Source organism: Pinus tabuliformis, chromosome 7, assembly GCF_031772625.1.
Source record: "Pinus tabuliformis cultivar Carrire ecotype Pingquan chromosome 7, CPIR1, whole genome shotgun sequence".
In the NCBI taxonomy this organism is placed as follows: Eukaryota; Viridiplantae; Streptophyta; class Pinopsida; order Pinales; family Pinaceae; genus Pinus; species Pinus tabuliformis.
The window spans coordinates 1,566,687,083-1,566,759,171 of NC_142293.1; positions in this window are offsets into that span (position 1 = coordinate 1,566,687,083).

The following is a 72,089-nucleotide window of genomic DNA, read 5'->3' on the forward strand; positions in this document are numbered from 1 at the left end:
TCCCATAGCCAAAATGCTTCATTTTCCCTCGTCTCACTAAAGACAATTGCTTCTTCATGCAGGCCAAGAGCCCTGTGCACCAATCAAAGACTTTCAGACGAAGGCACTCTACTACCAAGAACATGGCAAGTCAAGAGGCTTGATGTAGTGTTGTCGAGCCTACTACCCTGACAATGGTAAAGAGGATAATTTTAATTGGTAGGGTCCTTACATTTTTTATCGGAATTTGTGATCTGACCTTGTCTTTCCCTTGTGTGCAGTAGAGATCTATGTAATCTGAAACATTCAGGTCTCCCTGAGCCCTCTCTTTTAGATCAAATACGTCCCCTTTTTGGGAAAGTCCCGTGATGGAGTAAATATCGTCCACATCAATCTGTAAGGGAATTTGATCAATCATAAAGAGCTCTTGCTCTGGATCCCAGTAATGAACAAGTATTTCTAACAATCAAGTTTGGGTTTTCATATTTGACATCATAAAAAACATTCAGGTCTCCCCATGTAATCCACATCCTATCAAAGCATCTAGTGCCATTGGATCATTTAAAACCTCATTGTCAACATCACTATGATCCCTCTCTTTCCAAACAATTTCCATCCTGCAAATTTAAGAGAATTCTTCCATTAGAAATCATATTTTTCAACTTCTCTACGCGTACGCGACTTTCTGAAACAACATTTGCATATACACGTGACTTCTCCTTTGGAAACCCGTGTTTAGGGCTTTGTATATGCGGTATCCAAAGAGCCAACCCGCGTACACACAGAGCAAATTTAAAAAAAATAAAATCCTACAGTGAAATCGACTGAATTCATTCAAAATGCAATAAAATGGATGAGATTACGGATTTAGAATTACGTGGAAGCCTTCAGTTGACAAAATTGGTTGAGGAAATCGTGAAATGGAGTTGCCCAAGTTTTCTCCCAAGCTCTCAAGCTCTCAACACTTGCAAGTTAAAATGAATTTTTAGTGAGTTAAAATGTCTTTTTATATTAAAACTTTAAAACCCACTTTTATAAAGTTCATATTTTTTAACTTTATTATTTCATGAAATTTTTAACTTTTGGCTTGAAGTGTTGAGGGAGGTTGTTTTCCAGGGTAAATGAAGACTTTGTGACATTTTTTCAACACTTTGAATCCACGATCGCAAACCTATCATGGCAGGTATCGTTTTCTTCACTATCATATAGGTTAGGACATCTGCATTATGCATCTTAACCTCATACTGCGATATTTTGGCATAAGGTTGACCCCATTATGTTGCAGTTTTCAAACCACTTTCACTCGTCGTCTTATAAAATTGTAACATAGTGGTAGAGCCATTTCTTCCATGGGCTTCCTAGTTAGATCCTCGCTCGCATATGTTTCCCATGCTGCAAGAATTATTTAGGCTCAGGATTCCTCTTGAGTCTCGCCATGACTTTGCGATGAAGCCTCATTTCTCTTCTTCTTCGCTATCGTTTTGGCTTTATACCCTAGACACTCCCATGTGTTAATTTTTACTGTTGCATTGCATATTGACTACTTGTACCCTTTTGGCCTTAAGCCGGCTTCACTTGGACTCGTGTATAAGCCACTTTTGACCATGACCTTTTTGCAAGTTCAAACCATGCATTCATTAGCCTCTGCAACTTGACACCTTTTATCCATGGAAAGAACATTCCCTTGAGTGTTGACAACCAGTATTCGCCACCTTGCATTGAGCATAAGAATGTTCCAGTCCCAGGAACTAGTGCATCTTCCTTTAACACTCATTCTTTCCATTGTACTATAGGCATTCTTTTATTCTTTTTCAGGCTTTAAATATGAAAAAGACAAAAAAATTATATATTCCAAAAACTAGCGGGAACAGGACATTTAATTCCATATTTGATGGCAGCAAGAGTCAGTTATGTCGCCCTTGAACAAAGCACTCTAAATAAGTCTTTCCTCCATTGGGATGGGACTTAGTTTGACCTTAAGGGAGCCATAACCTTGTTCTTGAGTCAGTCCTCCTCCAGTTGGTTATCTCTTTGTTAAAATTGGCAACTAGGGCCAAACTCCATGTGGGTCATCTTATTAATGGAAGCTGATATTTATCTTGGATCCCTCTCATCGAGAGGTGTAAGATTGATCTAAAGATCATCAGATTCTGATAAGTATTCATGGAGATATGAATTTATTTGTGTTATGGGACAATTCATCAAGGTCGGCCAGCAACCAAATATACCCCACTTGTGCTCAACGTTTTACTATAAAAGGAGGAGGTCTTCAAGTCATTTGCACACACACTCTTCTTGTGATCTCTTCCTCTCCACATGTCTTTGGGTTTTGGTGGGAGGAGAGATACTAAGAGTATACACTAGCCTAAGTCTTATGATGCCCTAGCCGCAGTAAGGAGGATGCCCTAGCCGTAGTAAGGAGGATGCCCTAGCAGTAGTCTAGCCACAGTTAAAGGAGGAACATCTAGACGCAGTCAAAAGAGAAGGCTCTACGCAGATCTAAGGAGCAACTAGAGGAGGCTTCTAGCCACACCATTTAAGGGTGCCCTAGGCCGCAGTCAATGAGGGTTTTTATGCAGCAAGAGGAGGCACTTATATGCAGTAAAGGGAAGACCTTAATCCGCAGTTGAGGGTGACACTTACTCACAGAAAGGAGGTCTCTTAGCCACAGTTGGAGAGGCCCTAATCAACAGAAAATGAAGGCCTAAAACCACTGCCACAAGAGGCTTCTATCTGGCCCTAATATGCAGTTAGGAAAGGTCCTAATCTGCTGTCCAAGAAGCACTTATATGCTGTCCAGGAGGAGCATTAATATGCTGTGAAAGAAGCCCTCAAACCATAGTTAGAAGAGCCCTTATCACAGCATTAAAAGGAACCCTCAAACGCAGCAAGGATAGAGATATCTAGCTGTAGAAAAAGGAGGTATCTAACCGCAGTTTGATGTATGATCTATTAGCTGTCTAAAGGAGCTTCAATATGCTGCAAAAGAGGTCAACTAAGGAAGCCCCAACACATCAAGAAGAAGCATGATCAGATTGTTGTAGGTGACAGCTCATTGTTGTAGATAACAGTAATGTGATAGAGGCTGTTCCAGGTATGAGACTGTTTGTAGAAGTGAAAGCCACAGTCATAAGAGGAAACTGTGTGATGATGAAGTCTGCCCACAGACTTAGATCAGACCTAGTAGGACTAATTTCATATGCAGATTGGGTACTGATATACTGATGCATTTATAACTGTTTTGAGGTCTTGTACTTCTGTGTTGCTATGTGCTAGGCCACAGGCCATAGCACCATAGCAAAGGTTTCTTTGGGGCTGCTCTCTCTTAAGTCTGTTTTGAAGATCATATAGGAAGCGTTGGACAACCTCAAATATCCTCATCAGATCAGCAAGCTTATACATGGGTCAGCTGCAAGCATGAAGAATCATGGACAGCAGCAGCATGGTAAAGCATGGACAGCAGCAAGTACAGTGCAGCAAGTACATTGGGACAACAGTAAGCATGGTGCAGCAGTGGCACTATGTACAACAATGATAAACACTGGGACAGCAGCTGCATGAGGTCCCGGATTGTGATGATGGGTGCAGCATGGTGCAACACGGTGAGCTACAACACATGGATGAGATGCAGCACAATGATAGGTGAAGGAGTCACCTTGGAGAATCAGTTGAAGCAGCATGTCTTCAACTGATCTCATGTAGAGATGATCTATTCTCTTATCTAGAAAGTCAAAGTGTTGACTTCTGTTGTAAATGTACTATCTCTCTCTCTCTCTCTACTGAACTATTGAAGAACATAGAAGAAGAATTGATCAAGGGTTTCCCCACATTGGGGTTTGTCCCTGGCTAGCGCCACATCTTGTGTCCTCTTGTCTTGTCTTGTCTTCTGCGATTTATGTTTATGTTCTATCTGCAGTTTACTTTAATGTTGATGTGATTGCTAATCTGGAAAAGATATTGAGCTAACTGTGAAAATTGAAATAAATTGCTCTAAGCATAGAACATACCTAAAATTAACATGGTATCAGAGCTAAGGTGAAGACAATGCCCAAGCAAGAGTGAAAGAGCAATCACTGAAGACAGTTGGGAAAGGAAAAAGGATCAATGGATTCCTCATCCCTCTTCAAATTCACCAAGGGTGAAGTCGAAGCAGAGAATATTATCAAAATGGCGCAGCGGAAGTTTCTGATGGCCTACCTAAAGATCACTTCATTGGGAAGTCCGGATCTAAGGGTGGAAGGAAAGGCAGATGCCTTGGTTGCAATAAATTCGACCATTATGTGAAGGAGTGTCCGAATGGCAGAGACACATCTCTTGATGAAGATAACAATCATTCAAGGGACATCTTCAATGATCAAAGGAATGACAGGTAATGCAGGTCATCAAGGAAATGGCTGACTCTTCAAAGAAAGCAAGGAACCTTAGGTATGAAGAATCAAATGTTGTTTTTGATAAGATAAAGAAGCGTTATCTTGTATTGGCCTTTTCCTTCAGATTCTTTGGGAATCTGGCTTATTGATTGTGGTGCTTCAAGGCACTTCATCAGATAGTAGCGTGCACTCTCTAATTTGGTAGAGATGGAAAAAATCGTGGGATTATACTTGGAGCCGATGACACCTATCCTGGAAAGGGTGTAGGGAATGTTACCCCTCAATTGAATGAGGGTAACTATATTCATTTACATAATCTCTTTTATGTACCTGATCACAAGAAGAACATGGTGTCCATTTCAGCGATGGAAGTCAAAGGTTACAGGGCGGCACTCATCGATGGAAAGGTACGTGTTTGAAAATAGAATTTTCAAAGATGTTTTTGAGTTCAGATTTGTTTCAAGTTGCAAGATGGTCCATTGGGGATCATGTCAATTGACATATCACATCTATAGCATCGGAGGTCTGTGAGTCAGATGGTGATAGGGATGCCTGAATTCAAAAAGATCATGAAAGTACATGTCTGAGATGTACCAAAGGAAAATCTTACAATGGGACCATTCCCCTCATGTAGCAGGTCCAGAGGTTTGGAACAACCTGAGGAGGCTTGAGATTCATGATCAGAAATCTCATGTGTGCAGGTGGAAGAAAGCCCTCTATGGCTTGAAGCAAAATTCCCTGGGCGTAGTATGAGAGGATTGATAGCTGTCAGATGAAGCTGAGATTCACTAAGAGTGAAGCCGATCCAAACCATTGTTTGAAGGTTGTGGATGATAGACCTCTCATACCAGCACCTTCTGAGGACGACCTATTTCAAACAGGTGCAAACCCTCTCACTTGCAGAAGTAAGAGGGAGTTGGATTCCGAATGTGGAATGGTAAACTGCAAGCCCATGACTACCTCGAGGATCTTAACTTTCAGAAGTTATATGGTAGTGATGTCGGACCAGATTTGGGAAATGCCTTTGAGTTTCATAAACTCATTCGCATTGATGTTCTTTGTGAACTTTCGTTCGAACATATGCTTTGCAGTTAGCATGGTGAGCTCATATTTGGTTGAGCCTCACTGGATTGGTGCCAAGAATATTCTGAGATATCTTCGGGGCACAATCTCTCATGGATTGAGATACATTGCCGGAAATATGAAACTGCATGATTATTCGAATGCTGACTAGGTAGGCAGTGTGGAGGATCACTAGAGCACTACTGAGTGCTGGTTCTCTATGGATTCTGCTTCGATATCATGGATGAGCAGGAAGCAGAAGTCGGTTGCTATAAGCACCGCCGAGACCGAATACATAGCTACGAGTATGATCTCGTGTGAAGCTGCATGGTTGCAGAAGCTCTTAAGTGAGTTGTTTGTACACATGATGAATACCATTGTGATTCTCTGTGACAACCAAAAAAAGTATTCGATTATTGAGGAATCTCGTATTCGATGATTGCTCCAGCAGATAGACATCAGATATTGCCTTATCTGAGATATGGTAAGTCGATGAGCGAGGAGGCTCCATTGCATTGAGACTGATGTACAAGTCGCAGACATTTTGTCGAAGCCCCGGGGAAAGGTCAAATCTGTGACTTTCCCGAACGACTTGGAGTCGTTGAGAGACCCTCTTATGAGGGTCGAGTATGATGTATTGAGCTCTGGGAGCTCCAGGGGGGGTGCGGGGTACTTCTTGGAGCGACATGTGACCACAGGGCGACTCACTATCCCCTGGTGGTGCACTATGTACAGGGTAAAAGGTTCAACCTTCCCCTGTGACACCCAGTGGCGACTGTGGAATAGGATGATTAGTTCTCCTATGGGCCAGGATGATTAGTTCTCCGTGGCGACTGTGGAACAGGATGATTAGTTCTCCTGTGGGCCAGGATGATTCGTTCTCCGTGGCGACTGTGGAATAGGATGATTAGTTCTCCTATGGGCCAGGATGATTAGTTCTCCATGGCATCCATTGGATAGGATGATTCGTTCTCCTGTGGACAGGATGATTAGTTCTCCTGTCGAGGCATCCTACCCATGCAATCTGGGACTCATGGGAAGTACCTCTCATCTGATCAATGAGCAGGGAAATGAGGTTAGGGACCATAGTAGTACTATCGATGGACGCATCGTTGTATCTACCGTACTCCCTATGCTAGGGTGGCCTCCATTGATCTTGGATCAGTATGAGTTGTTTGAGACACTCTCTTGTGATATTGATCTCGGAACAATAAAATTGACTTCGGGTCAGTAAGAGTGATGTGACACACTCTCTTCAGCTAAAACTGACTTCGGGTCAGTAGAGAATGGTATGAGACATTCTCGATCAATTCTTCTTCTTCATGGTTCAGTAGAGTAGAGCAGTGCAAGGCACTGATGGCGGAGATAGTACAGTCGGACATATGGATCAGTGGATGGAGTTCTCCCTAGTTGAGAGGGAGTGTTAAAATTGGAAACTAGGGCCAAACTCCATGTGGGTCATCTTATTAATGGAAACTGATATTTTTCTTGGATCCCTCTCATCGAGAGGTGTAGGATTGATCTAAAGATCATCCGATTCCGATAAGTATTCATGCAGATATGAATTTATTTGTGTTATGGGACAATTCATCAACGTCGGCTAGCAACCAAATATACCCCACTTGTGCTCAGCGTTTTACTATAAAGGAGGAGTTCTTCAAGTCATTTGCACACACACTCTTCTTGTGATCTCTTCCTCTCCAGATGTCTTTGGGTTTTGGTGGGAGGAGAGATACTAAGAGTATACGTTGGCCTAAGTCTTATGATGCCCTAGCCACTGTAAGGAGGATGCCCTAGCCACAGTAAGGAGGATGCCCTAGCAGCAGTCTAGCATGATCAGATTGTTGTAGGTGACAGCTCATTGTTGTAGATAACAGTAATGTGATAGAGGTTGTTCCAGGTATGAGACTGTTTGTAGAAGTGAAAGCCACAGTCATAAGAGGAAACTGTGTGATGATGAAGTCTACCCGCAGACTTAGATCAGACCTAGTAGGACTGGTTTCATATGCAGATTGGGTACTGATATACTGATGCATTTATAACTGTTTTGAGGTCTTGTACTTCTGTGTTGCTATGTGCTAGGCCACAGGCCATAGCACCATAGCAAAGGTTTCTTTGGGGCTGCTCTCTCTTAAGTTTGTTTTGAAGATCATATAGGAAGCGTTGGACAACCTCAGATATCCTCATCAGATCAGCAAGCTTATACATGGGTCAGCTGCAAGCATGAAGAATCATGGACAGCAGCAGCATGGTAAAGCATGGACAGCAGCAAGTACAGTGCAGCAAGTACATTGAGACAGCAGTAAGCATGGTGCAACAGTGGCACTATGTACAACAATGATAAACTGTTAAGTTATGGTATGTTATATGCTTATAACAGTTTACTTCTTTTTCTTATTATATTCCACCGATTAGCAATCACATGTACATAAAGTAAAGTGCAGATAGAACATTAAACGATCGACAGAAAACAAGCCAAGACAAGAGACACAAGATGTGGCGGCTAGCCAGGGACAAACCCCACAATGTGTGGGGAAACCCTTTGATCAAATCTTCTTTTATCTTCAATAATTCAGCAGAGAGAAATAGTACAATAAATCTGATTCATATCAGCAGTAGCAAACCCTAGATCAGTAGCATCAGCATTAGCGGCTTCATTACCAAACTAGGGCAGACCATATCTCACAAACCAACAGTCGGATTGACTTCATTCCACCACCAAAAGTTTCGGCTTTCAAAGGAGGTTCAGATGAACCTACAGCGCAGTTCCAAAGAGGAGATCTTCTAGGCCATGCAAGTCAATCTTTACTTCTGCAGTTGCAGCTTCAGTTTCAGCAGTTTCCGGCTTCAAACTAGGGCAGTCGATATCTTGCAAACCGTTCGTCGGATTGACTTCATTCCACCACAAAAAGTTGCGGCTTTCAAAGGAGGTTCAGATGAACCTACAGCGTAGTTCCAAAGAGGAGATCTTCTAGGCCACGCAAGTCAATCTTTACTTCTGCAGTTGCAGCTTCAGTTTCAGCAGTTTCCGGCTTCAAACTAGGGCAGTCGATATCTTGCAAACCGTTCGTCGGATTGACTTCATTCCACCACCAAAAGTTGCGGCTTTCAAAGGAGGTTCAGATGAACCTACAGCGCAGTTCCAAAGAGGAGATCTTCTAGGCCACGCAAGTCAATCTTTACTTCTGCAGTTGCAGCTTCAAATTCAACAGCTTCCGGCTTCACATGTGTGAGAGAGAGAGACCCATGTCAGCGCAGTAGAGAAGAGACTCATATCTGCGCAGTAGAGAAAGAGAGATGTGATGAGATGAGTGAGTCCAAATGAGGAAAAGTCCTCTTATATTTATACACAACGTTGGTGGGTGAATAGATGCGACTGTTGGGCTTCTGAGCCTACATGAGTTGTAGTTCGGCTTGATAATAATTCCATAATCAAAATAAATTCATATCTCCATGAATACTTATCGGAATTGGATGATCTTTATATCAATCCTACACCTCTCGATGAGAGGAATCTAATAAAAATATTATTAGCCATGAATAAGATGACCCACATGAAGTTTTGCCCTGGTTGCCAATTTTAACACTCCCTCTCAACCATGGAGAACTTCATCTGCAATCTGTCTATCGGTCGTTACTATTCATCCATCAAATGCACTGCCTTGTACAGCCTGACCCTTGCCCTGCTCTGCTCTATTTTGCCTGTTCTGCTTTGTCTTGCTCTGCCCTGCACTGATCTGTACTGTTTTGTTCTGTTCTGCTCTGCTCTTGCATTATTCTGTTCTACTTTGCTTTTGTCCGAATTATGAAGAAGAAGAAATGATCGAGGATGTATCATACTGGCTCAAAGTCAGTCTCAGAGTATGTACTACTGGTCCCAGGCTAGTCTCAACCAACCCAAAGTCAGGAAGAAGAAATGATCGAGGATGTATCATACTGGCTCAAAGTCAGTCTCAGAGTATGTACTACTGGTCCCAGGCTAGTCTCAACCAACCCAAAGTCAGCGTCATAGTGAGTACAACTCCAATGGTCCCAGACCAATATCATCCTCCACTGACTCAAAGTCAGTCTCAGAGTATGTACCACTGATCCCAGACCAGTCTCAACCGACCCGAAGTCAGCGTCATAGTATGGTACAACTCCTACCACTGGTCCCAGACCAGTATCATTGATCCCAGATCAATGGAGGTCATCCCAGCGTAGGGAGTACGGTGGTTACAACGATGCGTCCATCGGTACTACTATGGTCCCTAACTTCATTTCCCTGCTCATTAATCAGATGAGAGGTAGTTCCCATGAGTCCCAGACTGCATGGGTAGGATGCCTCGACAGGAGAACTAAACAATCCTGTCCTCACAAGAGAACACATCAATCCTGCTACAATCGCCATGGAGAACACATCAATCCAGGCCGCCATGGAGAACACATCAATCCAGGCCTCACAGGAGAACACATCAATCCTGCTACAATCGCCATGGAGAACACATCAATCCAGGCCTCACAGGAGAACTAATCATCCTGCTACACAGGAGAGCGAATCATCCTGTTCCACAAGAGAGCGAATCATCTTGTCCCACAAGAGAGCGAATCATCTTGTTCCACAAGAGAGCGAATCATCTTGTCCCACAAGAGAGCGAATCATCTTGTTCCACAAGAGAGCGAATCATCTTGTTCCACAAGAGAGTGAATCATCTTGTTCCAGTGCGCACCACCAGGGGAGGGTGAGTCACCCTGTGGTCGTATGTTGCTCCAGTAAGAACCACAAGCCCTCAGAGCTCCCAGAGCTCAATGTATGCAACATGCAGGACCCTTGTACAAGGGTTTCTTGATGACTCCAAGTCGTTTGGTAAAATCACAAATTAGATCTTTCCTCAGGGCTTTGACAAGGTGTATCAATCTGTACATCATCTTAATGCGATGGAGCCTCCTTGCTCATCAACTTACCATATCCCAGATGATGTCTATCTGCTGGAGCAATCAACGAATACGGGATTCCTCAATAATCGAATCCCACCTCTGGTTGTTATAGAGAATCACAATGGTATCCAAACAGCACACTGAAGAGCTTTCGCAACCAGACTGCCTCACACGAGGTCATGCTAGCAACAGTATATCCTGCTTCAGCGGTGCTCAAAGTCACTGACTTCTGCTTGAGGCTCATCCAGGATATCGAAGCAGATCCCAAGGTGAAACAGCACTCGGAAGTGCTCTTACGGTCCACCACACTGCCTGCCCAATCAGCATCAGTATATCCAAGTAGTCTCACATCTTCGACAGTGTATCTTAACCCATTGTGCCACAAAGATATCTCAGAAGATTCTTGGCACCAATCCAGTGTATGTGGTGGGGTTCAACCATATGCTGGCTCAACGTGTTGACTGCAAAGCATATATCTGGACGGGAGTTCACTAAGAACATTAATGCTCCGACGAGTTGCCGATACTCGGTAGCATTTCGTAAAACAGGTCCAGCAGCACTACCGCTTAACTTCTTGAAGTCAAGCTCCATCGGAGTAGTTATAGGCTTGTAGTCCACCATTCCGAATCTTTCCAATATCTTCACCACATATTTTCCTTGAGATAGGAAAATTTCTCCTGGCTTTTGCCACACTTCAAGTCCTTGGTCCTTCATTTCAAATTCAGAAGCCATCTCCCTCTTACATTTGTGAATGAGAGGGTTTGCACCTGTAGAAAGAGGTCATCCACATGCAACACCAGTATGATAGGCTTTTCATCTTCAACCTTAAAGTAAAGGTTAGGATCGGCTTCACTCCTAGTGAATCCCAACTTCATCAAGTAGCTATCGATCCTCTCATACCATGCTCGGGGTGCTTGCTTCAGCCCATAGAGAGCCTTCTTCAACCTGCATACATGAGATTTTCAATCATAAATCTCAAATCCTTCGGGTTGCTCCACGTAGACCTCTTCTTTGATCAAACCGTAAAAGAACGCAGTCTTGACATCCATCTGATGTAGGTTCCATCCTTGTCTTTCGGTTCCCTGGTGTCGGCTTCTTGAGAGCTCCTCAAAGTCGAAAGATTGATCACCTTGCTGAGAGCCATATCTTCGTCAAAGGTGACATCCTGACTAATTATGACTTCCCTTTGACCGGCTACATAGATTCTATAGCCTTTAGTATTTTCACCATAGCCCACGAAAATTCCCTTCTTTCCAGATGCTCCCAATTTATTTCTTTCCTCTTTCGGCACATGAAAGTATACAGGGCTTCCAAAAATTTTAAAATGAGAAACATCAGGTTTCTTACCGGTGAATTTTTCTTCAGGAGTCTTGGAACCCAATGCTTGATGAGGGCATCGATTTTGTACATATATGGCGGTGATTGTAGTTTCAGCCCATAGAAACTTCAAAAGTCTTTGATCATGTAGCATGGCCCGGACAGCTTCCATCATCGTGCAGTTCTTCCTTCCCACCACACCATTCTGCTCAGGAGTATCTGGTGTAGTAGTCTCCCTCTTAATGCCAACCTCAGGTATGCCTGAGTGAACCAACTGTAATATATCGGAGGTCTTGCTTTGACTTGAGGGGAATGGTCCCCTTTTGAGCTTTCCTCCGGCACATCCCGGACATACACCTTCTTTCTCTACTTGGAATTCGGGCATCCCTGTTACCATCTGTCTTACATTGGGTAGAGCTTTGTAATGAAGGTGGGAAAACCTCCGATGCCAAAGTTCGGACTGAAGCGTTGTGTCACAAGACATGACACCTAGCGGACTTCCACCGACTTGATATAAAGAATCAACTCGAAACCCAAGAGTGAAAGCATATTTAACATTATTTTTCCATATACGTACCTTACCATCGCTGAAGGTTACCTTATAGCCTTTGTCTTCCATTGCCGAGACAGATACCAGGTTCTTTTTGAGATCAGGTACATAAATACATCTTGTAAGTGAATCGTATTACCTTGATTCAGTTTAAGAGAAACATTGCCTACACCTTTCACTGGGTATTTCATGTCATCTCCAAGGACAATTTCCAGGTTAGTTTCTTTCTCTACCAGATTATAGAGTACTTCTTTGTAACCAGTGAAGTGTCTTGAGGCACCACTATCAATGAGCCAAATTCCCATTGAGTCCGAAGGAGCAGAGGTAGATAGAGCAGCTGGTAGATAATATTCAGCCTGCTTATCGTCAACAGTGTTAGATTCATACCTGGAATTTCTAGCCTTCTTGAATGGTTGCCCTCTTCCTTGATTTCTCGCATTCCTTTTTCCTTTGTTGTTGAATTTTCCATTCCTTCGATTACCATGAGAGGGATTTTGATCATCGTCACGGTGAGAGTCCTTTCTATCAGGGCATTCCCTTGCATAGTGACCTGCTTTATTGCAAGTGAAACATCGTCCTTTTCTTCCACCCTTAAATCCAGCCTTTCTTTTCGATTTAGACCCAGAAGTATTTCTTTTCTTAGCATGAGAAGAAAAAGCAGCAGGAGGACCTTTAGGCAAGGGCATTTCCTGCTCTTCTACCCTTGTTTGTTCTTGAATGCATCTAGCCATTAATTCCTCGAAACTAGGAATTACATTATTGTTCAGAAGAGTAGTCCTGAACACATACCATTCAGATGGTAATCCTCCGAGAGTTGTGAGTGACATTTCTCTGTCAGTAATGGTTTCCCCAATAGATAGGAGATCGTTCTTGATCTCAGTGATTCTTAAGAAGTATGCTTGCATACTTTCATCTTTACCCTTCTTGATTTCCCTCAACTTATTTCTAAGAAACAAAACTTGATTTGCATCATTAACTTTAAATAAACTCACCAGTCTGTCGTAGATTTCCTTGGAGGTGTCTAGATCAGAGATGTAGGCCACCAAGCGCTTGTCGATAGAGTCCCAGATGATCTTCTTTGTTTTGACTTCTCCATTTTTCCATTTGTTCCAGGCAGCAGCATATGCATTTGATGAAGGCTCAACAATATTGCCTCTTACATGGTCCAACACTCCTTGATCTTCAAGGGTTAGATCGATAGACATCTTCCATCCGTGATAGTCAGCTTTCTCACAGAGCTTGTCTTCGGTAGGAAAGAGTGTTGAGGACCTCATAGTTCTTTTAGGATAGCCTTGCCAATCTTCTCTTCAATGATTGCTCTTGCTCTTGCTCGGGCTTTGTCTTCACCTCAGCTCTGATACCATGTTAAGTTATGGTACGTTCTATGCTTATAACAGTTTACTTCTTTTTCTTATTATATTCCACCGATTAGCAATCACATGTACATAAAGTAAAGTGCAGATAGAACATTAAACGATCGACAGAAAACAAGCCAAGACAAGAGACACAAGATGTGGCGGCTAGCCAGGGACAAACCCCACAATGTGTGGGGAAACCCTTTGATCAAATCTTCTTTTATCTTCAATAATTCAGCAGAGAGAAATAGTACAATAAATCTGATCCATATCAGCAGTAGAAAACCCTAGATCAGTAGCATCAGCATTAGCGACTTCATTACCAAACTAGGGCAGACCATATCTCACAAACCGACAGTCGGATTGACTTCATTCCACCACCAAAAGTTTCGGCTTTCAAAGGAGGTTCAGATGAACCTACAGCGCAGTTCCAAAGAGGAGATCTTCTAGGCCATGCAAGTCAATCTTTACTTCTGCAGTTGCAGCTTCAGTTTCAGCAGTTTCCGGCTTCAAACTAGGGCAGTCGATATCTTGCAAACCGTTCGTCGGATTGACTTCATTCCACCACAAAAAGTTGCGGCTTTCAAAGGAGGTTCAGATGAACCTACAGCGCAGTTCCAAAGAGGAGATCTTCTAGGCCACACAAGTCAATCTTTACTTCTGCAGTTGCAGCTTCAGTTTCAGCAGTTTCCGGCTTCAAACTAGGGCAGTCGATATCTTGCAAACCGTTCGTCGGATTGACTTCATTCCACCACCAAAAGTTGCGGCTTTCAAAGGAGGTTCAGATGAACCTACAGCGCAGTTCCAAAGAGGAGATCTTCTAGGCCACGCAAGTCAATCTTTACTTCTGCAGTTGCAGCTTCAAATTCAACAGCTTCCGGCTTCACATGTGTGAGAGAGAGAGACCCATTTCAGTGCAGTAGAGAAGAGACTCATATCTGCGCAGTAGAGAGAGAGAGATGTGATGAGATGAGTGAGTCCAAATGAGGAAAAGTCCTCTTATATTTATACACAACGTTGGTGGGTGAATAGATGCGACTGTTGGGCTTCTGAGCCTACATGAGTTGTAGGTCGGCTTGATAATAATTCCATAATCAAAATAAATTCATATCTCCATGAATACTTATCGGAATTGGATGATCTTTATATCAATCCTACACCTCTCGATGAGAGGAATCTAATAAAAATATTATTAGCCATGAATAAGATGACCCACATGAAGTATTGCCCTGGTTGCCAATTTTAACATAAACACTGGGACAGCAGCTGCATGAGGTCCCGAATTGTGATGATGGGTGCAGCATGGTGCAACACGGTGAGCTATAACACATGGACGAGATGCAGCACAATGATAGGTGAAGGAGTCACCTTGGAGAATCAGTTGAAGCAGCATGTCTTCAATTGATCTCATGTAGAGATGATCTATTCTCTTATCTAGAAAATCAAAGTGTTGACTTCTGTTGTAAATGTACTATCTCTCTCTCTCTGCTAAACTATTGAAGAACATAGAAGAAGAATTGATAAAGGGTTTCCCCACATTGGGGGTTTGTCCCTGGGTAGCGCCACATCTTGTGTCCTCTTGTCTTAACTTGTCTTCTGCGATTTATGTTTATGTTCTATCTGCAGTTTACTTTAACGCTGATGTGATTGCTAATCTGGAAAAGATATTGAGCTAACTGTGAAAATTGAAATAAATTGCTCTAAGCATAGAACATACCTAAAATTAACACTCTTCCAATCATATGGAGAGTTTGTTAATGCCTCCTACATTGCAAACTTATACAAAGTTATTTTATGTTGCCATAGAGTCACATTTGAGTCGTGCTTTTGTTCAAGGGAAGTCAACCTGTGTCGGCTATTTTGCGGTGTCCCTTGACTCATTTTCAGTCGGCCATACCTGGTTTGTCAAGTTATCTTCAGTATCACATCAATTATTTGGTCCTTCTCTCATGCTGGTTAAGAAGGTCTCCATTGAATTCTTGCTAGCGGGTCTGCTCTTATTGACTCCGACAAATTTCTCTGAGAGTAGGCCTAGAGTCGCACCTTGGCCCTATTTACATCATTGATAGGTGACCTTGTGCTCAGCATCGATCAGTATCATGGGTCTTTCACTGAGTGGTTTCCCTTGTGTTCGATGCCAACTTACATTATCACACATTGGGATTTGTGCAGTACCTTGGTTTCCATTTGACCCTATTGGTGGATTCCTCGCCTATGTGTGAGCTCTCATTATTGGTTGGTTCAAAAGGTTTCTGCCGCACATTAGCCACATCTTGCGTACGCCAGAAACGTACTTCTGAATGATTACTTCATCTCTTTTCATCCGAGTTCTTCCAAATTATTGGCCTACGGGTTACACTCGCGCTGGTTGATGTGGGATGCCTTAATGCCTTCATTCTAGCAGATCTTTTCCCATTGACTCCAACTCATTGCTCCGAGAACAAGATCTAGAGTCTTTTTTCAGTACCTTAGGGTTTGCAGTCATCAGTGGAAGACTCCGTCACTATCAACAGTGAGAATACATCAATGTTTCTTGATTGATAGATTCTCTCAAGTGTTCGAATTCAACACATTTATTCGCACTTGTTAGATTGTATTGGGGTACCTTGACTCTCATCATCATTATCGGTGAGTTGTCTCGCGTTTGTTAATGGTATACATCAATGATCGGTAATCAAACAATTTCTCACATGGTCGACTTCAGCTCATTTATTCCCATAGTGTAGAAATGTGCCATTTGTGGTCAGTGAAGACCTTGGGTTGTGTCAGCATCTTGGTTCACTTGTCAGCTCCTTCAGTTTTCTGCTAGTGTTACCAGCCACCCTTATATGTTGCAGTTCATCACAACAACATCCTGTATGTTGACACATGAGTTTATGCAGTACCACTATTCCACCTATATGATTTGTACTATTATGAGGATTAGTTATGCAACATCAGTGACACACATTCATCGAGCATCATTGATCAGATTTTCAACTATATGTGATATTGAGACATAGCTATGTTGTGTTCCTTTACGGCTATGATTAGATGATCCACTATGTATTCTTTAGTCTTCTCTGTACACGTATGTATACATGTTGGATCCACTTTATACTTGATCAACGGACATGCTTTACTATCTCTAAGCATGGGTATGCCCACCTCAGACATGAGTCTTCTTTTTGATTCCTTCTACAGGTATTCAGTGGGCTAGAATCTGGTGATCTCCTCTCAGGTCCTCAAATGATCTCTCTTTGTACTTAATACATTTCGGCCATCATGTACCCCTTCTGACCTCATATATTAGGGGGCATCTATTATAGCATCATTCAACACTCCTGTAGTTATGATGCTCTGATATGGCCTTGGGAAACCCTTTCCCATTCAAACTTGATCATTTATTAAAAAGCAATATTTTCAATTCCATACGCAACTCTGCCCTTTCAAAATCACGTACGCATGTGGTTACCATAATACAGAACCCATGATAGGAGCCTGTGGCCTAACTGAATCAACTGATTTCTGGTGGTATTTATACACCTCATGGGAAGGCCTAATCATAGAAGGAGATAAGATATTGACATTATAGTCCTTTTTGTCCCCAGATCAAGTATGATTTTCCTTGTGCCTCCTGCACTCTTAGTCATAGGAAACCCTTGTTTCCTTGCATAGATGCTCATCCTTTTACACATGCTTAAGAGGTGATCTTTGAGGCTTGGGCTGGACAAATCCAGAGAAATTTTTCATTGGTGCCATGGTTGGATCAGGTTGTATCTATCCACTACTATTTGTTGATATCAATAAAGAAGCTTTGCCTTGTTCCTGATATGTTATGATCTAAAGTTTTTTATGATTAATGTGTAATATATCATGATTTATATGTTTATGCTTGATGATCTAACATGTTTATTATGCATTCACTTTGAACTACTTGCTATGTATATGCTTCTCTAAACTATGTTGCAGGTCTGATCACTTTGGAGGAAGCAGAGGGTTTGGACCCTACGGGATCGACATCAAACATAGGACCTATGGGTACTCCTCTAAAAAGAAACTTTAGAAGTTTATATAGTTTGATTGCTTGAATGTATGCTTCTGGTTGATAGTCTGCCTTCGATCTGTTGAGGTTGTCAACGCTTACCTTAGGGAAGTTTTTCCCGCCAACAAGATGCAACATGTACAATTTGTTTCTTCGAGCACCAATCTGTTTCACCTTTTTCCAACTTGGTTGTTTGACAAACACCTTCTTCCCTATGAAGTGAACATCATATCCCTTATCCAGTGGTTGGGATACTGAAATCAAGTTCATACCTAATCCAGGCACATGCAATACATCTATAGCGCTAGTACTTGCTCTTGACTCCCTCTGAAAATCGATGGTACCTCTCCCCACTAGAGTGCATTGCGCCTTGTTTCCCATCATAATCTGGAAGTCCATCTTCTCTTCATTGTAGCTAGAGAAATATTCTCTAACCCCTGTCATATTGTTGAAGAATCAAGGTGTAGTGTGATTTTTCTTGACTTGATAACAATTTGTGGAGTCTTTTTATTTTTCTTGTTAGCTTAATCTTCTTCTTCTTATTAATGCATGGGTGTGTACTTCATCAAACTGCTACCAAAAACATAAGAACAAGAAAAAAAGATGTTGGCTCTATACCAGGGCCAAAACCTCTCTTCTCTTGAGAGGAAAGCCCTTTAGTAAGTTTCTCTTATTGAATCTTCTTATTGATAAAATGCCAAACCCTAGACCCTTGACTAGGATGTCCTCCAAGCAAAAGTCAAGTCCTTCCTCCTTTTTGCACTTTGTTCTCCGGCACTTAGTCTTCCTTCTTCCGGCACTTTGCTCCCCAACACTTTGACCTTCTTCTTCGTTCCTTGTCTAGAGATAGACCTTGCTTATGTGAGCTTCTAGATGGGATGTTCCTTCTTCAATTCTTGGTGATGTCCTTTGCTTATGGAGACACTTTTCTTGCTCCAATAAAATACTTGTTGAGATATATATGCAAACTGATATGACTGTACAACAGCCCTAAATTCTCGCACGTGTGATAGGTTAGCTTGTAGTTTAGGCTCTTTTTATCTTTGCTTGAGAGAGGGACTTCTTCGCTTGAGTGAGAGACCTTGTAGGCCTAATATCTAGCCCAAACAAAGATGGATACTTGAATATTATGTTACTGTTGCTATACCCACATACAGTCCTCCTTTTTCTTCGCATGTGTGCATGTTTCTAGCCCTAAAAATTGTCCAAAACTTTGCTCTTCTTCCCTTCTTCTTCACTGCACTTGGAGACCCTTCGACTTTCTTTTTTGGTACCCTTTACTCATCCTCTATCTCGCTTATTTCAGAGATGATGATCTTCTACGTTGAGGAGGTCTAATGGCTCCTTATATAGAAGTTTGTCTCCTTTTCAGCCAACTTGTCCATTTCTTCACTATTTTGCTGCTTGAAGGCTTTCATTGCAAGTGTAGAAATTTCTATTTTACCACCCCGGTTTTCAGTTTCACCTTATTTCTCCCATGCAGTTAAATGCCCTTTCCCATAACCATACATTTAATAAGCTGGAAAAATAAATATTGTTGAAAACACAAATTCTGGAAATTTTACAGAATGCTGGAAATTGCAGAAATAAAAATCAGCAGTAATAAACAGCCATTAAAACACATTTAAACACTGAGATTTTTGGTCAATGTGACTCTGGAAAAACCCCCTACAACTCTTGGGGAAAACCAGTTCGAGAGCTCTTCTTTATTTCTGAAAATTGCCTTTTTACAGTGAGAAATTTTCAGCAAAAAAATCAGCAAGCAAATTTACAACTTATCTCTTTTCCCATGCCTCACAGCAAACTGGAAATTACAGCAAACAGACAACAATAAATGTTGTACGGCCTCCTCGATTTTCGTGCCCACTTTCAACATTAAATGCTATTGTATGGACTACAATAAATGCGTTGTACGGCCCTCGTTTTGCGTGCATAAAAATCAACAAACTTCTCCTTGATTTTTGTGCAAACCACTCCTCGAAAATCGTGCCAAAATCTGTCTTTCACTGTGTGCTGAATCAGCTGTACAAATCTGCTCAACTGCTACCTTGGAATGTGTGCCAAGCTGCTGTCTCCTTCTCCTCCCTGCTCAGAAATCTCTCTTGCTCTCTTGCTCTCCTTCTCCCAATCTGCTCATAAAAGAATGAATGACCTTTTCCTCCTTTAATCTAACCGCAAGTGACTTTTGGGTGATCCAAGTGACTTTTGGGTGATCCCTAAATCCAATGGCTGAAATAGATTGAGATTTAAGGCTGAGATTAAATGTTCATTTAAATATCACTTTTTATTTTTTAATTCACCCCACTATAATAAAGACCCACTTAGTCATTTATTTCCAAAGTCACTTTTCCTTTCTAATTTTTCATTGACTTTATAAAAGTCACTTTAAAATTAGACTTAGTAACTTTATCACTTAAAGTCACTTTTAAATTAGATTTAACTTTATAAAATTATAAAGTCACTTTAGGAGAAAAATTAAATTCTTTTGAACACTTTTCCCTAGGCCAAAGATCAAAGCCTAAGGGAACCACCTGTCCTCCGGTACCAAATTTCAACACTCTCTCTTACCGAGGAAGGTGTTCCTCACCACACCCATCTTGTCTCTGAAGTAGACATGCTTGCCCCGTGGTAAGGCTTTGGTAAGAATATCTGCAACCTGCTCATCAGTGGAAATATACTCAAGCTTCACAGCTCCCTTCTGAACATAGTCTCTGATGAAATGATATCTGATCCCGATATGCTTTGACCTGTCACGAAATACTGGATTCTCCGTGAGTTTAATGCAACTCTGATTATCACAGTAAATCACTGAAGGTCTCAACGGCTGACCAAATAAGCCAAACAACATCTTGCGAAGCCAGATGGCCTCACAACTAGCTAGACTGGCTGCCATATACTCTGCTTCCGCTGAACTCAGTGCTACTGACTGCTGCTTCCGGCTGAACCATGACACTACTGCTAAACCCAACCCAAAACAACACCATGAAGTGCTCTTCCTATCAGAAGCACAACCTGCCCAATCAGAATCAGTGTATCCTGCCAATCTCACTCCATCTCCCTGCCAGTAGTCTAGACCATAATCCACTGTCCCCTGCAAGTACCGCAAAATGTGTTTTGCAGCCACCCAGTGAACCTTCCTAGGCTCACACATAAACTGACTCATCGTGTTGACTGCAAAACAGATATCTGGTCTAGTGTTGACCAAATACATCAAGGAACCAATCAGTTGCCTGTACAATGTGGGATCCACCAACTCGGAATCCGAAGCATGAAGCTTCTTCCAGTTGGTGATCATCGGTGTCGACATGGGTCTACAATCTTCCATGTGGAATCTACTAAGGATGTCCACAATATACTTCCCCTGCCCTAGGAAGAAATGCCCCTCCTCCTGCCACACCTCCAAACCCAAAAAGTAATGCATCAAGCCGATGTCCTTCATCTCAAACTCCGTCGCAAGATCTCTCTTGCAGTGCTCTATGAGTCTCTATGCACCTGGAATGACCAAGTCATCCACATATAGCACCAGAATGAGAGGCTCCTCACCTATCACAATAAAGTAAAGGTTCGGATCTGCCTCACTCTTTGTGAAACCCATCCCCTGCAAGTATGTATCTATCCTGGAGTACCAAGCTCTGGGAGCTTGCTTAAGGCCATAAAGGGCCTTCTTCAGTCTGCACACATAGGACTCCTTCCCATGCACCTCAAAGCCCTGTGGTTGCTCAATGTACACCTCCTCCTGTATGAAGCCATTGAGAAATGCGGTCTTCACATCCATCTAGTGGATCTTCCAACCCATCTCTGCTGCTATCGATATAATGGAGCGGATCGAAGTATATTGAGCCACGAGAGCGAAGGTCTCCTCATAATCAACTCCCTCTACCTGGGAGAACCCTCTAGCCACAAACCTCGCTTTGAATTTCTCAATGCTACCATCTGCAGCATGCTTTACCTTGTAAAGCCATCTGGAAGTAACCACGGATTTTCCCTCAGGCCTCGGCACCACCTCCCAAACATCATTCTGCATGATAGAAGAATACTCCTCCTGCATGGCCTCTCTCCAGACCTGTTGGCTAGCTACCTCCTCATAGCTAGAAGGCTCAGAGTCAAGGATGCTGGTAACCATCGCCATATAGCTACAAAACCTCTCAGGTGGTCTACTCTCTCTGACCGGCCTCTTCGGCTCAGCAACAGATGAGGCATCTCTCAAGGTGTCCTGAAGCCACTTGGGCTTCCTCTTCCCTGAGCGCACTTCTCCCACCGGAGAATGAAACTCCTCCTCCTCATCATCATCAGGAGCCTGAACTCCTGACTGTCTGTTTGTTGTCCTCCTGCCTGCACCTGAACCTGTAGAAGCTGAGGTACCGTGTGAACTGTCCATCAGTGGACTCCCTAGTGAACTGCTCTGTGAACTGCTCTGCATGCTGCCCGGAGCACCACCCCTCTGGCTCGGCGAGCCACTGCTCACTGACAGACCTGACATCCTCATAGATGTACCTCCGAATCCTCCTGATCCCTGCCCACTGGATCCCTGCGACTGACTCAACTGTTGCTGAGGGTCTGGCTGATCCAGATACTCTAACTCTCGTGACCTCCTAAAGGCCCTGTCCTCCTCGAACTTCACATCCCGTCTGACAACAACTCTCCTCTGTGCAGGAATGTAAATCCGAAAGGCCTTTGAGGTCTCACTGTAGCCCACAAAGATACCCTTCTCTGCGGTGGGCTCTAGTTTGGTCCTCTTCTCCTTAGGTATATAGGAGTATGTAATGCATCCAAAGATATGAAGATGACCAATATCAGGCTTCTTCCCAGAGAAAGCCTCCTTTGGAGTCATGTGCCCCAAGGCACGATGCGGACTCCTGTTCTGCAAGTAAACAGCTGTGTTGCAGGCCTCTGCCCACAAGAACAATGGCAACCCCTGATCATGTAACATGGCTTTGGCAGCCCCTATGATGGATTTGTTCTTCCTCTCTGCAACTCCGTTCTGCTGGGAGTTGTAAGGAACAGTGAACTCCCTCCTAATGCCTACCTCCGCACAATAGTCAAAAAACTTTCCAAGGGTGTACTCTCCTCCATTGTCCGACCTCAGGGACTTGATCTTTCGACCTGTCTGTGTCTCCACAAGAGCTCTGAACTCCTGAAACCGCTTGAAGACCTCACTCTTGGTCTTCAAAAAATAAATCCAGGTCCTCCTGGAGTGATCATCAATGAATAAAACATAGTACTCATATCCACTCAAGGAAACATGAGACATCCGACCGCTCACATCAGAATGAATCCAATCAAGTATCCCAGTCACTCTGCTGTCACTACTGGGAAAAGGGGATTTGGCAAACTTGCCCATCGTACAACCTCTGCAAGTATCAAAGTGATCAATACTGAAATCTGGCACACCTGTAGTGATCTCCCGCAATGTCCTCAAGGCTCCATGATACATATGTCCCATCCTGTGGTGCCAAATCTAACACAGCTCAGAACTGCTAGCTCTGCTGTCGGTACTACTGCTCAATGCCAAAAGGAGCTGGAATGCAAACTTGTACACCTTTGCATGGCGTACACCTATCACTCTAGCTGAATCAGCTGGAGTGCCCCTGGGATACATCAACACCTGTCCTCCCCTGAACAGTACCTCATATCCTCTGTCCTCCAAAGCTGAGACGGATATGATGTTCTTCCTCATCCCTGGCACATAAAGAACATCTGACCCTTTCAAGGGAGGTTTGGACTCCCTCTGAAATGTCAGTGTCCCCACCCCGACTTCTCTAACAACTCTGTCATCACCGAGTACTACCTCTATATCAGTGCCACTCTCTGAAAGCTCTGAGAAGTACTCACAGACTCCTTTCATGTGACGTGAAGCCCCACTGTCCACATACCAGATACCTGAAGATGCTCCGCTAATCGAGGGAAAAGCATGCTCCCTCTGAACCTGTGTGGCAGGTGATCCTGCACTAGAGGACTCACACGTAGTGAATGCAAACTCCCGGTCAAAACGACCTGCAAAGTCCTCAATCTCTGCTGAAGTTGCCACGTCCTGGTTCTTCCCCTTCTTCTTCTTCTTGTCCAAACACACAACTGCATAGTGTCCCATCTTTTGACAATTCCAACACTTCACCTTGGAATAGTCCTTCTGTGTGTTCCCCTATTTACCTTTACCTTTGCCTTTGCCCCCACCACTGCTTGTGGAAGCCTGCTTCTTCCCTTTGCCTTTATTGCCTCCTGCCACCAATGCTACATCCTCATCCTGCTCAACTGGCTTGGCTGCCCCAAGCTGACATTTCCTGATCTCTGTCTGAATGCAATCATCCCAAAACCTATCCCATGTGGGAAGGGTCTCACGTGCACAAACCCCATCAGCAAAGTTCAACCATGAACAGGGGAGGCCATTCACTGCAATCCGCACCAACTCAGTGGGTGGAATGGCCTCTCCAATCGCTGCCAACTCATCTCTCACATTAGTAATCTTTGTGAGATATCCAGCTGCACTATCATTACCCATCTTAATGTTCTTCAGCTTCTCCTTTAGGACCATCTTCCGGTTCTCATTGGTACTCTGGTAGAAATTGGACAATGTTGTCCACATCTCATGGAAATTGCTCTTTCCTCTCACATGAGGAATGCAATGGTCTTTGATTCCGTCTAGAATCAGCCTCTTACCCTTGTTGTTCTTTTTATTATAAGCTGTCAACTGAGTAGCATCAGTAGGCACAACAACAGGGTTCTGTGTGGTATGCACCATGATATCCCAGACTTCTGCCTCCTCAAAGATACTCTGCATTCTCTCCTTCCAAACGCTGTAATTTATATGCCCATCTAGCCTATCCTCCACACTCAATCCCAATGACATCCTGCTGTCCTAAAACTGAAAAATAGCACTGCTATGGTAAAGATAAAACTACTGTTTATGAAAAAATCAGCTTGTTGGAATTTTCTGAGTGAAAAATCAGCAGCTGTAATTTTTCCTTTTGCTGTCCCAAACTGCCCTTCAGCACTCAAGCTCTGATACCATGTAGAAATTTCTGTTTTCCCACCCCGGTTTTCAGTTTCACCTTATTTCTCCCATGTAGTTAAACGCCCTTTCCCATAACCATACATTTAACAAGCTGGAAAAATAAATATTGCTGAAAACACAAATTCTGGAAATTTTACAGAATGCTGGAAATTGCAGAAATAAAAATCAGCAGTAATAAACAGCCATTAAAACACATTTAAACACTGAGATTTTTGGTCAATGTGATCCTGGAAAAACCCCCTACAACTCTTGGGGAAAACCAATTCAAGAGCTCTTCTTTATTTCTGAAAATTGCCTTTTTACAGTGAGAAATTTTCAGCAAAAAAATCAGCAAGCAAATTTACAACTTATCTCTTTTCCCATGCCTCACAGCAAACTGGAAATTACAGCAAACAAGACAGCAATAAATGTTGTACGGCCTCCTCAATTTTTGTGCCAACTTTCAGCATTAAATGCTGCTGTACGGACTGAAATAAATGCATTGTACGGCCCTCGTTTTGCGTGTAGAAAAATCAGCAAACTACTCCTCGATTTTTGTGCAAACCACTCCTCGAAAATCGTGCCAAAATCTGCCTTTCTCTGTGTGCTGAATCAGCTGTACAAATCTACTCAACTGCTGCCTTGGAATGTGTGCCTAGCTGTTGTCTCCTTCTCCTCCCTGCTCAGAAATCTCTCTTGCTCTCTTGCTCTCCTTCTCCCAATCTGTTCATGAAAGAATGAATGATCTTTTCCTCATTTTCCTCCTATAATCGAACCCCAAGTGACTTTTGGGTGATCCCTAAATCCAATGGCTGAAATAGATTGAGATCTAAGGCTGAGATTAAATGCTCATTTAAATCTCACTTTTTATTTTTTAATTCACCCCACTTTAATAAAGACCCACTTAGTCATTTATTTCCAAAGTCACTTTTCCTTTCTAATTTTTCATTGACTTTATAAAAGTCACTTTAAAATTAGACTTAGTAACTTTATCACTTAAAGTCACTTTTAAATTAGATTTAACTTTATAAAATTATAAAGTCACTTTAGGAGAAAAATTAAATTATTTTGAACACTTTTCCCTAGGCCAAAGATCAAAGCCTAAGGGAACCACCTGTCCTCCGGTACCAAATTTCAACAGCAAGGAGATGACGTTGAATTTGCTTGGAGGTATTCCTTTTGAATCTAATACAATTATATACATGGTGTAACTGTTGGAAATACTGAGAGGGGGGTGAATTAGTATTCCTTAGCAATTAGCACTTTTAAATATTTTCAAAGCATTAGTTAATCTTCAATTATTATTAATGTTATGCAGTAAAAACAATAAATAAAATAACACAGTAGGCATGAGAATTTTAGGTAGAAAACCCCCTTCGAGTCAAAAACCACCAAATGCTTTTCTAATAAATTCTTTAATCTTCAGCCCAACTGAAATGAAAGCAACAACTTCCTAGAATTGTAGAAAAGCATTCTTCTCTAGCACCCACTTGAAGGACGCCCCAACGCCCTAGTTTCTTCAATAATCAATTGAATGGATGCCCCAACACCCTAGACCAGCCTACCACCCTGAAGTGTTCACAGGCTCCAACCTGTAAGCGACTTCATACACCAGCCTAGCACCTCCTTGCCACCCTATAGTGACTGAAATGAGACAAGAGTGTGGATTCCCGTAGCACAGACAACGATCCACGATACAATATGATTCAAAATGATTTTGATCGAACACCCAATCACACTATGCCCTGCAACCCAACCATGACATCATCCCAACAGAGACTCCTATACCTCCCAATAATGCCTTTTCAACTCTAGGCAGATTGAATCTTTTACAATAATGACTCTTCCAATGATGATACTTTTACAACTTTACAATGATGACTCTTGGCCTTGACACTTCTTCACAATATACGAATGGTTGTCATGTCTTCAAAGGATGTCCCGTTGTAATGCTTCCTTTGATTTGATACTTCTGCTCTTGAATTTTTGCTTGAAGTTGTACTTGAATCTTCTTCTACCTGCATGCAAAATTTGCCTGGTGAAACCAATCCCAGAACAAAACAAAATACCCTTAAACTTACCTCTACCTGCAAAACACATGTAAGTGCATAATAATGAATAAATACAAATTAAAATTAGAATGTGTACTTGAATTGTGCTTGTCACTTTGTTGTTGACTGTTTCAGCAGTAGATAAAGACTCCCACACTTGATATAGGCCTCGACTCTATGCAAGACTATATCAACAACTGACCTAAAGATATATACAATAAAAATTGATGACAGACCCTAGACTTGTGATGGACCAAGTTCTAAGTACAACAACAAAGGCCATTCTATCAACTATGACAAGACAAGTAACATGAACTTACAATATCATATAGATTTAGCAGATTTGGTGTAGCATCAAGAATATGTAGCACCAAATGTGTAGTATCAAGAATAGGACATCCGAAATGTGGCATCAAAACTAACTGTGACATATAGAGACATAGAGATATAACCGAGACCCTATATGTACTTACGTTGTCTTGCAAAAACATATGTCAGAGATGATACTCATATTTCAAATGTAGACACTAACCATACATACCTTGCTATAGGAGACTTACCCTTGACTATTCATGTGTGTTCCTTACTGCAGCAATCCTTGAATGGATGCTTTTTCTTGCCTTCTATGAGCTCGATATCGAATTTGTTGTATCTATGTAATTTCGAATCTACAGAGTCTAAAATTTCGTCCTATGGTAGCCCTATGAGTCCTCTTTCCAACCCCATAGGTCTTATCAATATTGGATTCTTCAAGAAAGAGTTATGCCCAATCTCCCATGATGATCTGATTATAGACTAGTTCAGTAGAGCGAAATTGTACGAAGTGCCACGTGTCACTGTTGCAACCTTCGGCCCCAAAACACTACTCAACAAACTACAATCCATCCCCTCTTTCTTTAACTATTTGCAAAATTTGAATCCAATGCTCAGAGAGAAAGTTATGATGATTTTCCCAACGTCACCTGTTTGACATGGAATTCGGGATCTTGCAAAAACCCTAACTTCCTCAGATCATAGCTCTAAAAATATAGTGAACCAAAACCTGAAATTCAGTCACGAGCTTCATCAAAATTTCGGCTCAAATGGGTTTTAATTTCGGCTTTTGAAGCTCCGCATAAAAAATTTTATAGCAAAAATGCCATGATGACCTATTTGAAGCCACAAAATCCCTACTAGAGGAGGATATGAGGGTCATTATTTATATGAATGTCTTGAGTTGAGAGGGTGCTCAACAAGTGAACGTTTGAGGGATTTTAGGAGCAATTTTTTTATTATTAATTATTGACTATTCAATGACCACAACCAATTATGAGTGCCACGCCACAACCCCATAAGGTTTTAGCCCACTAATTGGGGTTACTAAATTCAAACATGAATATCTATCAAACCGTGAAGAATTACTTCGCGTGCCATATATGAATGGAAACATCTTGATGAGTAGAATCCATATAGAATATCCTTGACTCAGAATAAAGTAATTTGTCAAGTCAAAATGCCCATGCAAGATCGGGGTAGCCCCTGGTGCTGCTTGGGTTGACATCAATGACAAATACTGATCAACAATCTCCCCCTTTGGAATTGATAGCAACACAAGTACTCCCCTTGCGATCATGACACCTCTTACTACTACCTTCTCTCCCCCTTTTTCATCAATGGCAAAGGGTAACTCCCCCTGACAAACATCCATCATGCAGACCTGTACACACCTCCACTCCCCCTTTCTACTCGAGTAGATAAGAGAAAGAGTCTAATGGTGTTGCTTGGAATCATGCTACTTGTCCAACTGCCTACATCACATCTGGCCGAGAGGCTATCACATATAGGACACTACCAATCATGGATCTATACAACCTTTGGTCGACATCCTTTGATGAGTATTTTAAGCTTAACTTGCAACCTGTTACCATGGGGGTAAGGATTGGCTTGCAATCTTCCACCTGGAATTTCTTGAGCATTTCTTTGATGTACTTGGTTTGATATATGAATATTCTTGAAGCCCTAAAAAGTATGTCAGTTTGCCAAGCATAGACATTTCAAACTCACTTTGCATTTTTGTGGCAAAGACTTTACTTAATCTATCATCATTGCTTCCAAAGATTATATCATACGCATATACCTCAATAATTGTTAGGTTATCAAAATCCACTTTCACATAAAGATTGTTTTTAGCACTTCCTTTCTTGAATCCCTGTTTATGTAGATATCCATCAAGACGAGCATACCAAGCCCTAGGAGCTTTCTTGAGACCATATAGAGCCTTTAATCTGCAGATGTAGTCTTCTTTGTCAAAGAGCAGAAAACCTTCGGGTTGTTCAATGTAAACTTCTTCCTCCAATTCACCATTTAGAAAAGGTGACTTAACATCCATTTGGTAGACCTTGATTTTTCTCGAGCAAGCATAAGCGAGAAACATCCTAACAGCTTCCATTCTGCCAACAGGAGCAAATTTTTCATCAAAATCGATTCCTTCAACCTGTGCATATCCTTTGGAGACTAATCTTGCCTTGTTCCTGGTAACCTGTAACCCTTCAACTATTTTGCTCCCCCTGAACCTGTAATGAAACTACCATCTTGTTCAAACTACCTTCCTTTCAATCGTAGACTTGTGCCATATATTGTTGCATAAACTCCTCCTCTACAAACATTAAGGAAACAACAAGCTGAATTGTTCAGAATAGTGTGTCATTTAACGAACCGTCTTGACTCAAGTCATTAACCGAAGCAGTTGTTGATTCCTCACAATCTGTTACGAATCGTGAAAGCATAACTATTGGGACCTTATTGCCTTCTTGCTTTTCTTGCTCATCTTGTACCTGTTTTCCTTTCCAAACCTTATTCTCGTTGTCAAGCCTTTCATTCATGGTTGATTCCATCTTGTACCTGCAATTACGAGCTATGTGTCCATAGTTATGACATTTGTAACATTCGATGTTATTCATAGAATATTTCATTTGGTGTCTATCTCGTGATCCTGCAAATTTGCTTCTAGGGTTTTGCCGATAATAATTGTACCTGTCTGGAACTTCACAATCCCTAGCCTTATGTCCAAAATTGTTACATTTGTAACATTTGACATCATCTCTCAAATGATCAAATTTGTTGATATTATGTTGAGTTCTGGAATATCCATTTCTGAAGGATCTCCTAGAATTATATTCATTCCAAACATACATGCGACATTTTGCAGCTCTATGTCCAAACCTTCCACATGAATAACAATGACCATAAAAGATAGGTTGGTACCTGGGAGGAAATCTTCTTCGAGGAATTGTCTTCCAAGGTTCTTCCTACGAGTCTTGATCTCTTGATTTAGCTGAGAGATCTATCTGCTTGGTAGATTTTGCATATCCATCTTCTTTAATTGTCATAGAAGGACTCGACTTCTTTTCGAATTTTTCTTTGTAACCAAGACCAGTCTTGTCGCTATATGATCATTGGTTGTTGATGAGTTCGTCCAAAGTCTTTGAACTGTTGACATAGTTTTGAATTTTTTTTCCATTTTTTAATTCCTTTCATAGAGAAACTATTTCAGCTTCCAATGCTTCTCTTTCCTTGTTGTTTTCCTTTAATTCTTTCCTAAGAGATTCTTCAATTTGCTTGTATTCTTCAACCTTGATTTTAAGGTTGAGGACATGTTCTCTTTCTATCTTCAATTCATCTTCAAGAGTGTTTACATGCTTCTTCTTGACTTTGAGCTCTTTGATAGCCCCTGATCACTTCGTTTTGAAATTCAACCTTAGTCATTTCTTCTTCTTCATCAAGTGCCTCTTGCTTATTGTGCTTGGGCATAAACAATACTCTTCCGTTGAATTCTTCTTCGTTATCACCGTATTCTTCAGATGAGGAACTATTTTCTTTGGTGAATAAACTTTTCTTAAACTATTTTTTCTTGCCTTGCTTGTTGAACTTCCTAGGACCTTTCTTTCCATTCGTAACAACCTCATTTTTGTGAGGACATTTAGCTGCAAAATGCCCAACCTCACCACAATCAAAACATATTAATGGAAGTTTACCTTCGAATTTTTTCATACATGTTCTCATTTTCCGCGTGACGTAAGCGAATTCTTTATCTAAGAATTCTTTTTCATCTTCTTCCTTTTCCTCATCCTTACAATTGTAAGTTTTTGCTTTCGGAGTCTGTTTGTCCTTACTATTCTTATTGGATGCGGAAAATGTTGTTTCTAAGTGAAATGTGTCATCCTCTTCTTCAATCCTCATTTCATATGCCATAAGAATTCCATGCAATTCATCTATGCTGATATTGGTTAGATTCGATCTATCTTCCAAGACAGATACCTTAGGGTTAAATCTTGTTGGCAAGGTTCCGAGGATCTTTCGAACAAATTTTTTTGTTTCAACAGGTTCTCCCAAACCTTTCAATGTATTTGTTGTTTCATCAACACGCTGAAAGTATGCAGCAATATATTCATCTTCCCTCATTTTGAGTTGCTCAAATTTTTCCCTGAAAATTTGAAGCTTTGCTTCTTTCACCTTTGAGTCACCTGCATATATATTTTCAAGTTTGCCCCATAGCTCTTTAGCAATTTTGCAACTCAATACCTTAAGATAAACAAATTCGATAAGCCCACTCATAATAAGATCTTTAGCCTTTGCATCATATACCATATTTTTCTTACCTTGTTCATTCTGGGTCGGTGTGAAGCCTTTGTCAACGATTTCCCATGCTTTGTATCCTTGCGTCAGCAAATGAACTTGCATTCGTCCACTCCAAAGTGCATAGTTATTTCCATTGAACAAAGGAACTATGTTCTTTGTATACTCCATGATCTCCTTCCAGTTGTTAGACTACTATTGAAGGAACCAAGCTCAGATACCAATTGTTGGAAATACTGAGAGCGACAGTGAATTAGTATTCCTTAGCAATTAGTACTTTTAAATATTTTTCAGAGCATTAGTTAATCTTCAACTATTATTAATGTTTATGCAGTAATAACAGTAAATAAAAGAACACAGTAGGCACAAGAATTTTAGGTGGAAAACCCCCTTTGGGTCAAAAACCACTGAACGCTTTTCTAATAAATTCTTTAATCTTCAGCCCCAACTGAAATGAAAGCAACAACTTCCTAGAATTCTAGAAAAGCATTCTTCTCCAACTCCCACTGGAAGGATGCCCCAATGCCCTGGTTTATTCAATAATCAACTGAAGGGATGCCCCAACACCCTAGACCAACCTACCACCCTGAAGTTTTCATAGGCTCCAACCTGTAGGCGACTTCATGCACTAGCCTAGCACCTCCCTGCCACCCTATAATGACTGAAATGAGACAAGAGTGTGGATTCCCATACCAGGGACAATGATCCACGATACAATATGATTTACAATGATTTTGACCGAACACCCAATCACACTATGACCTGCAACCCAACCATGACATCATCCCAATAGAGACTCCTATACCTCCCAATAATGCCTTTTCAACTCTAGGCATATTGACTCTTTTACAATAATGACTCTTCCAATGATGACACTTTTACAAATGACTCTTTTACAACTTTACAATGATGACTCTTGGCCTTGACACTTCTTCACAATATACGGATGGTTGTCATGTCTTCAAAGGATGTCTCGTTGCAATGCTTCCTTTGATTTGATACTTCTACTCTTGAATTCTTGCTTGAAGTTGTACTTGAATCTTCTTCTACCTGCATGCAAAATTTCCCTGGCAAAACCAATCACAAAACAAAACAAAATACTCTTCAACTTACCTCTGCCTGCAAAACACATGTAAGTGCATAATAATTAATAAATACAAATTAAAATTACAATGTGTACCTGAAGTGTGGTTGTCAATTTTGTTGTTGAGTTGTTGCAACAATAGACAAAGACTCCCACTCTTGATATAGGCCTCGACTCTATGCAAGACGATATCCAAAACTGACCTAAAGATATATACAAAAAAAACTGATGACAAACACTAGACTTGTGATGGACCAAGTTCTAAGTACAACAACAGAGGCCATTCTATCAACTATGACAAGACAAGTAACATGAACTTACAACATCATATAGATTTAACAAACTTGGTGTGCATCAAGAATATGTAGCACCAAATGTGTAGTATCAAGAATATGACATCTAAAATGTGGTATCAAAACTAACTGTGACATATAGAGACATAAAGATATAATCGAGACCTCGTATGTACTTACGTTGTCCTACAAAAACATATGTCAGAGATGATACTCATATTTTAAATGTAAATAGTAATCATACATACCTTGTTGTAGGAGACTTACCCTTGACTGTTCATGTGTGGTCCTTACTGCAATGATCCTTGAATGCATGATTTTTCTTGCCTCTAGGAGCTCGATATTGAATCTGTTGTACCTATGTAATTTCAGATCTCCAAGGTCTAAAATTTCGTCTTATGGTAGCCCTCTGAGTCCTCTTTCCAACCCCACAAGTCAGAACAAGATTGGATTCTTCAAGAAATATTTATGCTCAATCTCCCATGATGACTTGATTATAGACTGGTTCAGTAGAGCAAACTTGTATGAAGTGCCAGGTGTCACTGTTGCAACCTTCGGCCCTGAAAACACAACTCAACAAACTACAGTCTGTCCTCTTTCTGTGACTATTTACGAAATTTAAATCCAATGCTCAGAGAGAAAGTTATAACGACTTTCCCAACGTCACCTATTTGATAGGGAATTCGGGAGCCTCCAAAAACCCTAATTTCCTCATATCATATATCCGAAAATATAGCGAACCAAGATCTGAAATTCAGTCACGAGATTCATCAAGATTTCAGCTCAAATAGGTTTTAATTTCATCTTATGAAGCTCTGCAGAAAAAATTTATAGCAAAAATGCCACGATGACGTGTTTGAAGCCACAAAATCCCTACTAGAGGAGGATATGAGGGTCATTATTTATATGAATGTCTTGAGTTGAGAGGGTCCTCAACAAGTGAATGTTGGAGGGGTTTTAGGAGCAATTTTTTTATTATTATTTATTGACTATTCAATGACCACGACCAATTATGAATGCCATGCCACAACCCCATAGGGTTTTAGCCCACTAACTAGGGCTACTAACTTCAAACATGAATATCTCTCAAACCGTGAAGAATTACTTGGCGTGCCATATATCAATGGAAACATCTCGATGAGTAGAATCCATCTAGAAGATCCTTGACTTAGAATAGAGTAAGTTGTCAAGTCAAAATGCCCATGCAATATCGAGGTAGCCCCTGGTGCTGCTTGGGTTGACATCAATGACAACCATTGATCAACAGTAACATGCCCTTAAGGTCTTCAACATTTTCTTTTGACTCCTTGACTCACCTATAGCACTTAACATGTGCTAGACCTATTTCAATGAGCAAGAAACTCATTGAAATATATTATAAAAATAATAATTCTTTTCTTGAATAAGTACATTTATGAAGACCGGACCTAGTTACATTTCCTTCAACACTCCCTCTTAACTAGGGAGGTATTCATACAACATTACAAGGTTTTTGGCTATGTTTCAATCTTGAAGAATTCACATAAGAGAAATCAGATTAGAAATCCATCTGTTATAGCATCATAGTAACCAACATTGTTTCCACAGAAAGGCCTTGATTGGCAGCTCTATCTCTCACTAGATCAGAGCACAATGTTCGCGAGACCAATGACTTATAGACACCTTAGTCATTGTCTCTCAAGGTACATACCCACCCGGGTGTTCACTGAGTATGACCTTCTAAGACTATTCTTATCATGGGTTCCCAGCCCTCAAAGAATATCGGTCCTCTTGCCTACTCTTGTCTTGGATGCCCTACATATCCTCAAAGAGTATTGGATGCCAGATGATTACCCAATCCTCCCATTCTTTCTTTCCAAGTGAAGACAAGAATGTTGTGTCTATCACTTCCTCTCAATTGAGGAAGACATGCCCAAGTATCCTTTGACAAGGTACTTGTCCAAGTTCCTTTGTAATTGGGAACTTGTTATAACTCCATCTTAGCTAGGGACTTGTCCATTCATCAGCAACTTCTTCTTCATGTGAAAATTTGTTGCAATAATTGATTTATTTCTCGTACTCATTTATGATAAGTTATTTACCAATACTGGAGTAAATACCAAAATAAATTCAGTTGCAGAATTCATAAACTAGAACTAAAAATTAAAAGGAAAGAGAAACATCAACATATGAACAATCACATTGACACACTTGTTTTTGGACAATCGTCCCCGGAAAAACCCAATGTGGGAAAACCAGTGCAACAAATCTAAGGATTCTTTATTATTGGCAGTAAATATCTCAATACAATCTGGATTCCCTAGAGAAAATGGCAATCCACTTAGAGAAGATCACTGAGAATTCTCTCACACTGATTCTGAAGAATTTTCTCTGTTCCCAGCCCACTGCGCAGTCCCAGCGTGATTTCTGCATGGAGGCTCCCTCTGACTGCGTCAACCTAAATTGTTGCTGCTTCTACTGCTGAGAAATCGAGATTTCTCCTGCCAATCAACTACTGTGATTCTTGGCAATGAACTGTGCTCATCCCCAACACTTTTGCGTCAACCTCCTCCAGATTTTGCGCTGACCCTCTGCGTCAATCTCCTTCAGCTACTATGTTGTCCCTTCTTGGACCAACACTGGCTCTATTATCCTTCTTCGTGTATTCACTGGAACTGGAAATCACTTCCTTCCAGTGCTGCCTTTGATCCTCACTGCTTGATCACTGGTTCAAATTCCTTAGCAAACCCTGCCCTAGGAAAATTGAACTGATTGATCAACTCTCTGTGTGTCTTCAAGTGAACCCCAAGCCTCCATCTTATACTTTCTCTATTGAGTCTTCAGCGGCTGAGATTAAGTCTCTAATCAATGGCTAAGATTAAAATATGACTTGGTCTGTCTTCTAGATCATTCTCACCCATATTTTGATTAAAACCCATTAATATTTTAATTTCCCTAAGTTTAGACTTAGGAACTCCATTAAAAATATTAATTATTTTAATAAAATACAACCCGGGTGGAATTTCACCAAACAATTTCTAGGTTCTTTAGAACTCATGTGCCTTAGCCTCTCCACCAATTTTCAAGGCTAGAGCACTTCTGATGCTACCAAAAACTAACGCTTCCTCTTAGCGAGGAAAGTGCTCTAGCAACAATGTCCACCTTCATGCTGCTCTGTTTCTGAAGCACCTCCTTTCTGCACCTCCTTTCTGCACTGTTGATGCCACCAACACTGTGTTGTTGCTGCTACTGTACTGCTGCCCATGACACTGCCACTACCATTGCTGCATCTATACTACAGCTCCCTCTCAAATGTTGCATCATTCTATTGAAAGGGATTTTCCAACATACCCATTTGTTCCTGAAATTGAAAAAACTTGGCTCTTCTTAGAGCCTTCATGAGTATGTCTGCCACTTGAATTCCTATGGGAGTGTACTCCAACTGTACCGCTCCATGTTGAACACAGTCTCTGATAAAGTGACACCGAATATTGATGTGTTTGGAGCGATCATGAAATACTGGATTTTCAAAGAGCTTGATACAACTCTGATTATCACAGAAGATCCTTGTCGCTTCCATCCTTCTCCTGAATAGATTTACAAGTAGTTTCCTAAGCCATATAGCTTCACATGTTGCTTTTCTAGTTGCCATATACTCAGCTTCATCAGAGCTCAGAGCTACAGACTTCTGCTTCTTACTGCACCAAGAGGTCATCCCAGATCCAATACCGAAGCAATACCCAAATGGTACTTTTCTTGTCTACTGAACTTCTTGCCCAACATCAGTGAATCCACTCAATTCGATATCATTTCCCTTGGTGTAACTTAATCCAAAATCTATTGTTCCCTGCACATACCTGAGAATGTGCTTTCCTGCTGCCCAGTTCACCCTTTTTAGTTCCACCATGATCTGACTAAGGGTGTTGACAACATAACACAAGTCTGGCTTGGTATTGACCAAATACATAAGTGACCCAATGAGTTGTCTGTATAAGGTGGGGTCTACTTCCTTGTCTCCCGAAGCATCTATTTAATTCCAATTGGTAATCATAGGCGTAGCCATAGGTCGACAATCCTGCATTATGAATCTTTCCAGAATTTCTGATGCATATCTTCCTTGGCCAAGGAAGATCTCACCATTCTGCTGCCAAACTTCCCATTCCAGAAAATAGTGCATTAGCCCCAAATCCTTCATATCAAACTCAGTTTCCAAGTTCTTCTTACAATCGTCTATGAGTATGGATGATCTTGTCAAAAATAGATCATCCACATTCAATACCAAAATCAACGACTCACCTTCTACCAGCAGATAATAAAGATTGGGATCGACATCGCTCTTGATGAATCCCAACTGTTGTAAGTAGCTGTCAATTCGACCATACCAAGCTCTGGGTGCTTGTTTTAGCCCGTACAAGGCTTTCTTCAACCTGCACACATGAATTCTCTTTTCATGTGTTTCGAAGCCTTTTGGTTGTTCGATATATACCTCTTCTTCTATCACTCCATTCAAGAATGTTGCCTTGACATCCATCTGATGAATCTCCCATCCCATCTGTGTTGCAAGGGATATAATGGATTTGATAGAGGTATACCAAGCTACTGGGGCGAAGGTTTCCTCATAATCTATTCCTTCCTTTTGTGCATATCCTTTTGCGACAAACATAGCCTTGTACTTATCTATGCTGCCATCCATAGCATACTTGATCTTGTAGATCCATCTCGAACCTACAACTGATCTGTTCTCTGGTCTTGGTACAATTTCCCAGACATCATTCGTCATGATAGAACTGTACTCTTCTACCATGGAATCCACCCATACATGGTGTTGTACAGATTCTTGAAAACTAGAGGGTTCTTCACCCTAAGCTACCAATGCTTGGTACCTGTCAGGTTGTCTACGCTGCCTTTTCTCAGCTCTAGGAGCTCCAACGAATTCCTCTGCGTCCCTCAGAGTCTGTCGTACTTCTCGGCTAGTTATTCCACTGGTGGTGGGAGGTTCCATCTGTTCCTCTTCCTGTACCTGTTGTGACAGACTTGGCTCCTCTTCTCTTGAGGAGATGCTAGTACTGGTTCCCGTGCTTGAACCAGATACTTGTCTTCCTTCCAGATCTAATCCCTGTTGGCGGACTAGAGAAACATCCTCATCCTGTTGTTCAAATGGCATCTCATGAGATTTCCTAAAGGCTCTATATTCCATGAACTTCGCATCCCACCTTACTACAATTTTTCTGTTGCTCGGAATGTAGATTTGATACGCCTTTGAAGTCTCGTTGTAACTTACTAGATACCCAACGTCAGCAGTCTGCTCTAACTTGCTCCGCTTCTCTTCTGGAAGATGGAAATAAGCTACACATCAGAATATCCTGAGGCGACTTACTTTTGGCTTCTTTCCTGTGAAAACTCCCTCTGGTATCTTCTTTCCTAAAGCCCTGTGAGGAGTCATGTTTTAAATGTGTACAGCCATGCTGTATGCTTTTTCCCATAAAAACTTGGGTAGATTCTGATCATATAACATCACCTTTTTTGCTCCAACAATAGTTATGTTCTTCCTTTCTGCGACTCCATTATGTTCTGGATTATAGGGTGTTGTCCGTTCTCTTCGGACCCCTTCTCTTGCACAGAAATGAGTGAAGTTCTTATCCGTGTATTCTCCGCCATTGTCTGAGTGCAATATCTTGATCTTCCTTCCTGTCAGGTTTTCCATTAGAGCCTTAAACTCTTTAAACCGATCAAAGACCTCATCCTTGGTTCTCAAAAAATAGATCCAAGTTTTCCTACAATGGTCATCTATGAAGGTAACAAAATACTCAGCGCCACTGATGGCCCTTGTAGACATCAGACCGCAAATGTCTGAGTGTATTAACCCCAATACACTCTTAGCTCTATTGTTGCTTATGGAATATGTTTCTTTGGCGTACTTGCCTAGCACATAGCCTCTACATGCTTGGTAGTAAGCAGTGGAACCCCCGTAACAGTTTCCTTGAGCATCTATAACGCCCCATGATGTAAGTGTCCCATCATCTTATGCCACAGCTCATTTAATTCTTTTTCTCCATCAGCGTTACTGCTTATCAGTGCCATAGGAGACTCGAGTTGCAACTCGTATAATTTGTTGCTTCGAGTTCCAATTTGGGCCCTCTTTTTCCACTTTGGATGCTTGACATATACTCTATTACCAATGAAGTATACATCATATCCCTTATCTTGTAAATGAGAGACAAAAATCAAATTCATTTCCATACCTGGCACATGCAGTACATTCGTGACCCGCAGACTATCTCCTACTAGGGTGCACTTCGTCCTGCTACCCATTGTGATTTGAAAGTTCATTTGTTCCTCCTGAGAGCTCGACAAATATTCTCGTTCTCTAATCAAATGAGCTGAAGCCCCGCTATCAATGTACCAGTCCTCGGCTGATGCAGAACTTGATAAGAAAGCTAACTCCTCTTCCAGTCTGGAAGCTAATTTGGAAATATTTTGATCCCTATTGTTCTCCATGCCCTTTTTCTTTGCTTCTATCTTTCCTCAGCCTTCCTCTGATACCATGCGAAAATTTTCTACAATAATTTATTTATTTTTCCTACTTATTTATGATAAGTTATTTACTAATACTTCAGTAAATACCAAAATAAATTCAGTTGCAGACTTCACAAACTAGAACTGAAAATTAAAAGGCAAGAGAAACATCAGCATATGAACAATCACATTGACACACTTGTTTTTGGACAATCGTCCCCGGAAAAACCCAATGTGGGAAAAACGGTGCAACAGATCTGAGGATTCTTTATTATTGGCAGTAAATATCTTAATACAATTTGGATTCCCTAGAGAAAAATGGCAATCGACTCAGAGAAGATCACTGAGAATTCTCTCACACTAGTTCTAAAGAATTTTCTTTGTTCCCAGCCCACTGCATAGTCCCTGCGTGAGCCTATGCAGGCTCTGCGTGATTTCTACGTGGAGGCTCCCTCTGACTGCGTCAACCTGAACTGTTGTTGCTTCTGTTGTTGAGAAATCGATATTTCTCTTGCCAATCAACTACTGTGATTCCCGGCACTGAACTCTGCTCATCCCCAGCACTTCTGCGTCAACCTCCTCCAGATTTTGCGCTGACCCTCTGCGTCAATCTCCTTCAACTACTGCGTTGTCCCTTCTTGGACCAACGTTGGCTCTATTATCCTTCTCTGTGTATTCACTGGAACTGGAAATCACTTCCTTCCAGTGCTGCCTCTGATCCTCACTGCTTGATCACTGGTTCAAATTCCTTAGCAAACCCTACCCTAGGAAAATCGAACTAATTGATCAACTCTCTATGTGTCTTCAAGTGAACCCCAAGCCTCCATCTTATACTTTTCCCGTTGAGTCTTCAACGGCTGAGATTAAGTCTCTAATCAACGGCTAAGATTAAAACATGAGTTGATCCACCTTCTCACCCATATTTTGATTAATACCCATTAGTATTTTAATTTCCCGAAGTTTAGACTTAGGAACTCCATTAAAAATATTAATTAGTTTAATAAAATACAATCCAGATGGAATTTCACCAAACAGTTTATGGGTTCTTTAGAACTCATGTGCCTTAGCCTCTCCACCAATTTTCAAGGCTAGAGCACTTCCGATGCTACCAAAAACTAACACTTCATGGGTCCTTCAACTGCTTCATCTCCTTTCTTTTATGTCATTAAATCTTTGTTCGAACTTCTTCTTGGTAGGGCACCATCCATCGATCACTTTCATTCCTTCTTTGTCATTCCATTGCTTTCTTCGTTGAAAGTGGCCTTCTTGTCATATATCAAGTTCTCTTGTCATCTGGTTATTTCTTGTCATCTTGTCTATGCTTCAGACTACTCTTCACATGGATGCTTCTTTGTACTTGTTTGTTCCCATGCTTTGATCTAGTATCCCTTCATGACTTCATCCTAATATTGCTTCAACATTAAATGGTACTTTTGTTGGATGGCTTCTTCATCATGACATCTCCGTAGAGTAGAATCAATTATCTGCACCATTCATATCTCCAAGGCCTTCACAGGTGTCAAGGGTCCTTTGATCTTTTTCTTCCTTTGTCAAAGTTGTCATGCCTTCTTTCGGGAGATGTCTTCAAAGTATCTTTTCAGATAGTGATTCTTGGTGATCATGGTGTTCTTCACATGCTTGATCTCTTTCTTCACTTGCTTCTTCTTGGATAGAGTGGTCAACCACCTTATCCTCCTTGTGAGAGAACTTCTTCATTGCTTTCTTCTAGGGCTAGTTAGCATTCCTTCTTCACTTGCTTCTGAGTCAGCAATATTATACTCCTTATGTGAGTATTTCTTTTGTTGACCTTCATTGCATTCAAGAACATACCTTTGAGCATGTCATTGGTGAAAGAGATTATTTCCTACTTGATTGTGTCATAGAACTAATCCCGCGACTTAATAAATTATATGAAAATGATAACATGACTAAACTTTGATGCATACATACCTCATCTTGGTTCTCCTTTGATCATCTTGGCTTCATTTGGTTGTCCTTGGTGTGTGTGAAAATTCCTGAATCTAACACATCAGAAACCGCTACTGCAATGTCTGGTTTACTATCTCCTACTTGTTCTTTACATTAACAAGTTATTTAATTGCATAAACATCGAAGTAAACACAAATGCAACCTTCACAGATATACAAATCATGCACTGAAATAGACTGAGACAATCACACAAGGGACAACGTTATTTTTGGACAATCGTCCCCTAAAATTCCCAATGCGGGAAAACCCGTGCATCATATAGAGGGTTTGTATTATTAAGCAGATTCATGAATACAACTAGGGTGCCATAAATGGCTCACTCAATAGAGAATATCCTTGGCAGTAGTACCTCTATCTGGAGACAGATATTTCGGCAAATCAGCAACCAGATGATCAACCCCACAGTGACATTGATTGTTCCTTGTGCTGGACAGCGAAAGCTGCTCCAAGCACTGCTTTGGAACTGTGTCACCCTCTCGAAACTGCGTCACCCTCTCTCGGTTCAGGATCTGTTGATCAGCTCCCAGTCTGCCCCACAGAATCTATAAGTGTTGCCTTTGAATTCCTTTGCGTCCTCTGCATCAGCCTCTAAGGCTCGTGCGTCAGCCTCTACGGCCTTCTGCGTCCTCTGCGCTGGCTCCTTTGGCCTCTGCGTCAGCCCTTCTAGGGCTTGCGCTGTCTCTCCCAGCACTTCACTGCTTCTCTGCTATGTATTCTTCAACCTTGGATCGAAATCCCTTGCTGAACTACCCCTCATTGCAATTGATCACTAACTCGATTTCCTCATCAAGCCCAACCCCAGAAAATCGAATTCTTGATCTTTCTTGGTGTATCTCCAACTAACCCTCAAGCCTCCTCTTATACTTTTCCTGTTGACGATTCAACGGGCGAGATTAAGTCCCTAATCAATGGCTAAGTTTAGAATTGGTTTGATCCTCGTCTCTTAGAACTTTCTCACCCATATTATATTAATACACATTGATATTTTAATTTTCCTAAGTTTAGACTTAGGGACCCATTAAAAATATTAATTATTTTAATATCTCTTCATCCAGGTGGAATTTCTCCAAACGATTTCTAGGTCTTGGAGATCTCATGTGCCTTAGCCTCTCCACCAAATTTCATGGCTAGATCACATCCGATGCTACCCAAAATCAACAGTGTGGTCCTTCTTGCTTCATCTTAGCTTGCCTGCATATCATCCTTTTCTTGAATCCCATGAATGGGATTCCCAATGAGACATCTGCTTTTGTTTATGAATCTTCTTTTTAAGATTCCATCATAGGATCTTAAAGACCCTTACCCTGCAAATTTTTCTTTACTTTTGATGATGGAGGTCTTCTAAGATTCTTAATCATGATCAATTTTCTTTCATTGTGGATGAGGTCCTATTCTAGGTATGCTCCTTCTACATGAATATCTTGAGCTATATCTACCATGCTCCTATATTCTAGAAGATATTTCTAACCATGCATTTTGTTCTTATTTATAAATGCTCTTTCTACATGAGTATTTAGAACTCTATGTACATCATGCTTCTAGATTCTAGAAGACGTTTCTAGCCATGCAATTTTATTATATTCCTACATGCTCCTATCCTACTCAAAAATTTGAAATAAGACTTTAAGTAAATAGTTTGACTTAGTCAAAGTAGAGATTCAGAGGATCTTCCTTCTTTTGCCTCTTTTCTTCTTCTTTCACCTCTTGAGTCATGTGAGCTTCTTCCCTTTTTCTTTTGTCGTTGTTGTCCTTCTTTAGTTTAGGACAATTCCTTTTGTGGTGTCCATATTCTTGGCATCCATAGCATTGGATTTTGGACATATCTTTGTTGTTTGTTCCTCGTGGACCAAATTTGCCAAATTTTCCCTTTCTCTTGGCCATGGTAGAAAATGCTTGCTCCTTTGATCCCACATCTTCCTTTGCTTTGAGTCTTGTTTCCTCTATCTTGCATAGAGACCACATTTCACTTAGTGGGGTGGCTTGCTTCTTGGCATATATGCTTTATGTGAAGTTGCCCCAATCCTCAGGTAGAGCATTGAGTACTACGGTTGTCATTTCTCTGTCGGACATGACTTCCTCTAGTTCTTTAAGTTGATCCCTTATCTCATAGATATTCATGAAGTAGGGAGCTATTCCTTCCTTTGATATGTTCATCTTTTACAACTCATTTCGAAGAGATATCACTTCTCCAGTTGTGCTTACCAAGAATTCCTCTAATAGTTTATCATATATTTCTTTTGATGTTTCAAGTTTGGAGACATAAGGAATGAGAGAGCCTTTGATGGATTATTTTAGAATCCTTTGAGCTCTTGTCTCATCATCATTGTACTTGGCTAAGGCTTGAGTTGGTTCCGTAGCATGAATAGTAATATTCCCTTTGATGTGTTCTAGGAGTTCATTCTCCTTGAGAAGTAAATCAGTGCTCTTCTTCCATGCAAGAAAGTTATTGGTACCTACCAATTTATTTGCTTTCCTTGCAAAAACAGATTGATGTATATTCAGAAGGGACATATGCTTACTTGATAGATTTTGAGATGTAGTAAACTTGCTTTCTCCTTGAAGACTTGATGGCTCGCCTTCCTTAGATCTTGATGTTCTTCAAGTTTCTTTCTCCAAGTGGTCTTGACTTGATGATGAGAGTTGCTTGATGACTTATAGCTTGATGTAGGTCCTTCTTTGATTTTCTCTTCTTGTAGGTGCCTTTATGTAAGGCTCTTCTTGCTTTGTAGTCTTCCTTGATGAAAGATAGATGGTAGACCTTCTTGAAGTGATTGAGACTTCTTGGCTAGATGCTTCAACTTTTGTAGATGTCCTTCCTTGATGAGTGTTCTTGAGTTGCCCTTTCCTTGACGTGTCACCTTAGCTCCGATACCATGTTGAAGAATCAAGGGCAATTAAGTGTAGTGTGATTCTTCTTGACTCGATAACAATTTGTGGAGTCTTTTTACTTTTCTTGTTAGCTGAATTTTCTTCTTATTATTAATGCATGTGTGTACTTCATCAAATTGCTACCAAAAACATAAGAACAAGAACACAAGATGTTGCCTCTCTACCAAGGCCAAAACCTTTCTTCTCCTTAGAGGAAAACCCTTTAGTAAGTTTCTCTTATTGAAGCTTCTTATTGATCAAATGCCAAACCCCAGGCCCTTGACTAGGATTTCCTCCACGCACAAGTCAATTCCTTCCTCCTTTCTACACTTTGTTCTCTCACACTTAGTCTTCCTTCTTCAAACATTTTTCTCCCCAACACTTTGACCTTCTTCTTCATTCCTTGTCTAGAGATAGACCTTGCTTATGTGAGCTTATAGATGGGATGTTCCTTATTTAATTCTTGGTGGTCCTCTGCTTATGGAGACACCCTTTTCTTGCTCCAACAAAATACTTTTTGAGATATATATGCAAACTGATATGACTGTACAACAGCCCTAAATTCTCGCACATGTGATAGGTTAGCTTGTAGTTTAGGCTCTTTTTATCTTCGCTTGAGGGAGGGACTTCTTTGCTTGAGTGAGAGGCCTTGTATGCCTAAGATCTAGCCCAAACAAAGATGTATACTTCACTGTTATGTTACTATTGTTATACCCGCATACAGTCCTCCTCTTTCTTAGCACATGTGACAGTTTCTAGCCCTAGAAACTGTCCAAAACTTCGCTCTTCTTCCCTTCTTCTTCGCTGCACTTGGAGACCCTTAGAATTTCATTTTTGGTATCCTTTACTCATCCTCTATCTCACTTATTTCAGAGATTATGATCTTCTACGTTGAGGAGATCTAATGGCTCCTTATATAGGAGTCTGTCTCCTTTTGAGACGACATGAGCCGACTTGTCTATTTCTTCACCATTTTGCTGCTTGAAGGATTTCGTTGCAAGGAGATGACTTTGAATTTTCTTGGAGGTATTCCTTTTGACTCTAATACAGTTATATACATGGTGTAACATGCCCTTAAGGTCTTCAACATTTTCTTTTGACTCCTTGACTCACCTATAACACTTAGCATGTGCTAGACCTATTTCAATGAGTAAGAAACTCATTGACATATATTATAAAAATAATATTTCTTTTCTTAGATAAGTACAAATATCAAAAGTACATTTATGAAGACCAAACCTAGTTACATTTCCTTCAACACATATGAGTTGACGCTCCACTGTCTATATACCAGACACCCTGTGAACCTGAGCTAGATAAGTAAGCAAATTCATCCTCTAATCTGGAAGATAATTCTGAAGCCCCCTAAATATTACATCTTTCCATGGCCATACTAGAGATGTCTGAGGAATTTACTGAAGACATCTTGAGTATAATTTTGTGTGCTATTTCTCTTCCACCCGGCACAGATTTTGCTCTAGCAAATTGTTGCAAAACCCTCTATGCCCATAGAAGAAATCTTCTCAGCAAAAATACTAAGCTGTTGTTGCTCCCTCTACCTGCTGGAATCACTATTTTGGACAAATCAAACTTTCCTGCAACTACAACTGCAACTGGAAAATCGAACCCTTGCCCAACAATTCACACTGCTTGGCTAGGTGTTGCGCAACTCCAAAAAATTCGTCCTGTTTCTCCCTCTGAACAATGAATTTTGCTTTCTCTGCCTCTGAGCTTCCTGTCTGTCAAACTCACTGTTATACAATGTGAAAATTTCTACGAAATTTCTATTGCAGCAACTGGAATTAATTCTTCTAACTGTAAAATTAATTATGCAGTTTATTGCTACGGCAACAACAAATTAATCACACTGCAATCTTCACAAATAAAATACTGTGGAAAATAAAAGCGTTGGAAATTGAGAAATGCTAACACACACACAAAAATTGTGACACCATTATTTTGTACAAAAGTCCCCAGAAAAACCCAATGTGGGAAAACCAGTTGTAACAACTAAGGGTTTATATTATTATTATGCAGCAAAAATTTTGAGTACAATAAAATGTCACCAAACTGGCGATTCTACCCAAGAGAAATACTGGAAAAAATATACTGAGGGATTTTACCCTCATTCCGAACAATCCTGACACATGACTGCCTCTTAAAAGAAACCTATACACCCTGCTTTGCCCAAGCCCTGCGTCACCCGAGCACAGAGCCTCACACACTTGGCCTGGTATTGCTTCCAATCAAGTCGTCTTTCTTGCTACTAATTGGGAAAATTCTTCGATGGCCCTTTAGAAAATCTTCCTGGCCTTTGGAACTAAAAATGTCCTCCCCTTTAGCCAAATTGAACTGCTCTGTTGAAGCAACCGCGCAATCCCTGCGTTGTTTCATAGAGAAAATTTCAGCCTCCTATTTCTGACTCTCCATAACTAGAAAACTTCCTCTAGATTACTGTTGACCTCTCATGCTGCCTGCTACTCGCCTCCTGGCTTGATCTCCACTGTTGAATCATTCCTACAACTAGGAATTCAAACTGCATGGGCAACTGAGTATCTACCTGGTGTGTTCTCCATCTAACCATTGACGTCTTCGTATAATCTCCAGTTGGGACTCCAACGACCACGATTAAAACTTAATCGATGGTTGAGATCATCTCTAAGTCGATCTGTGTGAGTTTCTAAATGATTCACACCTTTCATTCCTATTAATTAACCACTTTTCCTAAGTTAGACTTAGGAAAATTTTAATTATGGTCAATTAATTTAATTGATCCATCTCTAGGTGGAATTTACAGAAACAATTTCTGGTTTTTGGAGAACTTATGTGTTTTAGACTTTCAAGAAAGTCTCAAGACCAGAACACCCTCTGATGCTGTAAAAAAAACATTTTTCTGCCCAACTCAGCCTTTGAAAGTGACTCACTTGACCTTCTGGAATTTCTCCCAGCCCCCAGCAACTGAATCGACTTCCTCTCTGACTGAATTGAACTCCCTCTTAAACTGCCTACGCAGTCCTTGCATAGTCTCAGTAAGAAAAACTCAGCCCTCTTGTTGTTGACTATCTGGCATTGGAAATCTCCTCCGAAATCACTGTCTATGCTCCCTCTTTGGCTCTGCGTCCCTTCTAGATCGGACTTTTCTTCCCTTCTGTTGTTGGATAGCTCAATTTGCCAAGGAACTCGACCTCACGAATGTGTCTCCATCCCCATCGTCCTGCTCTTATAATCTCTCGTTGGTGAACCAATGACCATCATTAAATCGTCATCAACAACTAAGATCATTTGAAACTCATTCTATGTGAGTTTCTAGATCATTCTCATGTTTCTCAATTAACTCCCTATATTTAATCGATTTCCCTAAGTTAGACTTAGGCATTTTTAATTATCAATCAATTAATTTAACTGAGTTGTCTCTGGGTGTTTTCTCCCGAAACTTTGTTGGGTTCTGGATGTTAGCCTCCTGTTGCAACAGGTGTTCATCTTTCATGATCGACCTTTTTACATGCCAAATATGTCATACTTTGCATGTTGCAATGCTCCATATTTCCAGAAAGAGGTCAAAAAAGAGACCATGAAAGTGTGCCAGTCTAAATGCCACTGCTGTATTCCAAATTTTGATGAGTTAACCATTTTTGAAGAATTTTTTGTTAAAGGGAAGTCCAAACAGCCTAATCTTGGTTTCCCTAGGTTTCAATTTCTCGTTTTAGAATATAGAGAATGAATATCTGTCCAAACTGTTTAATCTTGGCAGATTTATAGATAGGTAGAGAATCAAAGGAGCCCAACTGCTTAATCTGGGCCCTTGGAAGAAATAAGTGTAGATTTAGATAGGAGGGCAGTCAAAAGAAAAAAGGATAAGCAGGGTCTGCAAGCCTAAGTGCACCCAAACCAAAAAGGAGAAAAAATGCTAGGTAAGTAGGCTGGGTAGGTAGTTTTTGAGGTTGCAGAATGTTGATTTGTGATCAATTTTGTGTTTCAAAGTGATATTGTACTTCAGATCACAGGTACAAGGCAGTTTTCATTTGGAGGAGCTCAAGCGAGGCATGGCTAACTCCCCTTTCTTCTCATTCCCCAAATCACTCACTAATTTCCTGAAGAGGTCAAGATCTGCTTGATACCTCTTAGTTTCATCATTTTTTTCATATCATTTGCCTTGGTAAAGATCTGCTTTACTCAAGGAATGTTCATACTTCCTCTATGAATCATTTTCCCCCCCTTATAGCCTAAGAATTTACATACTTAGCGCTTTCTTATCACTTCATATTAACTGCTAATTTTACTATGTAGCTCCCTATCTGTCTCCCCTTCCCCTACTAAAACTATGTTAATAACTTCCCTATGTACATATTCCCATCCCCTGGCATTTTAGCCCTATAAATATCAGTTTGGGAAATGCCGAGTTCATCTGGGACTCAGCATTAGCCTTCCGCGTCCTAACCCTGGGATTAACTTGACATCTGGTTAAGTTAATAACCTTTTTCTCACCCCTTTACCCATAACATTTCATCATTTTTAACCTCTCGCGCTCACAGGTTCGGGCTTAGTTTAAAAATATTTGATTAAATTATGACCCCGGTGCTCAAACCATGAAAAACCCACTAAACCAAAGTCTAACCCCCCCCCCCCCCCCCGGCGGCATTATACAAATTCGAATATTCGCGTGGGCCCCGTCCATTATCCCTCCGCCACCTCATCTGTTCCGCCAGCCGTCCGATCGCTCGCGCCCGAGATCTACGGTGGGCGGGTCCTTTCCCCTCCGAACCTGTCGAGGGTTAGCGCCCGGGAGATGGGCGGTTTTACCGTCGTACTCCCGCCACGCGTCGCCCTCTCGACTGTGGCGGAGCCCCCTCTGCCGAAACCACTTCTGCTCAAAGGCGGTGCGCCCGAAACCGGATACCGTTTTTCCCCCTCCTGCGTCAGCACCACGTCATGCTGACGTCACCATCCCGCGTCGGCCTCCTGCCACCGTGAACCTGCCACGTAGCTGCCACCGTACTACCACGTCACCTCCTCCGCCGTACTGCCACATCACCCGGCCGTACTGCTGACGTCACCCCGCTGACGTCACCCTGCCACGTCACCGCCGTACTAGGACCCGCCTGCTGACGTCATGCTGACGTCACTGTCAAAAAGTGCGAAAGGCGCAAATCGCAGCCTAGGAAGCCCGGAATCAGAATCTGAGGCAGTTTTTCATGCGCGATTAGCGCCTAGCTACGGGAAATAGGCCAAAATGGAAAGCCCCTTTGTGACTCGGCCTCCAGCAAGCCCGAAAGGCGCAAAATGACCAGAATTTCTTCGCTAAGCATACGGAAAGGGAAAAACACAGTTTTTAAAGCAACAGAGGGCCAAACAGCAGCCATTAAAGTCGATGAGACAGTCTAAAGCACTCAGTAGACGTTAAAGAGGCCAGGTTCAGCGCCAAAGTGTACCAGAGGAAGCGGCAAAGAGTATCAGTCGAATGTTTTTAATGAAAACTTTTATTCCCGATGCAGGTGAACATTAAATGACCTCCAACAAAGTCAAAGAAAACGGTGGAGCTCTAATCAAGGCTCTCCCATCACAGTTAATGCACCTCAGAACCACTCAAGAGCATGGATCAAAATCCAAAGCACAGTTATGGCTAAGTGATCAGCACAGAGCCATAAAGGCAATACATTAATTCCTTTTTGTTACAGTTGCACCCAGCGCAGCTCGAGGATATTTTACCGCACTTATTTCAGACATGTGTTAGGTTTAGGACATTTATTACAGCAGATCTGTCTGAGATCTTATTAGTGTAGATATTTTGCTTATATAAACAACCCTAATTCACTGTTAAAGGGTTGGTTGGTTGATAATCCTCATGAGAGACTCCCACTGTATATCTGATATGTTTTTTTAATCAAAGATTGCTGAAAGCTTGGAGAATGGACTGTTTGATGTGTTGTTAATGGTTTCTGAAGGATGAATTTGGAATTCTTGTTCTGCAATATGGATCAATAAGTGTTCCTCACCTCTGTTATTTCAATTTCATATATGCTCAAGTTACAGAACGAAGGATTGGTTTAGAATTTGCTTAGCTACACTCTATGCTCAGTTTTTGTGGCTTCTTAATGTTTTTCCTCTTGATTTAGGCATAAATATGAATTCTTTTATGGCTCATGTTTGATCTATTTCACATATGAATGACTGTTATTTAGGAATTCTTAGCTGCTCCTAGATAGGGCTCATTTATCTTCCCCCTGCTAACCTGAATGAGAGATTCTTAATTGCCTCTCATTCCTTAGCCTTTCAATCCATCTCTTTACCTTGAATCATTGTTTCATGTGCAGCTAGCTTGCTCCATATTCTCTCTTGTGACCAAGAAAACGCACCAGCAGTCTTACTCCATGACTCCACGCCCAATGGTTTGAAACTTACCACACTATGCTTTGCCTCTCTACTTGAAAGCATCAATCTTCCCACCAAAACACAAACAAAACCCCTTGAACCCAATAACTAGCCTAAAATCATCATCAACAAAGCTAAATCAGAAAGAGAGAGCCCTCTCTGATTGCAGGTGGGCTAGAACCTGCAGTCCAAAGATTGGTTTGTGGTTACCTCGGCCGTATCCTTTCAGGAGTTTAAGGACAACCTGAGTGATAACATAATGGCGACTCCACTCGGGATCATCTTCAGTTAATTTCACAAATCAAGTTGGAAAACTCCATGGGAACAAAAATCAGTTGTTCAAGTGTTGTCTATTCATTAAAACTACAGATGAAGTCTGAATGTCAGCCAGGAAGCCTTTGAAATTGTTCTTGCTTTGCATTTACAGGAGTAAATAAATGCTGCTTCAGTCAATCTTCATGCTAGTTTTAAGCTGCAGATAGTTGTCCCAAAAATTTGATCAGTTCCTTGCTAATTCTAAAAAACATTCACAGAAAATACCAAAACAAATTCAGAATCTGGCTCCCAAAAAGAATTCTCATTATACAAGGACAAATCCAGACCCAAATCCCCCAGCTACTTTTGAAAATCCCAACTTAATCCCAAAGATTCTTAGGAAACACCAAGATTTTGCTGATAATAGTCCTGAAGCAGTTCACCCAAGCAGTGTTCCAACCCCTGTCAAAGTTTTATTTCATTCAACCCCTGTTTCCCCTTGTTCATCATCCACATCTCAAAGCACTCCTTCCACACCTCCATTCACTGCACATACTACCACTACCACCACTGTTGTTACAGCTGTTCCCGCTGTCCCTGTCGTCCCTGTTGTTCCACTTATCCCTGTAAACATGGCTAATAGATATGCACCCCTACAATTACCTGCAAATCCTGGGGCTATGCCTCAGGATTATCAAACTAAAATCACATATTTTGATGGAACTGGTTCTTGCACAGCCCTTCAGCATACAAAGAAAATGCAAGACTATTTTGAGAACTACGAAATAGATGATGATAGCGTGAGAATGAAAATTTTTGTCCAAAGTTTAACAGGTGATGTAAGAACTTGGTTCAGAGCACTTGCTGCAAATTCCATAACCAATCCGGATGAGCTTTACCAATCCTTTACCAATAGATGGGAGAAAAAGAAAGACCCTTTGCACATACTAGCTGAATACGATACAATAAAAAGAGGCCCTCAAGAGTCTGTCCTAGATTACTGTGCAAGATTCAACAATGTCTATAATGCAATACCACAGAACCTAAGACCTCCACCTGACCTTGCCTTGTATAAATTCCCTGATGGATTCGACCCAGATATGGCCTACCAGTTAAAAGAAAGAGCCCCTCAAACCCTTGCAGACATGCAAAATGTTGCTGTTAGCGTAGAGGCCAACCTAATTGCCAAAAGAAACAGAGCTAGAATGGAGAGAAGAACCACCTTCAAAGAAGAACCCTCAGCCTTAGATCAGAAACTTGATGCTATTATCAATGGCATGCAAAGGCTGGGAGACAGAGTAGAAAGTGTTGAGAGGAAATCATCATGGGAAGGACAATAGTCCAATACCATAAGGAACCCAAATTTTAGGAAAACGCAGAACACAAATGCTGGAAGGTCTAGCCCAGACCATGATATAAGACCCCCTTTTCATGAAAATTATGCGGAAGCATCTACATCTAGTGAGCCCCCAGAGGACACTCACATGAACTTGGTGGATTCGAGGGCTGAACAACAAATTTTCCTAACTCAACAAGACCAAGATGAGCATGACTTTAATCAATTTCAGACTAAGTCTGGTGAGTCTTTTGATTTTAAACAAGGCTATGATACTGCTGTGTATGAGGTCCACAAACAATATAAGCTGAGAACTAGGACCATTGACATTCCTGAACCTAGTAAACCAAAGGATGGCAAACAGCCCAACAAGATTAAAAGCAAGGCTGTCATAACAGAACCAACTGATATACCTGTCCCAAACCCGCATCAAGTGACTGTAGAGGACATAACAGAAATGCAGCCTTCTATAGATCAGCCTCTGCCACCTTCTTCCTCGAAAGAGAATTTGAACAGCATTCCAAAAGGCCCTCCTAAAACAGAAAAACCGCAAGCAATTACTTCCCTTAACGCTGATAAACAAGTCCAAATTGCTGATACTCCAATGGAAAAAGGGAAACCTGCCTCTCACAATACTAAAACCCAATCTGAAAAATCATTTGACTTAGAGGCAGAAATAGGTAAATTGAAGATATCCATCCCCTTATCTGAACTTGCTAAACATGATGTGTATAGGCAACAAATTCAAAGATCACTTCAAATGCCAGAGGTCAAGGATGATGTCAATGTTCTTGATGATCAGCCTGAGCTGCTGTTCGGTCCAGAAGTTAATGGAAAATCAACATATGGATCTGTCTTACCCTTCTATGTCAGTTTACATATACATGACAAAGTCCTGCACAATGCTATGTTTGACTCAGGTGCTTCACACAACCTTATGCCCAAAGCTGTAATGGAAAAGCTGAACCTTGATGTTACAAGACCCTACAAAGATCTATTCTCCTTTGACTCAAGTCAAGTCAAGTGTTTAGGCCTCATCAAAGACCTGTGTGTCTCCTTAGTCCAATATCCCAACAAGACAATCCTCATGGATGTGGTGGTTGCTGACATTCCACCAAAGTATGGCATGCTATTGTCGAGATCTTGGGGAGCAAAACTCCAAGGATCCCTCCAATTAGATCTCTCTTACGCCACTATATCTGTCTTTGGGCAACCAAAGAGACTGTATAGAGAAACACTGATGAAATATGTGGTAACTAGTGAGAGCAAGCCTGAAAATTTTCCCATTTACTCAATCCATTCTGATATGGATTCTTTTATTTTATTTAATGATGAAATAAGTCCTCCCATTGATGACAAGCCGTTGGCTTTAGAACTGAACACACACATCAATGAAGAACCGGTTGCCCATACTGATGAAACTGTCAAAACAACAGATGCAACCAGCATACAAAAAGAACCTCCCCAAATAAAATTTTCAAATCTGTCCACTACAAAAGTGACTGAAACTCTTGATATTAATCACAAGCAAGAAATCACATGGTATCTAGAGTTTGATGGCTCTGTTAACAAGTTAGGAGCAGGGGCAGGTGTCTGGATTCACAATACACATAACAATCATGCAGAAGGCCATGCCTACAGACTGAACTTTAAATGCACCAACAACATGGCAGAGTATGAGGCTCTCCTTTTAGGCCTTAAACTGCTCAAAGCTCTAGGAGCTGCAAAGGTGTCCATCCTAGGTGACTCCGATTTAATCATACAACAAATGAAAGGTAACTTTGTTACCAATGATAATAGAATGAGGGCCTATAGGACTACTGCCACTAATATACTCAATGCATTCACTGAATCCAAGCTTGCCAAGATTTCAAGAGAGCATAACATTCATGCACACAGCCTAGCTACTTTTGCTAGTACATGCAAGCTCCCTTTTGAGCCAAATCACCATTTTACTGCTGAGATAAAACATAGGCCTGCTATCCCAAATAATGTTAAAGATTGGCAAGTGTTCGAAAATGATGCCCAGATTAACAACTTCCTCACTCTTGAGCATGAGTTTTCAAATATTAACATTGACATGGATGCCATGACAGATGAGCAACAGCAAACGAACGAAAGTCAGTAGGCTGTAACTGCTGTAACAACCAAACAAATGTTAAACCCAACTGTTTTTGACAAAACCAATATAGAAGAGCTGAGACAAATGCATTTGGAGGAAATAGCCGAAACAGAGGCCGAGATCGTTGATCTAAAGGATAACTTTCTCCCTGTTGGCCTCACTCCGTTAGAAGATATGTTTGATGCAAATGATGTTCCCAAGAAGCCAAAAATGCAGCCCTTAAACACTGCTATAGAAGAACATAACATCGGGACAGCAGAGAAGCCCAAAATGATCAAATTATCCAAAAATTTGCCACCCGATCAAAAGCCTAAATATGTTGATTTGTTCAAAGAATTCCAAGATGTATTTGCTTGGAGTTATGAGGACTTGAAGTCCTATGACACCTCAGTAATCCAACACACCATTCCCTTAAAACCAAACCAAAAGCCCTTCAAACAGAAACTGAGGAGAATCAATCCTATGCTTCTCCCTTTGATTGAAAAGGAAGTGAAAAGAATGTTTGAAGCAGGTATCATAGCACCCATCAGATTTTCTGAATGGGTATCCAATCTTGTTCCCACAAGAAAAAAGACAAGTGAGATTAGGCTATGTGTAGACCTAAGAAATTTAAACCAAGTCTCCCTAAAAGACCACTACCCATTGCCCAAAATGGATCATATTCTGCAGAGAGTAGTGGGGTCATCTAGAATTTCTTTGCTAGATGGCTTTTCAGGTTTCAATCAAATACTGGTTCACCCGGATGACCAAGACAAGACAGCCTTTACCACACCATGGGGAACATTTAAGTATGTGAAGATGCCATTCGGACTTAAAAACGCTGGTGCTACCTTTCAAAGAGCAATGGACATTGCATTTGCCAAAGAAATACATGATTTCCTAGTTGTCTACCTTGATGACTTAACCCCTTTCTCCAAATCTGATCAAGAGCACCTGAAACATTTGAGGCAAATATTCATGACATGTAGGAAATATGGCATTTCCTTGAACCCCAAGAAATCCCTCTTCGGCCTTGAAGAAGGCAAACTCCTTGGCCATATCATATCAAAGGACGGGATTAGAATTGATCCTGAAAGAATCCAAGCCATCCTCCAAGTCCCATATCCAAGAAACATAAAAGAGTTGCAAGCATTCCTTGGAAAAATCAACTTCTTGAGGAGATTTATTCCAAATCTAGCCGAGCTAATAAGACTGTTAAGTAACATGTTAAAAAAGGATGCTAAGGTAAAATGGTCTCTTGAGACCAAGCAAGCCTTTGAGAGTATCAAAACTGCCTTAACCCAAGCCCCTGTCCTCACAAGTCCGCAATTTGATAGGGACTTTATCATATTTTCTTTTGCATCTGATCACACCATAGCTGCTGTCCTTTTGCAAAAGGATGACCAGGGAGCTGAAAAGCCAATTGCATTTTTTAGCCGAGCCTTAAGAGATGCCCCTCTGAAGTACCCAATCATGGAGAAGCAGGCCTATGCCCTGGTCAAAGCAATCAAAGATTTCCGAGTCTACATTTTATATTCACATGTGATTGCTTATGTACCAAACGCTGTTGTAAAAGACATATTAACCCAAGAGGGATTAGAGGGCAAAAGAGGCAAGTGGATTGCTAACATCCTTGAGTATGACATAGAAATAAAACCAACCAAACTGATAAAGGGACAAGGTTTAGCCAAACTAATGTCCGAAACAAACTTTCAAGCCTTAGACATCAACCAATTGGACAATGAACAGGAGCTGGCGACTCCACAGATCAGTGAAACCTTTTTGCAATCCCCATGGTATGCTGATATATGCTTTGTATTGTTAAACCTGTTTGCTCCCCCAGGATTGTCCAGAACTAAGAAAAGATTTTTAAGAATGAAGGCTTCAAAGTTTTGTGTCATAGATGGTGCTTTATTTTGGAAAAATCATGAAGGTATATTGCTTAATTGTTTAACCATGAATGAAACTAACAAGGTCATGAAAGAATTCCATGCAGGTGACTGTGGAGGACATCTATATTGGAAGTCCACTGCTGATAAAATTTTAAGGGCTGGTTTCTATTGGCCCTCTCTTTTTGCAGATGTAAGGAAATTTGCCATTTCATGTCACAAATGCCAAATCTTTGAGGGCAAAAGAAAGTTGTTGCCCCTGCCCCTTAAATCCATCTCAACCGAAAAGCCTTTTCAGCAATGGGGTCTTGACTTCATTGGAGAAATCCATCCCTCTTCCTCAGGCCAGCACAAGTGGATTCTAACAGCCACTGACTATTTCACCAAGTGGGTTGAAGCCATCCCATGCAGACAGGCCAATGACTCCATCATTATCCAGTTCCTTGAGTGCAATATCCTTTCTAGATTTGGCTGCCCTGAGAAGATCATTACTGACAACGCCGCTGCTTTTAAATCCAAAAAAATGATCAATTTTTGCCATAAATTTCACATCACCTTGGGGCATTCCACAGCCTATTACCCCCAAGGTAATGGCTTGGCTGAGTCATCTAATAAGAGCCTGATTAATATCATAAAGAAAGTGCTAGAAGAAAACAAGAAGAACTGGCATAGAAAACTCACAAATGCCCTATGGGCAGACAGACTTTCAACAAAGAAATCCATTGGGATGAGCCCTTATGAGCTAGTATATGGCATGGAGGCCAGATTTCCTTCATCCTTGGGCATCCCTACTATCAAACTGTTACAGGAGATTCAGGCTGAACCAAATGACATTCAACGAAGAATCAATCAGACCATTCATCTTCAGCAAACCAGAGAGCAAGTTTATGATAGAGCTCAGATTTTGCAAGAGAAGCTCAAAAAGATGTTTGATAAAAGAGCTAAGGCGGAAGATTTTTGTGTTGGCAACAAAGTTCTAAGGTGGGATTCACGAAGAGAAGACAAGGGAAAACATGCAAAATTTGATTTTTTATGGAAAGGGCCATTCATTATTTCTGTTGTTCAAGGAAATAACACATATTTTCTCAAATCTGTAGAGGGCAGCACGGCTGAAGAAGGCCCTGTAAATGGCCGAATGTTAAAACATTACCATGATCCCTTTTAAGGGATACAATGCAGCTCTGTATATATCTCTTTGTACATCGATATTTGTGTATATCAGCACTTTGTTTTTATTTTTTGTATAAGCAGTCTGAGTGTTAGAGGAGCAGCAACAAAGTTTGTGAAGACACAACCAATCTTGCAGTCTTCAGTCAAATAGTATCAATAAGAGAGGAGCATTTTCTTAGTTTCACATCAGCAACTGTTTCCAGATCAGAGGCTAAGGAAATGCATCAGTTTTGATCCATGTTTTGGATCTATTTCAAAGGCAATGCTCAAGCAACATTGTATATAATATCAAGCACGCAGAAGAAAGCAGGCAGTGCTTCACTTTTTATGACAATGCAGTTGAGTAGAGGGTTGTTTATATTTCCAAGTTTCACACTTTTAGCAGCCAGCATAAAGAAGTTTTTTCAATCCACAGTAACAATAGAAAATCAAGGCAGTCTGACCTGTTGTTCTTGGCTTTTCACAAGGAAAAGCCATCCCCAAGTGGAGCCACTGTTAGCCTCCTGTTGCAACAGGTGTTCATCTTTCATGATCGACCTTTTTACATGCCAAATATGTCATACTTTGCATGCTGCAATGCTCCATATTTCCAGAAAGAGGTCAAAAAAGAGACCATGAAAGTGTGCCAGTCTAAATGCCACTGCTGTATTCCAAATTTTGATGAGTTAACCATTTTTGAAGAATTTTTTGTTAAAGGGAAGTCCAAACAGCCTAATCTTGGTTTCCCTAGGTTTCAATTTCTCGTTTTAGAATATAGAGAATGAATATCTGTCCAAACAGTTTAATCTTGGCAGATTTGTAGATAGGTAGAGAATCAAAGGAGCCCAACTGCTTAATCTGGGCCCTTGGAAGAAATAAGTGTAGATTTAGATAAGAGGGCAGTTAAAAGAAAAAAGGATAAGCAGGGTCTGCAAGCCTAAGTGCACCCAAACCAAAAAAGAAAAAAATGCTAGGTAAGTAGGCTGGGTAGGTAGTTTTTGAGGTTGCAGAATGTTGATTTGTGATCAATTTTGTGTTTCAAAGTGATATTGTACTTCAGATTACAGGTACAAGGCAGTTTTCATTTGGAGGAGCTCAAGCGAGGCATGGCTAACTCCCCTTTCTTCTCATTCCCCAAATCACTCACTAATTTCCTGAAGAGGTCAAGATATGCTTGATACCTCTTAGTTTCATCATTTTTTTTCATATCATTTGCCTTGGTAAAGATTTGCTTTACTCAAGGAATGTTCATACTTCCTCTATTAATCATTTCCCCCCCTTATAGCCTAAGAACTTACATACTTAGCGCTTTCTTATTGCCTCATATTAACTGCTAATTTTACTATGTAGCTCCCTATCTGTCTCCCCTTCCCCTGCTAAAATTATGTTAATAACTTCCCTATGTACATATTCCCATCCCCTGGCATTTTAGCCCTATAAATATCAATTTGGGAAATGCTGAGTTCATCTGGGACTCAGCATTAGCCTTCCGCGTCCTAACCCTGGGATTAACTTGACATCTAGTTAAGTTAATAACCTTTTTCTCACCCCTTTACCCATAACATTTCATCATTTTTAACCTCTCGCGCTCGTAGGTTCGGGCTAGTTTAAAAATATTTGATTAAATTATGACCCCGGCGCTCAAACCATGAAAAACCCACAAAAACCCACTAAACCAAAGTCTAACCCCCCCCCCCCGCGGCATTATACAAATTCGAATATTCGCGCAGGCCCCGTCCATTATCCCTCCGCCGCCTCATCTATTCCGCCAGCCGTCCAATCGCTCGCGCCCGAGATCTACGGTGGGCAGGTCCTTTCCCCTCCGAACCTGTCGAGGGTTAGCGCCCAGGAGATGGGCGGTTTTACCGTCGTACTCCCGCCACGCATCGCCCTCTCGACTGTGGCGGAGCCCCCTCTGCCGAAACCACTTCTGCTCAAAGGTGGTGCGCCCAAAACCGAATACCGTTTTTCCCCCTTCCTGCGTCAGCACCACGTCATGCTGACGTCACCATCCCGCGTCGGCCTCCTGCCACCGTGAACCTGCCACGTAGCTGCCACCGTACTACCACGTCACCTCCTCCGCCATACTGCCACGTCACCCGGCTGTACTGCTGACGTCACCCTGCCACGTCACCGCCGTACTGGGACCCGCCTGCTGACGTCATGCTGACATCACCGTCAAAAAGTGCGAAAGGCGCAAATCGCAGCCTAGGAAGCCCGGAATCAAAATCTGAGGCAGTTTTTCATGCGCGATTATCGCTAGGGCTACGGGAAATAGGCCAAAATGGAAAGCCCCTTCGTGACTCGGCCTCCAGCAAGCCCGAAAGGCGCAAAATGACCAGAATTTCTTCGCGAAGCATACAGAAAGGGGCAAACACAGTTTTTAAAGCAACAGAGGGCCGAACAGCAGCCATTAAAGTCGATGAGACAGTCTAAAGCACTCAGAAGACGTTAAAGAGGCCAGGTTCAGCGCCAAAGTGTACCAGAGGAAGCGGCAAAGAGTATCAGTCAAATGTTTTTAATGAAAACTTTTATTCCCGATGCAGGTGAACATTAAATGACCTCCAACAAAGTCAAAGAAACGGTGGAGCTCTAATCAAGGCTCTCCCATCACAGTTAATGCACCTCAGAACCACTCAAGAGCATGGATCAAAACCCAAAGCACAGTTATGGCTAAGTGATCAGCACAGAGCCATAAAGGCAATACATTAATTCCTTTTTGTTACAGCTGCACCCAGCGCAGCTCGAGGATATTTTCCCGCACTTATTTCAGACATGTGTTAGGTTTAGGACATTTATTACAACAGATCTGTCTGAGATCTTATTAGTGTAGATATTTTGCTTATATAAACAACCCTAATTCATTGTTTAAAGGGTTGGTTGGTTGATGATCCTCATGAGAGACTCCCACTGTATATCTGATATGTTTTTTTTAATCAAAGATTGCTGAAAGCTTGGAGAATGGACTATTTGATGTGTTGTTAATGGTTTCTGAAGGATGAATTTGGAATTCTTCTGCTGCAATATGGATCAATAAGTGTTCCTCACCTCTGTTATTTCAATTTCATATATGCTCAAGTTACAGAACGAAGGATTGGTTTAGAATTTGCTTAGCTGCACTCTATGCTCAGATTTTGTGGCTTCTTAATGTTTTTCCTCTTGATTTAGGCATAAATATGAATTCTTTTATGGCTCATGTTTGATCTATTTCACATATGAATAACTGTTATTTAGGAATTCTTAGCTGCTCCTAGATAGGGCTCATTTATCTGCCCCCTACTAACCCGAATGAGAGATTCTTAATTGCCTCTCATTCCTTAGCCTTTCAATCCATATCTTTACCTTGAATCATTTTTTCATGTGCAGCTAGCTTGCTCCATATTCTCTCTTGTGACCAAGAAAACGCACCAGCAGTCTTACTCCATGACTCCACGCCCAATGGTTTGAAACTTACCACACTATGCTTTGCCTCTCTACTTGAAAGCATCAATCTTCCCACCAAAACACAAACAAAACCCCTTGAACCCAATAACTAACCTAAAATCATCATCAACAAAGCTAAATCAGAAAGAGAGAGTCCTCTCTGATTGCAGGTGGGCTAGAACCTGCAGTCCAAAGATTGGTTTGTGGTTACCTCGGCTGTATCCTTTCGGGAGTTTAAGGACAACCTGAGTGATAACACTAGAAACCTTGTGTTCCTTAGCCTCTCTGACCAAATTCGAGATTAGAAAACTTGTCTGATGCTACAAAAACTAACACTCCCTCTTAGCAAGGAAGGTGTTCTCTCCCATAACATCTTCCCTCACGATGTTGACGTTTGACATCTGTGACATCCTGCCACTGCGCATATTCTGATTCATATGCCACTCTGTAGTGGAACCACCTTGCATCTACACTGTTGCTGTAACAACCCATCTCGAATTAAAGATGTGAATATTAGCATGCATATGATAGCTACATATGCATGTGTCGCATGCACTGCACTAGTATATGTGTTAACTAATTATGAAAAGTCCAATAAATGAATTATTGAGATACTGAGTAAATACCAAACTCGACAGAATATAATGTAGACGTTAAGATGAGTTACTTACTATGTAAACCACCATTAACATATTATCCTGAATAAAAGTAAATACAAAGTGTTATTCAAAATAAAAGGTAACTATAATATTATGAATTATATTAACTAAATAAGCACTATAACATAATATTATACTAATTATTGTTAATTATTAAGTATAATAATAAAGTTATACCTTTGTATTAATTATAATATAAAGGAAATTAAGGAAATAAAAAAATATAACTATGTCAACAAAGGGGACCAAAGAAATATAATTAAAAGGACATGTGTAACATAAACATATGTATATAGAAGTATACCATATATTATTGAAAAGGGAATTGAAAATAAATATTAATTTGGTATTTAAAAAAAGTCATGATTAAAAGTAATAAAATATAAAACAAATTAAAATAACCCATAAGATAATTCATAGTCGTGTTGTCAAAAGGGAGAGGTGACCTCACACAAATAAACTCGTCGTGTCAAGAGAATACAATGACCGCCTCTGCAAATTCAAAAAGATACCTAATTGAAGGCGTCAAAGAGTTGGCGCAGTGGAGGAAACCTCGGGGATTTAAGGAGAAATTGAACCCGGGGAGGGTATGGATTTTATGAACCTTATAGAGGCTGAAATTTCGAACAGAGCCACAGACAAAGAGGGAGAAGGATCTTAATTTTTCTTGGAGTTTTGGGCATGGGGGCTAGAGTACTTCGATCTTGAACTATTTTGGGAGTTGGGTACCAAGATTGTGCCCACTTTGGCAGGGAGGTTTTGGTCATTTTGGTAACGGGAGCAGAAGTGAGAGCGAGAGCATTTCAAAAGCATCTTCAACCATAGAAACCCCAGGTAGGTATTCAGCAGCAAATTGATAAATTCAGAAATTGTTATGCTCTATTTTTACACTTTAAATTTAAGGCTTTACAGTTGCTGACATTGCATGTGCCTCCTAGACTACTACCAACTCTGCTCTACGCTGCAACTGATCTCATGTTGTTGCTGCTAATACTGCAACTACCGCCACTAAGAACAAAAAAGATAAATCAACTATGTCCCTGTACTACCTCTGCAACTATCTCTTGAGTGTCTAAATGCAACTAGTCGTGCACTGTCTACTAAGTAACTGTCAGTGCTGCAACGGATTTGCGTCCCTCAACGTATAACTGCGCCATCTTGAACACTGATCCACTGAAATGTTGTGGGGCCTTATAGCAAAGGTAATGATCCGTGAGGAAACATCTGTCTGATGCTATGCTCCATGGATCTTTCCCAAATCTGCAACTCTGAAGCACTACGCTCCTCCTCCATCTGGAGGTATAGCTGCTATCACCTTACGTTATTACTACACAACTCTGATCATACATTGTTGACACCTTTGCGTTGTTGCTTTTGTGCTACCATTACAATGTACTACATCTGCGTTGCTTCTATCACTACAACTATGTATTGATCGCCTCAGATCCTGAAGTACTAAGCGTCCATAGGGTTGTTTCCTCGGAAGCTACACTCCCTCTCAGTCTCAATCTCCCTCTGAAACAAAACAAGGAAATCCCTCCACCTTCCAGCAAAGCCTCTCTACTGCAACTCGCACTCCTGGCTGCATACCTAACTGGACTGCAAGATTCTGCTATGGGAAGATCAATCTTGTCTTTGGAAACCCTTTTTGATAGACATTGTTGACCACCGAAGTAGCATCTAAATTTTTTTTGAAGACTCCATGTCCAAGGATATGTCCAAGGCTTCATGTACCATCAGAGTTCATATGTCATCAAAGTTTTTTAACTCTATCTTCTTCTTCTCATCTTCTTCCATGTTATACTCAGATTCGCAAGCCTTACAGGGATGATGTAAAGTGATGTTGGTGTGATGAATTGAATCATGTAACAGGACTAGGGAACTTGGGACATTTTCATCAAGTGAGTCATGTAACAAGCCTAGGTAACTTGGGACATTTTCATCAAGTGAGTTTACTCTGGGAGGTTTTTTTTACTTGGTTAATTATTAGGTACTTTCGAGCACTTAATAATTAATTGAGTTTTTTCCTCCAAGCATAGCCCCAAAGTCGGTGTGCGGCTTGATGGCAAGGCCTTGGGTGAGCCCTAGTGTCTAGAGTCAATGTATATTACCATACTAGGTCACTCGTTAAATTTCACGGAATTTGATTAGGTCTAGGGGTCATTTTTTTAATTTTTTAAATTTCTTGCGTTATGGAAATTTTAATAAATTCTTATTATAAATTGTAATAAGTGATGTCTAGAGAAGTTTTCTGGCGTATGTGTGCTCAAAATTACACCTCTCCTCCTCAACTTTCTACTAAGACACCCTTTGAGAGGTGAAAAAAACACTTATTTACCCTCAAAACCCACTTTTTCCAAAATTAAGTGGGAAATTGAGAAATATATAGCTCAGAAAATAAAATTTCCACATGCCCAATTGAGGTGGAAATGACTTGGAAAATCACTCAAGTCAAAAAGGTGAGTCAAAGTCCATGTGTGAGGATGAAGTGGCACAAGATTTATGCACATGGGGAAATTCATTGGTGGGCTCGATTTGGTGGTACGCACTTCCTCTTGGCAGCTCAACTTGCACTTAGGAGATCAACGCACTATGGAAAATATTTGGAAATATTTCATTGAGATTTTTATGGGATAATGTTCCCACTATAGTTTATGCTCCTTCACACTTGTATGTTGCAGATAAACTTCAAGATATACGTTGCCCCTCCTTTCAGCTCAACACAAGCCTAGAACACGCAGTTTAATGCACAACAGACATGTGTATGGTTGCAGAGATGTTATCACAGCAGTTTTGGTTGAGAAATTCGTGGGAGATGGCTCCCATCTCACCCACCACTCATCACACATGACATCTACAGCAGGCAGCTTGTTTTTTTTGCACATGGGTATGTGGAAAATGCTGCCACTTATCAGAATTCGTTTTACACTTGGCTGAAGGCTTTCCACTTAACAAATTCAAATTTCCTTATGATTTCCACCATTCTCCACTTGGCATTAGGGTTTTACATTGAGATCTTCTCCATTTTTTCTACAAATTGAGCCATTGGACTCTCATTTTGTATTCATGTTATGAGTTATTGGGCTTGAGGACACTCTGTCAAATTGTATACTTGCTTTGAATATAATACAAAAGACTTTGGGGTGTCATGGATGGTGTTATCTTTCGCTCTTAAGGTGATATCTTTCTAGCTTATGTACTTCAATTTCTTATGCATTTGGATTATATTACCATTCTATTGGCATTTGTTTTGGATTTAGATGTGCAAGCTATCTTGTATGTATCTTTGATTTAGAGTTATATTCTAGAAGTGAATAATGCTAGCTGATTTTTTGGAGGAATCTCTAGTTCTCTCAACCATTGTATTTCTCTATTTACTTTATGAACACTAATATCTCTTTCAAGTGTGTAGAAAACTATTGTGAATTTGTGAAGTATTGTTTGGGTGTGGGAGAAGTCTCAAATAGATCAACCCACTCTTAAAGTCAAGAAGTGAAAGACCCATTGATCTGTAGCTCCCAGGACTTCATCCAAAGAGAAGCGAAGAGGGGAGTTTCCTCTTCCTCTACTCTACTTGAATCAAATTTAAATTTCAGTATTTTTTTTTATCCAAATTTATGAGCTTTAAATGATTAAATGAGCTACTTAGAGCATTATTTTAAGCTAGGCAAGTATGGAGTTCAACTCCCATAACTTGGTCCAGCTCTTGTACATTAGTTGTAGAAATTTCTCTTATTTGCATCTAGTTTTCAGATCTGTTTTTGTTAATTTTAGGTATGTTCTATGCTGATAGAAAATTTACTTCAATTTTCAATATTGGCTCAATATCAATTCCATATTATCAATGACATTTAGCATGATACTAAAATGCAGATAGAACATAAACATAAATCGCAAAAGACAAGGCAAGACAAGAGCACACAAGATGTGGCACTAGCCAGGGACAAACCCCAATGTGGGGAAACCCTTGATCAATTCTTCGTATATGTTCTTCAATAGTTCAGCAGAGAGAGAGAGATAGTACATATACATCAGAAGTCACCATGTTGCACCTATCATTGTGCTGCACCTCATTGTGTTGCACCCATTATCATTATGCTTTACTAATCATAACTGTACCCATCACTATGCATTGCTTCAATGCCTTTTGTTGTTGCACTATTCACATCATGCTCATCGTCACCAAGCTGTACCTGTGTTGCACTGCATAACATCCATGCTGCCTACAACAATCACTGCATTTATCATGCTTCTTTATGCATCTTACCGCATCATGCTGCCCATGCATCTTACTACACTATCACTATGTCTTACTGCAGTTTCAGGTCTACAATATAGATGTTGTGACTGTGACTGGTTCGGGAATATTGGCGGCCCCTAAACAGTCATCCAAGCAACCCTCCTTGGTTGTGGCCTATACTAGGAGAGAGTCTCACCTGACTTGATGTTGTTCTGGGCATGAACAACCCTCAATATACCCTATGTTGCCCTTCAACAGTGAGGTAGGACCTGCGGCCTAACCACAGCAATCTACGCTGCCTCTCCCAAGTCTTCTCCACCCAAAAACCACCTCAAATAGCCTTGAAACTTATCCTCCCTGTCTCGGCCTTCAAAAACAGACCCTCGGCCCTCCAACCAGCACTTCGGCTACCCTAAAACAAAACTCAAATTGTCCTCAGCCCATAGCTAGCTAAGATGACTGTGTTTAGGTCTTACCTTGCTGCGTCTAGATGATCCCTTAAACAGTGGATAGATCTCCCTTCTTTACTGCGGCTAAGTAGCCTCTTTTGACTGCGGTTAGGGCATCCTTTAGACAATGTATTAGGGCAGGTTAGGGTAGCGTATAGGAGCAGGTTAGGCTGTGAATAGGAGCCTCTTTACTGCGGCCAAATCTCCTTTCTTGGACTGCGGCTAGACCACCCTCTTTGGGACTATGGCTAGGGCAGTATTGGGCCTCTTCATGACTACGTCTAGACTTCATGCTTAGACTCCTTTCCTCCTGCGTCTAGGGCTTCATCCTCCTAGATTTCTCTTTCCACTAAAACCCAAAACAAGTGGAGAGAAATCAAGAGTGAAGTGTGTGTCCAAATGACTATCAATCCACCTCCTTTTATACTAAAACATTGAGCACAAGTGGGGTTTATTTGGTTGTTGGTCGACCTTGATGAAATGTATAACACAAATAAATTCATATCTCCATGAATACTTATCCGAATCGGAGGATCTTTAGATCAATCCTACACCTCTTGATGAGAGGAGTCCAAGAAAAATATTAGCTGCCATAAATAAGATGACCCACATGGATTTTGGCCCTAGTTTCCAATTTTAACACTCCCTCTCAACTAGGCAGAACTCCATTCGCTGATCCATCTGCCAGACTGTACTATCTCTGCCATCAGTGCCTTGCACTGCTTTGCTCTGCTCTACTGAACAATGAAGAAGAAGAATTGATCGAGAATGTCTCATACCATTCTCTACTGACCTGAAGTCAGTCCCATATGAAGAGAGTGTGTCATACCACTCTTACTAATCCCATATCAGTTCCAAAAGAGAGTGAGTTATATCACTCTTACTGACCCGAAGTCAGTTTCATTGATCCCAAATCAATATCACAAGAGAGTGTCTCAAACCACTCATACTAACCCGAAGTCAGTTTCATTGATCCCAGATCAATATCAAAAGAGAGTGTCTCAAACCACTCATACTGACTTGAAGTCAGTTTCATTGATCCTAGATCAATACCAAAAGAGAGTGTCTCAAAATACTCATAGTAACCCAAAGTTAGTTTCATTGATCCCAGATCAATATCATCCTAGCATAGGGAGTACGGTAGTAACACGATGCGTCCATTGGTACTACTATGGTCCCTATCCTCATTTCCCTACTCATTGGCCAGACGAGAGGTACTTCCCATGAGTCCCAAACTGCATGGGTAGGATGTCTTAGTAGGAGAAGGATGAACCACTCATCCTGCCTACATGTCACAAGGGGTATCCCAGGGGAAGGCTGAACCACTCACCCTGTACGCAACAAATCACTAGGGGAAGGTTGAACCACTCACCCTATGACTGTGTCTTGACAGGAGAAGGATGAATCACTCATCCTGCCTACATAGAAAACCACTAGGGGAAGGCTGAACCACTCACCCTATGGTTGCTCATCGCTCCAAGATGTACCCCCAAGCCCCCCGGAGCTCCCAGAGCTTAATGTCCATATCATATAGGACCTTTAGGAGAGAGTCTCTCCACGACTCCTAGTCATTCTTGGAAAGTCAAGAATTTGACCTTTCCCAGGGGCTTTGACAGAATATTGGCGACCTGCAGATCAGTCCCAATGTGATGGAGACTTCTTGCTCCTCAATGTACCATATCCCAGATAAAGTGGTACTTGATGTCTATATGCTTGGAGAAATCATAAAACACATGATTCCTAAACAATCAAACTCCCCTCTGGTTGTCACAGAAGATCATGGTGGTATCCAGCATGTGTCCAAATAGCTCACTGAAGAGCTTCCTCAACCAGGCAGCTTCACATGAGGTCATACTCGTAGCTATGTATTTGGTCTCAGTGGTGCTCAAAGCAACCGTCTTCTGCTTCCTGCTCATCTAGGATATCATAGCAGAACCCAAAGAGAACTAGCACTCAGAAGTGCTCTTGTGATCCTCCACACTGCCTGCCCAATCAGCATTCGAATAATCATGCAGCTTCACATTTCCAGTAATGTTTCACAATCCATGAGAGATTGTGCCTCGAAGATATCTCAAAAGATTCTTAGCACCAATCCAGTGAGGTTAATCCATATATGAGCTCAACATGCTAGCTGCAAAACATATATCCGGACGAGAGTTCACCGAGAGCATCAATGCTAGAATGAGTTTATGAAACGAAGAGGCATTTCCCAAATCAGGTCTGGCATCACTACAAAACTTCTGAAAGTTAAGCTCCATCGAGGTAGTCACAGGCTTGCAGTTTACCATTCCAAATCCGGAATCCAACTCCCTCTTACTTTTTCAAATGAGAGGGTTTGCACCTATCAGGAAGAGGTCATCCCCATAAGGTTCCAGTATGAGAGGTCTATCATCCACAACCTTCAAGCAATGGTTTGGATCGGCTTCACTCCTAGTGAATCTCAGCTTCATCAGACAGCTATCAATCCTCTCATATCAAGCTCGGGGTGTTAGCTCTAAATCATAGAGAGCTTTCTTCAACTTGCATACATGAGATTCCTGATCATGAATCTCAAACCCCTCGGGTTGTTCCAAACCTGTGGACTTGCTACATGAGGGGAATGGTCCCCTTGTAAGATTTTACTTTCGATACATCTCGGACATGTACCTTCACGCTCTTCTTGAATTCAGGCATCCCTGTCACCATCTGACATCGGGTAGGGCCCCATAATAAGAAGACCTTCGGTGCTATAGAAGAGATGTGTCAACTGACATGGTCCCCAATGGACTTCCTGCAACTTGATACAAATTGCCAACCCTGATCTCAAAAGCATCTAAGAAAATTCCATTTTCAAACACGTACCTTTCCATCGATGAATGCCACCATTAAACCTTTGACTTCCATTGCTGAAATGGACACCAAGTTCTTCTTGCGATCAGGTACATAAAGAGCTTCTTTTAAATGAATCGAGTTACCCTCATTCAATTGAGGGGTAACATTCCCTACACGCTTTTCGGATAGGTGGCATTGACTCCAAGTATAATCCTGCGATTGTTTCCATCTCTACCAAATTAGAGAGAGCACGCTTCTATCCGATGGAGTGCCTTGAAGCACTACAATCAATAAGCCAGATTCCCAAAGAGTCTGGAGGAGAGGTAGTGGAGAAATACTTCTTTAGCTTATCAAAAACAACATTTGACTCTTCGTACCTAGAGTTCCATTCATTGAAGATGTCCTTGGAATGATTGTTATCATCATCAAGTGATGTGTCCCTACCATTCAGACACTCCTTCGAATAATGGCAGAACTTATTGTAAGCAAGGCATCTGCCTTTCCTTCCACCCTTAGATCCGGACTTCCCATTGAAGTGATCTTTAGGTAGGCCATCAAATGCTTCCGTTGCACCACTCGGATAATGTTCTCTGCTTTGATTTCACCCTTGGTGAATTTGAAGAGGGATGAAGAACCCATTGAGCCTTTTTGTCATTTCCAACTGTCTTCAGTGATTGCTCTTTCACTCTTTCTTGGGATTTGTCTTCACCTCAGCTCTGATACCATGTTAATTTTAGGTATGTTCTATGCTGATAGCAAATTTACTTCAATTTTCAATATTGGCTCAATATCAATTCCAGATTAGCAATCACATTTAGCATGATACTAAAATGCAGATAGATCATAAACATAAATGGCATAAGACAAGCCAAGACAAGAGAACACAAGATGCGGCGCTAGCCAGGGACAAATCCCAATGTGGGGAAACCCTTGATCAATTCTTCTTATATGTTCTTCAATAGTTCAACACAGAGAGAGAGAGAGATAGTACATATACATCAGAAGTCGACATTTTGACTTGTCATAATAAGAGCAGAGATCATCTCTAAGAAGATGATACATGAGGTAGCTAAACTCAGTTGAAGAAAAGTTGCTTCAACTGATTCTCCAAGGTGACTCCATCACCATGCTGTTCCTATCATTGTGATGCACCTCATCATCATGTTGCACCTCACTGTGCTGCACCATGCTGCACCCATTATCATTATGTTGCATCTCATCATGACTATATCCATCACTGTGTGCTGCTTCAATACCTTTTGTTGTTTCACTATTCACATCATGCTCATCATCACCACACTGTATCAATGTGCTACACTGTACAACATCCATGTTGCCTACAATAGTCACTGCATTTATCATGCTTATTTATGCACCTTACTGCATCATGTTGCCCATGCATCTTACTGCAGTATCACTATGTCTTACTGAAGTTTCAGGTTTGTAGTCGTGACTATGATTGGTTAGGGCATATTGGCAGCCCCTCAACAATCACCCAAACAGCCCTCCTTGGCTGCGGCCTATACTAGGAGAGATGCTCACTTGACTTGATGTTGTTTTGGGCATGAACAACCCTCGATATACCCTACGCTGCCCTTCAACAGTGAGGTAGGGCATGCGGCCTAACCACAGCAATATACGCTGCCTCTCCCAAGGCTTATACACCCAAGAACCATCTCAAACAGCCCTGAAACTTATCCTCCCTGTCTTGGCCTTCAAGAACAAACCCTCGGCCCTCGAACTAGCACTTTGGCTACCCTAAAACAAACCTCAAACTGTCCTCGGCCCAACAGCTAGCTAAGATGACTGCGTTAGGCCTTACCTTGCTACGTCTAGATGATCCCTTAAACAATGGATAGATCTCCCTTCTTTGCTACAGCTAAGTAGCCTCTTTTGACTATGGTTAGGACATCCTTTAGACAGCGTATTAGGACAGCATATAGGAGCATATTAGGCTGTGAATAGGAGCCTCTTAAATGCGGCCAAATATCCTTTCTTGGACTACGGCTAGACCACCCTCTTTAGGACTACGGCTAGGGCAGTATTAGGCCTCTTCATGGCTATGTCTAGACTTCATGCTTAGACTCCTTTCCTCCTGCATCTAGGGCTTCATCCTCCTAGATTTCTCTTTCCACTAAAACCCAAAACAAGTGGAGAGAAATCAAGAGTGAAGTGTGTGTCTAAATGACTATCAAGCCACCTCCTTTTATACTAAAACGTTGAGCACAAGTGGGGGTTATTTGGTTGCTGGCCGACCTTGACGAATTGTCCCATAACACAAATAAATTCATATCTCCATGAATACTTATCGGAATCGGATGATATTTAGATCAATCCTACACCTCTCGATGATAGGAGTCCAAGAAAAATATCAGATGCCATAAATAAGATGACCCACATGGAGTTTGGCCCTAGTTTTCAATTTTAATAGTTTTGCAGCCTTTTGAGCAGAACCAAAGTCCATTTTGGTGGGAATTTTTAGGTAGGATCTTCCTAAAACCACTAATTTATCTTTTGCAAGACTCTTGCACTTGTTGGGGCAGCTTTACAACAAGGATGTGATCCTTTTCGAGACTCATTCTTGGCTAGGCTGCGTTCCTAAGAAGGTTGTATCTCTTTCTCTCTAGACCGTGGGCCTTAAAAGAGGCTTAACTTCTCTTACCTTATGCAAATTCTTCTTCATTTCAAGTCTGAAATTTGTATTTAATTTTCAGATTTCAAAAGGCTTTCTTAGGCCTCATTTGTATTGAGTTTTATCAAGGAAAGTCTATGGTCAAAGTATCTCATTGTAAAGACTTCTTTGAGTTTCCTTGAAGCCTTAAGAGGCTCTCATTTTGTTGTCACAAATCTAATAAAAAAAGGTTGATTTTTGTGGGAGCTTGGGAATTATCCCATGGCATCCCGCCTCCTCATTTAGAAGGAGGGCTTTCTTGGGTGGATTGACTTGTTTTTCTTTATTTCTAGCATTCTCATTTAGCCTACTTACATGCATTTTTGATTTACTAGTCTAGTTCATACAACTTTCATTCTAACTTGCCTTTCATTTATCAAGTATTTGTATTTTTTGCAGCCTATTAAATCTCATGCGGCATTTTTATGCAAAGCAAATACTTTACATTCTATGTGGAAAGCTTAACTCATCTACTTAGCAAAGTTGTTTCATAGATCTTTGGAATACATTGCCCCATTATATGACAACCTATGCTTATTTTCTATCTTGATCACATATTTTGAAGAATTTACTTTGAAGCAAATTTGCAACTTATTTCATTTACTTGCAAGTAAGTTATTTCCATTGCAAAATTTTATTTGGAACTTGTGAGTAATATTGGGCTATTTCCATTTGAATTCATTGGTACAATCTTATTTTTTGAGCAATTTATCACTTACCTTGAGGCATTTCTATCAATACATTTCACTAATATCCACATGCATCTTATTTAGGCATTCTT